Source organism: Physcomitrium patens, chromosome 10 (genome assembly GCF_059467195.1).
Source record: "Physcomitrium patens ecotype Gransden chromosome 10, ASM5946719v1, whole genome shotgun sequence".
NCBI lineage: Eukaryota > Viridiplantae > Streptophyta > Bryopsida > Funariales > Funariaceae > Physcomitrium > Physcomitrium patens.
In genome coordinates, this window is record NC_143419.1 from 9,524,827 (window position 1) to 9,596,915 (window position 72,089).

The following is a 72,089-nucleotide window of genomic DNA, read 5'->3' on the forward strand; positions in this document are numbered from 1 at the left end:
AAACGAAAATAAAAATTTTGAAGGATCTTTGGGAGGAGTTTTTGGTAGGGGTTCTTCTAAAGGACAAGGTATGCACATGGATCCGTCTATTGCTAGTATATTTCAAGCCTTCTCATTATCAATGTAGCAACAGCAAAGCAATCATCGAAAGGAAGCTTTGGCAACCAAAGCATTGCAAGCAGTGGTGAATAAAATTGATCAATTTGATGGAAGGAATATTTCAAGGTATTTAAGATGTTATGTTCGTGAAATGGAATTAAATTGGGTTTCTAAGAAGAAAATGGTTGAATTATTTAGACTTGCCATGATACCGGAGATAAGAGACCATATTACATCGATTACAGATCGTTATGAGAATTCATGGGAGGTTTTTTCACATGCATTGAAAAACAAATATTTCTTGGAAGATGTTGATCGCGTTACTAAGAAGTTGTTTCTGGAATGGATTGAACGGCCTAATAAGAATTTACAAGCAACAAAGCTACTAAGGGAATTTGAGAGGCAGTACTCTCAATTATCGAAGGTAGAAAAATTGACATTGGAGCCGAACAAAGTTGATCTATTTCTTCAAGCTGCTGATGGAGAATTGCAAGGGAAATTAGAACTCCTTCTTGAAAACAAAGAAGAAGATGAAAGATTGACAACAAAGTGGAAGAACGTTGAAGATGCGGTGGGGTTGCTTACAAAAAGAGAAAGGAGGAAGGATAGGAGCAATACTCCGAAAACAGTACAAGCACCTAAAGCTCCAGTACGTACAATACCACCAACAATGCCTACAGTTTAACCTTCGACATCCTTATCAAAGAAAGCAGATATGGGGATGGAAGAAATTATACGAGGAATGCGAGATCTTCAAATCAAATTAGCAAGACTTGAAGAGAATACTTCTACAAACAATTCGAAGAATGTTTCAAAAGAAGGATATGTACAAAGATGCATTTGGTATGATGATGCTTCACACACAAGGAAAGATTGCAATGAATTTAATAATATGACACGGCAAGGAATTATTTGCTGGAAAGATGGGAAGATAGCATTAAAAGATAGAGAGGATCTTCTTCAAACCAATTTTGGCAAGGGAGAAATGAGAGCATTGGTTCAAGATTACTTAAAGGAGCATGAAACAGCAGCACGAGAAAAAGCAAGTTATGGTGCTAGAGTAGATGATGACCTTGGTGGAAGAACGGAAACTAGTGAGTTTTGGGCTTCTAACATTTCTACAATGCAAGAAGGAAAATTACCTCGAGAAGCGTTATTGAGGACTGCAGCTACAATACGAGGTGCAACAAGTTGGGAGGATCTTGTTGAGTCTCTTTCAGTTCATGCATATATTGCTAAGAGCCAACATGAAGCTTTGATAGAAGAGAAGAGACGAGGAAATTTTGATGATACGAGAGAAGAAAATTCTTCTAAGAGGCAAACTCGATGAGACAAGGCTCGGGAAGCAGCTTCACAAGAATTGCTTGTAAAGGATACCTTATCATCATTGGAAGAAAAAACAAGGGAGACAAAAGATAAGGGCAAATCAATTGCTTATAAACTACTTTCTGACATTGAAGCGGCAACAAATTTGAAAGGGGTGTTGGAAGAACGTATATTAAACGCTAAGGTGGAATTCAAATTGAAAGAAGTTTTGGAAATTAAAAAGAAAGAGTTTCATGATGTTATCATTGACAGCATTAAGCGAAAGAGGCAATTAATAGGTGAAACTGGAATGAGTCATGCTATTGATGCAAGAATATATAGAGATGAAGAAGAGGTTGATATTGGTTACAAGCAACCAACAAATGAAAAGAATGGGTATAATCAGCGAGTAAATTTCGAAGATTCTAGTGACAAGGAAATAGAAACTTTGAGCCATTATACTCGAAAGCATTGGGTAAGGGCAACTACTGAGGTATTGGTAAAAGTAGGAGATATAGAAGAACCAATTGTTGCTTTAATTGACCATGGTTTTGAAATAAATCTCATGTCTAAAGATCTTTATAAGAAACAAAAATGGCCAATTGATATGGAACATGGATGGGCAATATGAGCAACTAATAACACACGGGGCGAATTATATGCAGCTTGTCCAGATGTCAAAATTCGGATTAGGGATGTTGCGACGGAGCAACATTTCTTTGTTCAAGATACAACGTCTTATCCATTGATTTTAGGACAATCTTATATTATGACAACACGGATGGAAACAAAAGTACTTGACGATGGTTCTGCTTATGCAAGGATACATAGCAAAGATGGGAGGAAAGCTATACAATTTCTAACAGTACCTCCTAACCATGAACGGAATCGAGATAGGTTGAGGAAAAAACCATTGCCAAAGATTGTTGAAGGATTTAAGGATTTTGGGGAGGTACCACTGTAAAGCGAGATTATGGAGGTACAAAAGAAGAGGTACTCTCGTGAGATGAAGGTACCTTTGATGGGAGTTTTATTGGTATTTTGGAGAATAGAAATATTATGCATAAGAAAGTTGATGATTTTAAAAGAAAAGAAAGAAAAAGATTATATAATATTGAAGGATAATTATGCAAGTTAGGTATGCAGCAAGAAAATAAAAGTGATTTGGATAATGAAGGTGATGAAGACAAACTTGACAAAGACGTAGAGAATACATTATAAATCAAACAGCAATTGGATAAATTAGTGCATACCGGAGGATGTACAGGTTCAGAGGGGGTGGATGTCGTCTTGTAACACGAGTATACCATGAAAATATAAAGAAAAAGGGACTTTTATTAATGTTCAGTTACCTCGAATATTGGCAGCAACGACCAATTCTTGTGCAAATACTGAGAGGCCAGGGTCAGTCACCCCGTTACAGTCAGCCGGAGCATACTGAAATGCTCCGTTCGATTCCAATAATGGGAGTCAGCAGAAAGAGAAAGGACCAATTCAACGACGGGTGAGCCTGGTTCGAAGAGCCAATTGGATCTAATTTCAAGACATCCAATCCAGATCCTATTACGGGCCTCTTATCCAATATGAGACCTGACTTGGTCGGGCAACCCAATGCAGTTCAATTACGGGAACATCCAAGTCTTACTACGGGCCTCTTAGCCAATATGAGACCTAAATTGGTCGGGCGACTCAATGTGGTCCCGATTACGGGGCCCCGATTCCGTTTCAGGCTGTTCCATCCTTTGTGCCGTTCCAAGAACGTCCTTTCGGTAAAAGGATCTCTTAAAGGTAAAAACGCAAGAGAAAGCTCTGACGGCGGGAGCCAATTCTAGATCCAAGATGGAAGATGAAAGAAATTTAGAGGCTAGGATTTGAAAGAGAGGAGAATTAGAGTTAAAAGGGAGGATAGGTTAAGAAATGAAGGGGAGAGAAGAAGGTTTTAGAAGGGGTCAGAGAGAGATCTTCATGCTTCGGGGCGGAGAAAAAAGACAGAGAATTGGAGTTTTTTTTTTCTTCATAGGGTTTTAGGAAGACTGAGGCAATCGTTGCTGAAGTCAGTGTTGTACTGATGAATCGGGATTTTAATGAAGTGGATGTGATTACTCTTGACTGTTTTATGAAACCGAGTTACGTCTATAATGAAGAATTAAACGGGCGTCTATAGGATTGAGTATGTGGAGTGAATGAAATTTATTGGATTAATCTAACGAGATAGTCAGTGGATACAAGATCGTGAGTATAAAGCGGTATCAAAGATTAGCAGTTTGGGTTGTTCAGGGTTCTCTATAACGTCTAGAGACCTACCGACTGGGGCAAAAAGGATTTCGGCGAGCAGTTGAAGGACATCCGTATAGATTTATGGTATATTCTTATAGTTGTTTATATTCCAATAGACAAAAACCGATAAACTGCTTGAATATTAGCGAATCTCCATACTACCTTCTACAACCATGCGCCCGGTGCGTTCTCGAGCAGGAAAGCACGTAATATGACAATACTCATTGATCTTGGAGAAGAAATGGCAAGGCTCTTTCTTTATAATATACATCAATATCATGGCTTATTTGATGACATCATTTTTTTATTGAGGACCTTAATTTATATCAAAGTTTTGGAATTTTTTTAAAAAAATTAAAAGTAGATATCAATTTTTTTTCTACCTTCCACCTTTAAATTGATAGTCAAATAGAATAAGTTAATTAAGTTTTGAAATAGTATTTGTGATGTATCATTAGCTATTAATAAGAAGATTAGACCTCATATCTATCTTTAGTAGAGTTTACTCTTCATAATAATTTTCAAGCTTTGACTCAATAAATACCATTCTACACCAATTATAGTTACCTTCCAAAGCTTAATTTATCAGATACACTAAAGGATGAAAATCCAAAAGCTTAAGATCTTGCAAAATAGTTATCACAATTCTAGTCAACTTTGAAGCTCTATTTATAAGCAACTCAAGATTCTTACAAAATATCTTCAAATAAATTTAAAAAAGATTCTTCTACTCTTCAAGTTGAAGATAAAATATGGCTTTTTTTACAATATCAATGGCTTACCATCTTTATAAGTCAATACATAACAGCATAGATGGCATGAAATATAATTAATGATAACAAATTAGTAATAAAATCTATTGATATTGAAGAACATGGTTGCTTTGGAATCGACAATAGCTGTAGAAGTTAATAAGAATGATAATGAAAATTCTTGGATCTTAAACATATGTCACATGAAAGAACAAAGTCCTTCACAGTCTTCCATATTTGAGGTCACTAAAAATATCAAGAAATAAGTTCGAATATTTTATTAAATCCAAAATGTTATGTAGCTAAGAAATCATGATTAGATTGAAGAATACAAAGTTACTTCAATTCTTCTATAAATATAAATAATCTTTACAATACAAAGGTTCTTTGATAAATTTTAATTTATTATTATCAAAGTTGTGATTGATATTACAAATTAATGAGACTTTAGTTGATGTTTCACAAATTTGTTCAAGAAAACTTAAATCAAAAAGTATAATTATAGAAGTAGCACAAATATAAAATTATTTTAACTTCAAAAGAATGATATATTATTAATCAAATGTTACTTTACTAGTCTTTGGAGTAAGACATGATCTCTTTGATAAAATGCATAATAATCCTAACTACTTCTTTGGTTGATTTGTAATCACAAAATCACAATAAAATAATGACATATTTCAATGAGCTTGGTGGCAATTCAAAACCTAAGTTCATATAAAATATTCTAAGTTTTGTGATTTGTATATACAATTGTAGAATATATAGTACCTTCTAGCAAGTGATACCATTCTTAAAAAGAATCTATAATTGTAAGAAGCTCTTTATTATGAATTTTTTAATAGATCTCCATAAGTAAAAAAAAATTTAAAATATAATTCAACTAGATAAAGATTTCTATTATTTTTTTATTTTTAATAGTACAATTCCTAATACAAAGTTAGAAACATCAATTTCCAAATAGAAGGCTTTTTGAAAATTTGAACGCATTAAGATTGGAGTTTTAATAAAAACTACCTTCAAATCTTGAAAAGCCTTTTGTGCTTGAGATTTCTATTTTAATTTGTCTTTAGATAACAACCAAGTGAGAAGAATGTCAACTTGGAAGTAATTCTTGATAAATATTTGATAGAAATTAACAAATCTAAAAAAATATTGTATATCTCATACTACCTTTGAAATTTCCTATTTCGTTACAACTTGAATTTTCTTTAGGTCTATCAATATGCCTTCATTAGATATAGTATATTTCCAAAAAAAACTTCACTTTTGGCTAATAGAATTTATATTTTTCCAATTTGATATATAAACTTATATCTCATAATTTTTATAAGATTAATCTCATATGTTCTTTATATTCTTCTCGAGTCTTGGAGTAGATTAAGATATCATCAAAATAATAGACAATAAACTTATTTATGAATTTTTAAAAAATATCATTTATCAAATGTTGGAATATAGCTCGAGTATTTATTAATTCAAAAGACATGATATTATATTCAAAATTTACATACTTTGTTCAAAATACTATCTTTCATTCATTTCTTTCTTTAATAAGTACAAAATTGTACACTCTACAAAGGTTTATTTTGATATAAATCTTGATTTGACCAAATTGCTTTTGAAGCCTTGATATCAATAGTATAATAGGGTATAATAAAGATAATTATATAGATAGTTAAAACCATAGAAGTTTCTAGAATTGGGATTAGATTAGTGAACCAAATAGGATCCACCATGGAACATTCTAGAAGAGTTTAGGGTGGTTATTTTGGTAAAATATAGCTTCAAATCCTTTTTCTTAGTAAAGTTTGGTTCTGCATCTTTTTATTTAGATCTATTGTATTTTATTTCTGTTTGCTCAATTTTGTCTTTCATATCCTATTTTGTGTACTTCTATTTGGTTTTATTTTGGTCTGTTTTATCCTATTTTGTAATGAGATTTTATGTTGCTATAGAATAGAAGGTTTTTAGATTTTTGAGATAGTCTAGTCTTATTTCATTGATATCAGAGCAAGTGTTAGACTGTTTTCTTTTGATAGCATGTCAATAGTCATTATATAGTCCAAGATCAAATGTTGTGGTCATACTAAGTACTGTATTGAGGCTATTACAAGCTATTCATGAAAAGTCAATTCAAAGATGAGAAGGTGTTACAATAAAGGAGTCTAGCAGAGAAGTTATAGTAAGGGAGATATGGTAGAGCAATTCCAAATGGAGGCTCAAATACAACACATCTTAAGCCAAATAGCTAATTTGTAAGGACAAATAGAAGCCTTTAAGATAAAAGAGTCGACATCTGTAAGGGTTGAAATTGAATAAGCCTAATACATACTCCGAAATTTCAAGATAAGAAGATGTATGTCAATGGTTCTTCAATATGTGATAATATTTCTAACTATTTGGGAAAAATACCACTTAACGAATTAAATATGCAATCAGCTATTTGAAAGATGCAGCAGCCATTTGGTGGCAACATTGAGTTCAAAGCTTTGGACCTTAAGGTGGATTTTGTGATTGGGAGGAATTTGAAACTAAGTTTAGGAATCAATTTCAGTCCATCAATGTGGTATCCTATTGTAACATGACTATATGGTAAAAGATGATAATATGGAACTTATTTATGAAGAGCCAAGTTAAAATATATAATAAAAAAATATCCATAAAAGATAAGAAGGTAGTAAAAATTTTAGTAGTAATGCTGCCTTTCTAAAAAAATAACTTCCATTTATTTTTTAGGACCATAAATAAGGCAAATTAGAGTAGTTTGAAAAAATTAATGATATAGGCATCTTTAAAAAGAAGTTAAGAGTACATTCTAACAAAAATCACATAAAAAAACTAGATATTAATACCTAGAGATGGCCAATTATGAACTAAGGTCGAAATCAGACCCCAATGCACAAAACCAAGCCTCAATGATGATTCTTAGGTTCTTTGGTAGATTAAAAAGTGGAATTAGAAAGCAAACTTAATAAAATTTTAATAAACATTATTTTGAGGTGATTTGGATTTGTATTGACTTTATAAGAGCTTTGTAAAGTCAATGTTTGTTTTAGGTGACCCTAGATTTGTGAAATAAAGTGGAAGATACTTTTTGGAAAAATTCATAAGTTTGGCAATAGATCCATATATGAAATTTTGAAGGTTTTTGTATTAATATGTATTCAATATATGCTATTAATTTCAACTTGATCAAAGGATTGGATCGAGGATAATTAAGATTTAAGTGGATTAGGATCTCAAAAAAGAGATTTTTATGTCAAGTGAGGGTTTCTAAGATTGCTTGTAATCTATCAATTAGATTAGAGTAAAAATCATGTGTATAGATATTAGAATTATTTTTCTATATATATAAAAAAATTGAGTTCAATTGAATAGTTTGATAAAAAGATATTGGCACTGGAAATTCAACATTCAAATTAGAAAATGAGACCAGCCAACATCCAAGCACATTTTTGAGGTTATCATCTATTAGATAATTCTGATTCTTTTCAAATTTTTTGCTCTTATTTTCAACTTAATTGTTAAGAATTATGCAAAATTTAAATTAAAATCAATAGTTCATCTATTAGTTATTGAGGTTTGAATCTGCTATAGGAATTACTTGGGATTGATTTGGTGTCACGGCCATAATCATGTAAGCTAATAATTACATATAGAAATAGGTAGAAGTAAGTAAAAGTAGATAAAAGTAAGTTAATTCTATAATATTTAATATAGAAGCTTCCTAGAAACTTCCTAGACGTTGCTTTGACTTCATAGGTGTCTTTAATTGACTTTTTGGATTAGAAACGTGGTCAACAAGTTGGCCATGTGCCACACATGTTGTTAACTTGAAGATCAAGCTAACTATGTGGCCCACACATAGAAAAACTTGCCTTGTAAGTCAAGGCATGTGTCCTACAAAGTCAACACATATTGGAGGTCCTATAGAGCATCGCCACGTAGCCCCTAATTAGATAGTATATATAGAGACAAGAGTGAAGGCTTCTTCACTCTTGTCAACTCCTTTCTTGCTTCTAGTCTAGGTTCAAGAGTCTTTAGTTTCTTGTCTTGTGGCAATAGCCATTCCAGTTTCCTTTTAATATACCTACTTGTTTATATTTTGACTTATTATATCGAGATAGCCTTTTTGTGTATATTTTCCCTCATCGAGTCTTTGTCCTTGACAGATTGACAAGAGTACACTTACAATATCAGAGCTTTGTTTTTCTTGAGTAAGAGTGGATTACCCCTTTCTCTTGACAAGACATAAGCGTATTAGAAGTTTGCGGATTACCCACTTCTAAACTGATATTGTTCTTAGTATCTTCTTTGTTATCAAGTCTTTCTTTTCTTTTGTCTTGAGCAATATCAAACAAATTTTTCTTCTTAGTGTCATTATGGCAAAGCTTGTTGAAATGAAGAGTGCAATGGCACAAATGCAAGAGCAAATGAGGGAGTTAATGCTTGCGATGCATCAACTCAATTCACCAACACAAGAAAGAACAAGAATAGCAGAAAGTGGAGATATAGAGATGATCGGAGCTGCTTCAACATCTACAACAAATCACGTTCCTTCTCCAATTGTACAACACCCTATAAGCACTAGAGAACCAAGAATTGCCTTACCTGAGAAATTTGATGGTACGAGATCAAAGTTTCGAGGGTTCATCAATCAAGTACAATTGGTAATTGAACTTCAACCGCAAAGCTATCCAACTCCAGGATCACAAGTCAGGTTTATTGGCACTCTACTTTCTGGTTCTGCATTATCATGGTTTTCGTCTTTTCTTGAACAACGAAATCCAATATTGGACAATTTGAAAGCTTTTTTGGCGGAGTTTCGATCTATGTATGGTGAACACGATGCAACTCATGTTGTAACAAATAAGATCCAAATTCTGCGACAAGGAAATCGCTCAGTAACAGTATATGCTTCACAATTTCGACAACTTGCAATTGACATCAAGTGGGATGATGCTGCACTCATCAGTCAATTTCTTTATGGATTGCAATATGAAGTAAAGAAATTGATGCTCAACTTACCTGATCCTCAAACTTTGAGTCAAGCAATCGATTTTGCGGTAAAATGTGATAATCGACTTTTCGAATTTCGATCCGAGAATCATTCACGGGAACCTCAACGTTATTACTCAATGGCAACATCAACATCTTTGCCAAACGAACATTCGAAAGTAGAAGACATGCAAATTGACGCGGTACGTTTTAAATCTCTAACTGAGCAAGAAAAGATTCGTCGTCGTCAAGAAGGATTATGTTTATATTGCGGAGAACCTAAGCACACTGCTCAACATTGTCCAAAGAAACGACGCAACTATAAAATGAGGGGTACGACGGTCAAAGAAGACAACATGTTGAAAAACGGATTCGTCCAGCTACAATAGGGACCGTGCAGCTAGAACCTTGTACAATTCCTAATGAAGGTCCTATCCTCTCCTCAGAACCCTCTCCTTGTTTTATAATAGACTTATATTTAGGACCTAAGAATTACAAAGCCTCTGCTTTATTAGATTCGGGAGCCTCAGCATGTTTTTTAGATGAACAATTTGTTAAAAGTCGTAAAATACCCTTTGTACAGAAACCTAAACCAGTACATGTAGAAGTCATAGATGGTCGTCCCTTGTCTTCTGGAGATGTCACTCATGAAACTCATCCTATAAAAGTAACAATAGACGGTCATGATAGCTACATAGCTTTTAACATAATTAAATCTCCGTCCAATCCAGTTATTTTAGGTTTATCCTGGCTAGAAAAATATAACCCTCGAATAGATTGGAATTCGCGTAAACTTGACTTTTCCCAAAGCGTTATTAATAGTTCTACCAACCAAGTAAAAAATTATAAGTCTAGTATAGTAAAACCCGTACTGATATGTGCAAAAGCATTTATACACGCAGCAAAAGAAGGATCAACTTTTGCTATTTATGCTGCACCTATTTCTGAAAACGTAAAGACTTCAAGTGGCATTCCAAGTCAATATCAGGAGTATCAAGACGTTTTTGAGAAAAAGAATGCAGATATTCTTCCTGAGCATCGTCCATATGATTGTTCAATCGACCTCAAGGAAGGAACTCAGCCACCATTTGGACCAATTTACAATTTATCGCAAGATGAGATGGCTAAACTTAAGACATATATTGACGAGAATTTAGCGAAGAATTTCATACGCCATTCAAAATCTCCAGCAGGAGCTCCAATTCTATTCGTAAAGAAAAAAGATGGATCTTTACGAATGTGTGTTGATTATCGAGGACTCAACAAGATCACAATCAAGAACAGGTATCCATTATCTTTCATATCAGGACTCCTTGACCAATTGAATCAAGCTAAGATCTATACAAAAATAGATCTAAGAGGAGCATATAATCTAGTACGGATCAAAGAAGGAGATGAATGGAAGACTGCATTTCGAACCAGGTATGGACATTTCGAATATAATGTCATGCCCTTTGGACTCACGAATGCACCAGCTGCTTTTCAACATCTCATGAATGATGTATTTCGTGAATTCTTAGACAATTTTGTCGTCTGCTATCTAGACGATATCCTGATCTATTCTAAGAACGTCGAAGAACATGAAATACATGTTCGTCAAGTATTACAAAAACTTAGAGATGCAGGATTGTACGCCAAGATGGAAAAGTGTGTATTTCACACTACTCAAGTTGACTTTTTAGGATACATCATTTCAAATGATGGTCTCATGATGGATTCTAAGAAAGTCCAAACAATCATGGATTGGAAGATTCCAAGGACGGTAAGAGATATCCAATGTTTCTTGGGATTTGCCAATTACTATCGGATCTTCATCAAAGATTTCTCACGAGTTGCAGCTCCACTTACACGCTTGACTAGTAAAGATAAATTTCAATGGAATCAAGAAGCGGAAGCAGCATTTGAAGCCTTGAAGACATCGTTTGTCTCTGCACCAGTCTTATATCGTGTTGACTTTTCCAAGGCATTTTTTATGGAAACAGATGCATCAGATTTTGCCTTGGGTGCAGTTTTATCACAAATGGGAACAGATGACAAACTTCATCCGATAGCTTTTCATTCAAGAAAATTCTCAACAGCCGAGATCAATTATGAGATCCACGATAAAGAACTTCTTGCGATCGTGGATTCCTTTCAAGAATGGCGTCATTATCTAGAAGGCGCTTCTAGTCCAGTCACTGTGTATACAGATCACAAGAACCTCGAGTATTTCATGTCAGCACGCGTGTTGAATCGTCGTCAAGCTCGTTGGAGTATGTCTTTGTCAAGATTCGAGTTTATTATCACTTATCGGCCAGGAAAATAACAAGGTTTATCTGATGCCCTATCTAGACGTTCTTATTTTATACCAAAAGAAGGAGATGCAGCTTTTGAGCAACAAAGAACGGTCTTCTTGAAACCAGAGCAATTTCATCTCCGAGGAATGAAATCAACATTGACTGTTGATTCAACTTTTCTCAAGCAAATCCAGTCTAGTATGTCCTCAGACCCTCTTGTTTATGATATCGAGAATAATTCTTCCAAGTCTCATGATCCTTCTAAGTTCGAGTTCAAGAATAATCTATTATATTTTGAAGGACGCCTATATGTTCCAGAAGGAGAAGCACGTTTACGTGTTCTTCAAGCACGTCATGACTTTCCAGCAGCAGGGCACTTTGGATATAATAAGACTTTGGAACTCATATCAAGAGATTTTTGGTGGCCACAAATGTGGAAGTCAGTCAAAGACTTTGTACAATCATGTGATATTTGTTCAAGATCAAAAATTCCTCGTCATCAACCTTACGGACTTCTTCAGCCATTACCTATACCAGAACAACCATGGTCTTCTGTTTCTATGGATTTCATCACAGATCTTCCAAGCTCAAGATCTTATGATTCTATATGTGTGATAGTAGATCGTTTCACCAAGATGGCACATTTTGTGCCATGTACAAAATCTATCACAGGTGAAGAAACAGCTAAGCTTTTCATTGATAATATCTATCGCTATCATGGATTACCTAAAGATATCATATCAGATAGGGGAACTCAATTTGTGTCAAGATTTTGGAGGACCCTTTTCAAGATTTTAAAAGTGGACATAAAGCTATCTTCGGCTTTCCATCCTCAAACTGATGGACAAACAGAGCGCGTAAACCAAGTCTTGGAGCAATATTTAAGGTGTACTATCAACTACCAACAAGATGATTGGACAACCCTTCTGCCATTGGCAGAGTTTGCTTATAATAATAGGGTACATACTTCCACGCAACAAACACCTTTCTTTGCCAATTATGGCTATCATCCACGACTTGATACTTTTGATTTTTCAAAAGTTGATAATCCTGCAGCAGAAGATATGGCAAATCGGTTGTCAGAGTTACATGCAATAATGAAGATGCAATTGAAGGAAGCTCAAGAACGACAAAAGATAAACGCAGATCTATATCGTAAGGAGCAACCACAACTCAATGTGGGTGATAAGATATGGCTACTTCGTCGCAATATCAAGACTACTCGACCTTGTGACAAGTTGGACTATTGTAGGCTTGGCCCCTTTTCTGTTTCTGAACAGATCAACCCAGTTGCATATCGGTTACATCTACCGGAGTCAATGAAGATCCATCCTATATTCCACGTGTCTCTTCTTGAACCATATAAGATAGTGGATATACAAGGAAGAAGACAAATGCCACCGCCTCCTATAGAAGTAGATAATAATGAAGAATTTGAGGTGGAAGAGATATTAGACTCAAGGCGGCGCCGAAATAAGGTGGAATATCTTGTTCATTGGCGCGGATATGATATTAGTGAATGCACATGGGAGCCATCCAGGAATCTAGGAAATGCATCAGCTAAAGTCAAAGTTTTTCATCAACGACATCCATCGAAACCAAGATGAAAATCTCTCTTATAAAAGAGACAAGATTGAGGCAAGATAACATTCAATTTCCTATCCTTGTTTGTAACTTCTTTACATTTGTGACGCTAATTAGATGGAGAGCCAACAACCAGCGGATTCAACTCAAGAACCTTCGTTTGCTGACCTGCCGGATGAGATATTACGATTGTCACAACCTTCAAGACGACGCAATCGAGATGAACATCTTCAAGAACGACATGTTCTTCCTCGAATAGATGGTGAGATACAACGCGTTTGGTATCACGATTTGGGAAGGGACTCCCGATGTTTGGTGATTTTGCTAGAGGTAGGAACAACTCCTGATGGTGTTCCAAATATTCTATTCGAAGGAAGTTACGAAGGCCTCAACAATGATCAAATAACTGGGTGGTCTTCCCGCCCTGGTATGGGACACTACCGATGGTTGAGAGGCCCTATCAATCATCTTCGAAGAGAACAGAGATCAGAGTATGTGGCGAATACAGTTCGTCGCATCATAGATTTCTTCAACATATGATGACCGCTCCTCGTGGAACTCGTCTCTAGAAGGGGGGGTAATGTCACGGCCATAATCATGTAAGCTAATAATTACATATAGAAATAGGTAGAAGTAAGTAAAAATAGATAAAAGTAAGTTAATTCTATAATATTTAATATAGAAGCTTCCTAGAAACTTCCTAGATGCTGCTTTGACTTCATAGGTGTCTTTAATTGACTTTTTGGATTAGAAACGTGGTCAACAAGTTGGCCATGTGCCACACATGTTGTTAGCTTGAAGATCAAGCTAACTATGTGGCCCATACGTAGAAAAACTTGCCTTGTAAGTCAAGGCATGTGTCCTACAAAGTCAACACATATTGGAGGTCCTATAGAACGTCGCCACGTAGCCCCTAGTTAAATAGTATATATAGAGACAAGAGTGAAGGCTTCTTCACTCTTGTCAACTCTTTTCTTGCTTCTAGTCCAGGTTCAAGAGTCTTTAGTTTCTTGTCTTGTGGCAATAGCCATTCCAGTTTCCTTTTAATATACCTACTTGTTTATATTTTGACTTATTATATCGAGATAGCCTTTTTGTGTATATTTTTCTTCATCGAGTCTTTGTCCTTGACAGTATTAGGAAGTTTTTCAAGTTCTCATATTGCTTGAAGACAAAGCAATCCTAAGAAGGTTCTCAAATAACTTCCTTAATCTTCTTAGTATTTTTTAAAATCTATTAAAATATTCTAAGACTTTCTAAAACTTTATAAAAATCTTTTAAAAATCTTCTATTAGAATATTTTAAAAATCTTTTAGAACCTTCTAGAACATGATAAAATATTTTAAAATATTTGTAGAATCTTTTTATTAGATGTTTGTAACAAAAGATATGTTATATGCTTCATGTAAGGATATATGGATGGATATATATATATATATATATATATTTAATTATTATATATGATGTTATTTATTGAATAGTTTTAACTACATACTTTGTGGTATTTTATGTCTACTATATGATCCAACTTCATATCAAATAGATACATTTTTATATAGCAAATATTTTTTACTAAAATTTATAAAATAAATGATGAAGTATGGCAAAAAAATTTGTTGTTAGATAAAAAAATTATATGTTTGAATGATAAATTAATTAAAATAATTAAAAATATATTGATACATATTCTCATAGTATATGGTTATAATAAAATATAGAATTACTACTAATATCACAATTATACAATACAATGAAATTTAATACAACAATATGGTTTCCATTACAAACCTATGAAACAAAATAAAAACAAATGTCATTAGAATAATCTTAAGTTGTAAGATTACAATAGTTGCCTATAATCAAATCTTTAAAAGTGAATACAAAATATATAAAACTTTTCGGAGAAAAGAAAGATAAAAGAAAAATAGAAAAAAGAAACAAAAAGACAAACAGTAGGATTTGTATTCTAGTGTAATCTTGTGAGTTAAGCATTTGACCATGTCAACTTTTTGTGAAAACCTCCAAAAGAGGATCAAAAGAAGGCTTCAAATTTTGATAAGAATCATAAACATGGTGATACATAGGCGAGAGAATTATTAATAATAATAAGGGGAGAGGGAGGGGCTACTGGTAATGCAAGATCAACAATTCTTCAGCTTACGAACATCCTTTTTCCAATCCCCCCCCAACACACCCAGGACTCACTCACAATTCGGTGGCAGGGCCGCGGTGATGGGGGAGGAAGCCCCAACTCCTCCCCCCCTTACCCCACAATCTGTGGGGGTGAATGAGTGACACCGCGGGTGTGGGTGACCGTGGGGAGGCGACGCAGGCTTTGCCAAACTTGCCGCGAGGGAAAGGAAGGGAAGGGGAGGGAGGGAAAGAGCGAGGAGACAGGGAGACAGAGAGAGAGAACAAGGGAAATGGCATAAGATTCAAGGATCGGCGCTTCCACCGTGTCTCCTTCCTTCCTCCTCCAAAGGTATGGAACGAAGCCTACCATACCTCTTCTCCACCACCGCCAATGCTGCGTCGTCGTCGTCTTCGTCGTCTTTCTAGTCCTCTTACCAAAACCTCCTCTTCGAAGTAGCTCCCCCCTCTACTCACGCTTACGCTAAGCCAAGCCTAGGGAAGCAAAGCATAGCAAAGCAAAGCGAGGGGCTGGGCAGAGAAGGGGAAGACAAGGGAAGGGAAGGGCAGTGGAAGGCTATTGCAAGGCAAGGAAGGGAATGACAGGCAAGGGAAGCGGGGAAGGGGAAGGGAAACGGGAAGTGGATGTCCTTCTGGCCAGCCAGGGAGGAGAGGGCATCCGTCGCTTGGTTCTGCTTTTGGACCTTTTTTTTAAAAGAGTGTTTGTGTTGATTGTGCACTTTCGCTACTGTTTCCGTGCATCTCTAGGGTTTCCATTTGCCTTCTCGAGGCACCGAGGAGATGCATGGCATCCGATTGCGCAAACAGCAGCAGCAGTCGGAAGGAAATATTGAGCTTCGTGATGCGTAGGAAGCTTCGTGATTCTGTGGCGTGCTTCTAAGTTAAGCTAGGGTTTCTTGCCTTTCTCCTCGCGGTAGTCCCGGCTTCTCTTCTCTTGCGAGACAACCTTCGGTAGCGCCTTGCACTTGATCAGGGAGAGTGGATGTGTGCGGTTTGTGTATGGCAGGTTTTTTTGGTTTCGCGGTTTGGGGCAGGTTTTATCAAGAACAGATGGAATCCTAGGAAGGGGGAGGAAGGGGATGAGTGTTGGTCTGTGGCGGTGATTGGGGACGAGGATTTGTGAAGCTGCGAGAAAAGCGGTGGGAAGGAGTGGAGAGGTTGTGACTTTTCGGGTTGAGAGGAAGACGATTGCTAAGTGATTGACGATTGAAGCAGAACGTGTGAGTGCTCGGGAAGAGTGTGAAGCGCACGTGTATGATTGGGAACAAGAATTTCTGGGCGGAGGCATTTGTGTATTGCAGACTTCAGGGAGGGGTGAAAGCATTGGAGAGGAGTGTAAGGGTGAGGGTGGGTTTTGCTCCCTGTCGAGGCTACTGGAACGCGGAGGTTTCGAGAGTTAGTTGATTTTGGCAAGGGGTTGAATAAGGCTTTAAGGATTTTTTCGCATTGGAAGTGCATAAAGCGCGAATGTTACAAGAGGGTAAGAAATGCAACAGACTTCGTCGCAGCAACTGAAATGCTATGGGAGGCGAAACCGTGCAAAGCCTGAAGCCTCGAGCGTGGAAAGTGGCCATCCTCTGGTCAAGGATTTAAGAGGTGCGACACTGTTGGAGGAGGTTTCGCCCGCTGCAACAAGTAATCAATCGGTAGATGTTGTCGGACAGGTGAAGAAGCCACATGCAAGCAGGGGAAGACCTAGGAAAGTTGTTGGCGCTCCAAAGCAGGGGGCAAGATCTCTTAGCGATGTTGTCAGCAATAAGGTGCGGGCAACAAGAAGTTCGGCGGGCAAGTCCGCCGCACCTGTCGCGTCTGAAGTCCGGGAGGTTGCGAGGGATTCGACTGTTGTCGAGGAAACAGTTTCTGAGGGGTCCTCCCTGATGACTCCGGTTCAGCCTCAGGATAGAGTACCTGTTAGAGTGAAAATTGTGGGTCCGTTTAGCAATGGAGGCTCCAAATATGCAAAGGGCAAGAATTTTGGTTCTCCTTCGCCCGGGTCTCAGAAAACGAGGGGACAATTTACGAGACAGGAAGCTCAGCGAGCTGCGGATAACGAGGTGTCTGATGAAGTACAATCTAATCAGGGGAAGGATGATGGACAGGCAGCTGACGAAGAGCAGCTTCCTTTTTGGACGGAAGTTGATGGAAGTCCAATTCGTGAGAGAAAAGATACTGAGGAGGAGGTCATTCATAAGAGGGAGAAGGATAAACCTGTTATTGAGGTGATCGAGGTTGCAAATTCCCCTCATGAGAGGGAGAGTGGAGAAGAACAGGTGACTCATGACAGGGATCGGAGGCAACCTGTTCCGGAGAAGACGGTGTCTAGGAAGTTTCATTGTGAGGAGAGTGACGTAGGGGAAGAAGTGATCGGGAAAAAGGTCGAGGGGCGCTCTTCTACTGAGAGGCGAGTGAGCGGAAAATCCTATTGTGAGCGGAGAGATGGAGTTCATCCAGCTCGAGGCAAAGAGTTACCTTCTGCGCAGAGTACTTTGGCATCTCGTCGGCGGCTCGTGGCTTTGCGAAAACGCCAACATGAAGATTCGGTGCTCGCCCAAGCTGATGAAATACTTCTCAAGCAAGAGGTGTGGATCTTTTATTAGCTTCAACTAAAACATGTTTATTTCTGCAATTCCACTTTCAGAATATAAAGACATGTTAAGTCTCAATACCGCAAAATTTAAGTGTGAACTGTATTTGACTGCCGTTACGTTCAGTCTCAGCATGTTGCGTAATTTTTAACAACTAGTCCTAGGTGTTGCCTGGATCTCTCTCAATACCTGTCTTCTTGTCTTAATGTAATTAATACATCAGCAGTTTGCTCGCTTGGCAGATTCTGCAATCCAGACGCTTTGCATTTGAATCTGTTGGTCGGTTGTGAACTTATCATCAAAAGTGAGAGACAAGCATTTTCCACGTTGTAGTTACAGTTGATAGAGAACTTTCAAGTAGTATTTGAGCAAATGGAATAGGTGTGATGATTCAGTCGGTGGAGGACATGTCATAGATGCAAAACTAAAGTTTCTGCCTAGGCATGATGGAGGTACTTTCCGATTTATGAGCAAGGGCTCCAAGGTTCTTTACCTGATCCTTTACACTTACTCAATTTCTAATGCAGTTTTTAGAGTCTAACAAAGACAAGAAAGGCCAACCCAAGAGCAAGGAACCTGCCAGACCTAAGACTCACTGGGATTTTGTAATCGAGGAGATGACGTGGCTGGCTAAAGTGAGTTTTTACCTTCAACTTTTTTCACTTTTTTTCAAGTTCTTGAATCTGGATGTTCACATGATTCCTTTATTCTGTGGATGATTCCGCTGGAAACGCTACTTCCTCTAAATGGAGTGATTCTTTCTCTAAGATAATGTAGGATTTTATATTGTTTGTGCTTTCGAGATTACTTGTAAAGTATGCAGTATAGCTTCTAACAGCATGATGTTTTTGGTGGTGATGGCAGGATTTTGAAAGGGAGCGGAAATGGAAGTTAGTTCAGGCTAAGAAGGTAGCATTGCGAGTGAATAGAAGTAAGCTGGATGTCGTAGCAAGAGAAAACCGAAAATTGAAGGTGGGATGATTTTTCAATCATTTTGAGTGTACAGCGTCGAACACTGTGTGGCATTCTTTGACAATTGTATTTGATGTTTAGAAAATGCGTGCTATGCTAAGGGCATAATTAATGTTCCGAAAATGCTTCTGATTTTTAGGAAGAGGAACAGCGCATGCGGAAGGTGGCTAGCAATATTGCAAAAGATGTCAGGAAGTTCTGGTTGAAAGTCGAAAAGCTGGTACAGTAACTCTTACCTGCATCGATCTGATTGTATGAGCATATCGGCTCAGATTGTTTTATCATGGTTAATTTATTTTCTTTCATTTCTTCTTTGTTAAGGTTAAAACTTGTTTCTACTCAGTTTCTTTTCCGTACTGAGAAACTTTCATCCGTGGGAGTAAGTACGTTCTATTTCTTTTTTGTAATCGGCGTGCTTAGGCCATGTATTTCTAACATTAAACATTTTTGATGTTGCTGTATTTCTAGGTCTAGTTTTGTGTGAGAAGGGCATGGCTACTCTTGTGTAGCCGCTATGTTTATTGAAGCACAGTCCCATTCTTTTGTTATGGATGATAGAAAATATTGCTGGTGTTCAGGTAGTGTGTTTTGAAGATTGGTTTGATGTTAACATCTATGTTCTAAATTTTAGTCTTCTATTGTTGACAGGTGTCTTACAAACAGCAATTACTGGTCGAGGAAAGAAAGAAGAAGGCGCTTGATAAGCATCTGGACTTCTTACTAGGACAAACAGAGAGGTAAGATTGCCCTTTTCCTTATCATATTTACAAAGATTTATTTTTGTAGCTATCCTATGAATTACGTATTCTTGAAGGTAATGACGTCCGTCTACATTTTTTAGTTGTTTATCCCAATGCTCAAATTCCAATGAATGGGAGAGTTGAAAACTTCATGGAGACGTAAGTTATAATTTCCCATTCAGTGCACTTAATTTTGACTTTTTTGAGGTTGACGATTGGAATGGCCTTAATTATTGGTGCTCGTAAGCCCATATATAGTTTCCGAAACTACTTCAGGAGATCTATCTTAATCGCTTTTCTCATACGAATGTAAGCAGGTATTCAACGATGCTTGCTGAAAATCTTGCTGATACTACAACTACATATGAGCTACAAATCAGTCAACCTTTACCTTCAGGGCCTAAGGATGGTCCTAGTACAATTGCTCAAGTGCTGCCAGTGGTCTCAGAGGAACCTCTTGTTGCTAGCGATGTTGACAATCTGGACGGAGCAGTAAGAATGGAGGTCGAAGGTGGTGATGATGACTTCATGGTAGAGGAAGAAGATGAACCAGTGAGTTTTTAAACACCTCAATTTTTTGTAATGTATTCTTGATGTTTTGAATTTGGTTGACTATCTAGCGAGCGTTAATTCATTCATTGATTACGTTAGTGAGGCTTCTCGATCTTCTGATAAAAATGTATCATTCTTGGGTACCTTAACCAGGAGGATGATGAAACCACATTAGAAGCTGATGAAGCCTTGATAACTGAAGATGAAAGGAAAGAGGAGCTCAGTGCATTGGAAAGGGAGAGTGAGCTTCCGCTTGAAGACCTTCTCAATGCGTACAAACTAATGAGAGGTTGGTCTTTGTTAAGACTTCCTGCAATTTACATTAGGTTGCACATCATAATCTTTTTCAGCATGGTCTCATACTTAGCACCGAGTAGTTTAGCTTCATTTTTCGCTTTATCTAGGATATTTTGCTTATGTAGAATCGATGCCCTCATACTTGGACACGTCCGGTTTAAGAGTTGGTTGAAAGTTCGATTGGTGCAATGTAAAACACGCAGAGGCCTCTGTTTTGTTTTAGCATGCAAATGGATGGTGGTAGAAATCTGGCTAAACGTTGACGTAGAAAAGGCGATTCAAAGTGCTTATTGATTCTTGCAATTTCTTAGGTGATTCTGCCAGTGAGGCAGATGATGAGGAGGATGATAGTGGTGAAACAGATGAAGATGACGGAATTGTTAAAGAGGGGGTAGCAGAGGATTCCAATTATGCTCTTTCTGGCGATATTGCACCTGTTGATGAGTTCAAGAAAAGTCCAATCTTGACATCCGAAGGACCTTCTGGCCTTGCATCTGAAAGATCGCTTGGACAACTTCATCCTCCTCAGGGATGCTTGGGTTCTACTGGTGATGGGCTGCTCGATGAGATTGCCTCAGTTCCTCCATTGCTGAACAAGGAAAAAGAGTTTTCTAGAGAGGGTACTATTGATGCATCCGTATTTAGCAATGACACACTGGTAGTTCAACTGGGTATAGGCGGAGATAGAGAAGCAAATATGACTAATTCTGACGTTGGCCGCGAACTCCCTCCGTTTTCTGAGGAAAGAGCAGCAGGAGAGGCAGCTGGAAATCCAGCTAAGCTTGTCGTTGAGCTTACCCACCAGAATAGTGTACCTGTTAATTCCTCTTCAACTCGAGTGAAATCTGAGAAATTGGAATATTCTGGTCTTGAGCCTTTGGAGCATCCAATCGGAGAGTTGCAGGTATGCATTGTACACTGCGGCTCAGCTGTAGAAGTTATCGGTGCATTTCACTATTTCATTATCGTTGATCGTCCGTGATTGTCAAAATTGCCTGGAATTGTGTTATTTGCAGGCAGCCTGGTAGAGGTAGAGAATCTTCACAGGTATGCTGTCAACATGTCAATTTGTTTATTGAGGCCTAATATTTTTCACTTTTTACTTTTTTTAGCATTTTAGTATTTTACATTTTATACTAATTTTGTCATCCTTCGCAGGATGACAAGGAGTACATGCCTACAGTGTTGGGAGATGAGCCTGATGAGGTAAATTTGTAAAACTTCTGCTACTTTTACTTCTATTTTCGTTCTTTTAGGCTTCTGCGGTTGTCTTGGTTCCATGGACTATTTTGTTCTACTGAGTAGGCAAGTGTATAATTATCAAGCGAAATGTTGAGAAGGCTCTTCTATTTTCTATGCGGACTTAAATACGGATTAAATTGCTAACGAATGTTCCTGCGCTGGTTGGTACAGAATGATGATGAAAGAACCTTAGAGGAAGAGGAACGCATTGCCAAGGAAGAGGGTGACAGTAATATTAATGAGGTCAGTATCTTTTTTCTCTAAAATTATTAAAATCGGTTCTTGCCCTGCGTTAAGTTAGAACGTTGTATTGTGCCCCCCCGCTACTATCACTTTAGTTACCAAGGGTTTATTTGTGACTGGTGCATTGGTAGAAATTGGGGTGATTGTTGAAGCGCGTTGCGCTAGCTTGGTCATCAGTGGTTCAGAAATGGATGAGTTGGGAAATGTAATGCATGCTTGTCTGGTGATGCGTGCAGATCGATCAACTGAAGCTGGAGAGCGAGATGTCATTAGAAGAACTTTTGGCGAAGTACAGATCTGTAAGTGTCTTTGCCCATTCGGTCTGCCTCATGCAAATCCCTAACTTTTCTATCCGATTTGGCTTTAAAAACCTTCAAACGGTGTGCTTAAATGAATACTGGTAATCTCAGCAATAGAAGTCGAACGCTTGTTTCTCTGAATCAGAACGTTTCTTTTTCTATTGACAACTGCTCTTGGATCTTTGAAAAATATATTTCATTTTGTCTCACTCAAATTGTTTTCCAATCTCTCGAACAAGATTTCATCTCGCTTGACGTAATTGAAAGTCTGCTATCACATAAGATAAGCTTCAGTTTTATTTTAAGCGAGGAGTTATCTACTTTAGAATGTTTTGTCGAATGTAGCTGCAGAATGCTAATGTTTAGTTGAACTTCTATTGAGTTCGATGTAATATCTACTCATGAGATCAATTTGTTGTAAGCAGGGTATGGATTTTGACGGAGAAGACATTGATGACTTCTCGGTTGATCGACGAGATCGGACTAGTGAAGCTGGTACTAGTGGATCCAGTAGTGATGAAGAGGATGATGAGGAGGAAGCTCATTACATTGTCGATGCCAAAGAGAGGATGGGTGAACCTAGCACAAGTGGGCGGGATTACCAGTCTCTGCCATTAACTGAGATGGAAATGGTAGTGAATAGCCCCAAGATTATTAATACGTTGGAGGTCAAGCAAGAGGTTGTGGAGGCAAATTTGCTCGATAATAATAAGAGAGACTTTCAAAAGGTGTGTCCGCTTGAGAATGTAGCTTGGTTGTTTGAAGAAACGATATATGCAGAGGTGTTGAATAGATCGTTAACTTGTCTGGTTGTGTCACTAACACTTTGATTCTATGAAGTGCCTTGTGATTTAGCTTGACTACACTTTGTATACCACCGGCTTTGCATGTTAGATATGCTATAATTTATCATCTTATGTTCCTGATGATGGTTGGTGCATCCTCTTGCGGAACGTATCAGATGGATGTATATGGCAAGGCGTTTCATGCTGATGCTCATGATTTGAGGAGAGATGGAGCACTGGGAGCTGGGTCTTCTAATGATACACTGTTTTCTACATCCTTGTTGCTTGGGGGAGATGATGAGGTGGATGCTGATACAGCTGCAGCTTTGGCAAAGGTCACTGCGGCTGCAAGGCGGCGAGGTGATCGTATCATGATGAGGTCGTCGAATGAGAGCAGGGGAATTCAGGTGATTGATGAGCCAAGTAAGACAGAGATCTCAAAAATGGGAGGAACAAAGCAGAGTCCAAATTCGGATGAAACTCTTGTCCTACCTGCTTTATCTTCTTCTATGCTCAATGAGGATACTGGGATACACACATCAGATCCAGTGAAAAATAAGGTTTTGCTAGCCAACGGAGGTTCGGTATGTGACTTGGAGAACCTTGCTGACGGGGTAGCACAGGAGCCCGAATACAACATTCAAGACAAATCCAAAAACATTGTAAACACTATTCATCCTGTTACTCTCGACAAAGATCAAAGTATAAAAGTCGTGGATCAGACACCGGTGGAACAAAAGACTCTGGAAGTAGGGGATGAAAAAAACAGTGAAGACAGGCTTGCTGATTTTGCTGCAGCTGCTCAATCAGCACAACCTACTGGTTACACATTTTCCACGACTAAAGTGAAGACAAAACTACCATTTCTTTTGAAGCATTCTCTTAGAGAATACCAGCACATTGGGCTTGATTGGCTTGTTACAATGTATGAGAAGCGGCTCAATGGTATTTTAGCTGATGAAATGGGTCTGGGAAAGACAATCATGACTATCGCTTTGTTAGCTCACCTAGCCTGCGAGAAAGGTATTTGGGGTCCGCATCTGATCGTAGTACCTACAAGTGTTATGCTGAACTGGGAGACCGAGTTCATGAAATGGTGCCCTGCATTCAAGATATTGACCTATTTCGGGAATGCTAAGGAAAGGAAGTTGAAGCGGCAGGGATGGTCAAGACCTAATTCATTTCATGTGTGCATTACCACATATCGTTTAGTTATTCAAGATGCCAAAGCATTCAAGCGAAAGAAGTGGAAGTATTTGATACTTGATGAAGCGCATCTTATCAAAAATTGGAAATCACAGAGATGGCAGACTTTGCTTAACTTTAATTCTAAGCGCCGAATCCTTCTTACTGGGACTCCTCTGCAAAATGATCTTATGGAGCTCTGGTCTTTAATGCATTTTCTCATGCCTCACGTTTTTCAGTCCCATCAAGAGTTTCGGGACTGGTTTTGCAATCCAATAACGGGGATGGTTGAGGGCGAGGACCAGGTATTGTTATCTTCCAACGCTGAACATATTTTGAATTTGAAACACAACAGCTTAGGTGATACATAAACAGAATTTATAACTATTATACTTTATATTAGGTACCTGTCAGTGACTGGAAGTTCAACTTTTTCTCAGGTAAACAAGGAGCTAGTGGATCGGTTGCATAATGTTCTACGTCCTTTTCTTTTACGGCGTTTGAAGAAGGACGTAGAGAAGCAGCTGCCTGGAAAGTTTGAACACGTCATTCGTTGCCGTCTTTCGAAAAGGCAACGGAATCTTTACGAAGATTTTATGGCCAGCTCTGATACACAAGCAACTCTTTCAAGTGGTAATTTTCTAGGCCTCATTAATGTTTTGATGCAGCTGCGGAAAGTCTGTAATCATCCCGACTTATTTGAAGGCCGTCCTATCGTCTCTTCGTTTGACATGCCTGGCATTGAGGTCCATTTAAGCTCTGCTACCTGCTCTGCAATGTCTAGGGGTCCCTTTGATGGGATCAACACAGAAACGCTGAACTTGAAGTTTAATCAGCTCAGTGGAACAATGAATAAGTGGGAGGCAGACGAGGTAGTTAAGATAAAGACCCCAGGTCCATTGATTGTTGAGCTAGCAAGCACTGGTGAAGACACTTGGAACCAGCATTATTCAAAGCACAAACCGAGCAAGGAAGTTCGTGGTGTTTTGGAAGAGATCCATTCAGTTCTCAGGGAGAACAGGAAAAGACGCCGAAGAGAGAGGGATCTAGCAATGTCGATGCTCAACGAATTTCGTTGTAATCGGCAACCTCTTTACGGAGCCGACTTTTTGAAAAGCGTGGAAGTATTACATCCTGTTTATGATGTGCACAGGGTGGGCGCTAATCCAAGGAATTACTTGGAATTTTCAAGCATAATTTCAGATATTGTACAGTTGCCTCTCACTCGGTGCGAACATATGATGGACCTAATTTCTGCGTTTGTTTTCGCTATTCCGGCTGCCCGAGCTCCACTTCCTGTCGCTTGGTGCAGCCATTTAGTACCTACAAGCTCAGTTCTGAAGCAATCAATTTCGGAAGAAATTCTGCAACAAGCTAGCTCCATGCTGGTCCCTCTTAGGCCTGTGGTGGTTAGACGGCAGCTATTTTTTCCTGATCGAAGGCTTCTGCAGTTTGACTGTGGAAAATTGCAGGAGTTGGCAGTCCTACTCCGGAGACTCAAATCTCAGGGTCACAGGGCATTGATATTCACCCAGATGACCAAAATGCTTGATGTATTAGAATCCTTCATCAATTTGTATGGCTACACGTACATGCGTCTAGATGGGTCCACCAAACCAGAACAGCGACAGATTCTGATGCAACGATTCAATACTAATCCGAAAATATTCCTTTTCATTTTGTCGACGCGGAGTGGAGGTGTGGGGATTAATCTTGTTGGTGCTGACACTGTCATCTTCTACGACAGTGATTGGAATCCAGCTATGGATTTACAAGCTCAGGATAGGTGTCATCGAATAGGCCAAACTCGAGAAGTTCACATCTACCGCCTGATTAGCGAGAGCACTATCGAAGAAAACATTCTGAAGAAAGCCAATCAGAAGCGTATTCTGGACGATTTGGTGATACAAAGTGGAGGTTACAATACAGAATTTTTCAAAAAACTAGATCCCATGGAGCTTTTCTCTGGACTGAAGGGGATCAAAGTTGGTGGATCATCAGACAAGAGCTCTGGAACCACTGCTGTATCAAGTTCTGTTATCTCGGAACTTCCAGATACTTCGTCCATCAAAATTTTTGGACAGAAAGAACTGTCAAGTGCAGAAGTAGAAGCAGCACTGAAAAATGCGGAGGATGAGGCGGATTACATGGCTATGAAACGAGTGGAGCAGGAGGAAGCTGCTGAAAACCAAGAATTTACCGAAGAACTATTTGCTGGCAATTTGGATGATGAAGATCTAGCTGATGACTTGGATGAAAATGGAAGAAGTGGAAAGGTTCAAACTGATGCTGCGGTTGTGGATGGTCCTTCGGCAGGAGAAAAGGTTTTAGAAGATGGTGGCACTGGAGTTGGAATAGAGGACATTACATTTGGGGAGTCTTCAATCCTTCCCACTGATGCAGACGAAGAAATAGATATGTTGGCTGATGTGCGGCAGATGGCAGCTGCTGCAGCAGCATCTGGCCGAGGGAGTGTTTCTTTCGAAGACCAATTGCGTCCAGTAGAGCGGTACGCGATGAAATTTTTGGAATTGTGGGATCCGCGAGTTGACAACATGGCCGTTGCACAGGTATGCCTGATGTATACTGTAAGCCTCACTAGCGTTGTTTTGTCTGCTAGTGTGGGTTTTTAGTTTCTTGGTTAAAGTGTGCCTTGACCATTTATTGATGATGGTTATGCCACTGCTAAGTCTGTTCTGAACAGCAATAGATTTTCAAGATTAGATTTGAAGCAGTTTTTGAGTACGTTAGATAAAATTCTGATAATGAGCCCTTCAAATGAGAAGAGCTCATTATAAACCGTCATTTTGCCTCAATTAAACTATTTTAGGTTTTGATCTTGATTTTAATGAGTTTCACATTGATGCCCTCCCATAGATGGAGACTTTCCATGTTTGAAGCCTTCCCCGATGGAGGAGGTCATTTTGGCATCTAATGTTGTTTTTGTCTCCCTTTACCCATTAAGTGGTTGTTACAGGGAGAGGCAACATTACAAAGATTTTCCTTTGCATGTTCTGAAGTCTGTTGTGGGTACAGGTTGCCTTTGAGGAGAAAGAATGGGAGTTAGATCAACTGGAGAAGCTGAAAGAGGAACAAGAAGCGGAAATTGACGAGGACAATGAACCGTTGTTCTATGAGAGTATGTGTTCACCATTTCCTAGTGCAATATTATGTTTTTTTCTTCTTGATCAATGCCAATGGACATTCATTAAGAAGTACTCTCTGCGTATAATGGGTAAAATAGTGGCTGAAGTCCAAAAGTTCAAAAGGAGTGAGCACATCAATTTTCCTCGCTCCTTCTATAGTAATTTATGACGAGCTGTTTGTGAAGATGTTTTCTTTTTATTTAAAATTTTGCAGCTTGGGACACCGCATTAGCCGATGAGGCCTATCGTCAGCAAGTTGATATTCTTGTTCAGCAACAGGTTTGCAAACCTTTTTTGGAAACCCTGAATGACTTTTTCTATTTATTATCTTCCTAACATGTTAGTGACTTCATTTAGAAATTTTATTTTATTTAGCCGCCAAAATTAATTATGAGCCGCAATGTATTTCTAGGTTATGAGTATCACACAATCTACAAAAAGCTAAACGTAATTCCTTTTCTGTTAAGTTTTTGTCTTATGTTGCAAACTTGTTTATATATTGGACCTCAACAACTTTAAAATGATCAGGAACAGAAGCAGTTGGAATGGGAAGCAATGGAAGAAGAAATGCGTGATGCAGATAGGTGGGTCTATGTAATTTATATCTCAATATGTTGAGGTTAAAAACACAGATGGCGGCTCTGATATTAGAACGTATTGTGTTAGGTTTTCCTGTCATTTTATCCTGGTACTTTCTTATTTACAATGGTCATCTGGAATGTTTTTAGGTAGCAATATTTTTAAATATCTAGCGGATGGTGTTTTATCCTTTTCAGAAAGTTAATGGGTTGTGAACGACCTTATTCATTTTAATGGTGTTTTCTAGCAGGGCTCTTGCTGAAGCGGCTTCAACTGTACGAGGTGCAGAGAACGTCACTCTGAAATCAAAAGGAAGGAAAAAGCTGAAAAAAGCAAAATTCAAATCTTTGGCGGAAGGTTCTTTGATGTCCGATTCTGAAGACAAATACATTGGGGAAGGTTATCAAGTTGAAAGGAGTAATGATCCCTCTTACAAAGATGTGCATTCTGACATAATGTCTCTACCTCACCGGAGCCCGTCTCAAAGAAAGCGTAAAGCTCCAAAGTTACTCGAGGAAGATAGTCCGGTTGATACTCACACGAAGAAGTTAAAAAAGGACTATGTCGGCAAAGATACAGGAGCACCTGGGGATAAGGTTCTTTCTTAAATTTTTGACTAAAGACTCTTTGATGTAAATTGTTGAGAATTAAACGTGAGTCCGTAGACTAGCTAACTCTTAAACTAAATGTGTTGTCTTGTATGGCACTAAACTAACTAGTGGTTAACAATTAAAAAATCCTTTCCATTTTAAGTCATCCTCCACTGATGTGCCTCTGACTATTCCCCTAAATATTTGTTATACTTTCAGGGCAAGAGGAAGCAAAGGACATTGGAAGACAACATTTTTAGAACAATTTTTGGAATTTCTAGCGATGATAAATCGCCAGGTTCCACCCGCCCGGAGAGTGTTGGCCAGCCGGGTGGTGTATCAATCGCCGGTGTACAGAAAAGTGTGGTCAGCAGCGGAAAGGAGAAGGGAGGTAAACTTACAATCTCGGGAATGCCTCCCAAGAAGGGGCCCTTAATAATGCTGGAAAAAGAACGGAAGAAAGATAGTTTGAAGTCACAGGACCAGCTTCCTCCTGCTTCACCTTGGACACATGGAGAGGACGCTGTGCTCTGTGCAGTAGTCCACGAGTATGGAGGTAATTGGCAGCTAGCGAGTGATGCCTTGGGAGGAGGACCTGACGGTGGTGTATACAGAGGCCGACACCGTCATCCAATTCACTGCAGGGAGAGGTTTCGTCAGCTCCTTGCTCAAAATGCGTCTGCAGCTAGTGGGGACCCAACCAGTGAAAAAAGTGCACTCGGTGCTGCTACAAATGCTCAGCTGAAAGTAACAGAGGTGCGTATTCTTTTTAAATCACATGAAATTTGTAGTTCTCATGAACGATATGAGGGTGACATCGACATTGTCAAATATCTTACTCTTTTGTTGTTGGCTGTTTCAGGAGCATACGAAACGTTTACTAGATGCAGTATTGCAGCTCCCAGACCAGGAGCTCCTTCTCCAGCGGCACTTTGTGGCTGCTCTAGCTGCTATGCAAAACTGGAGAAGGGTTGCTGCCCAGCATTCTTCTGAGAAGTTACCTACATCTGTTGCAGCTAACTCCCCATCTGGCGTAAGTTTTGTGTCACTAAGAAGTCTGGTAAATTCTCATACTTTGTCAATTAAGGCTGGAGCTGTGAAGCGATCTTCTCGGGAAGTATCAGCTGCTTTAGCACAAGTCGAAAGAGAAACCAAATTGGTCTCTAATCGGGCCTCAGTCAAACCGCAACTTTCGAAAGATTTACCCTTCGCGGCTGAAAATGTGAAATTCAATGTGACTCAATTCCTTGTGGGATCTCCTGAGTACGGAGAGTCCACTGTAAATGAAGGCGACTTAGATCTGCGTTCACAAGGTGTATCTGTGCCACTAACTTTTGAAGACCTACTTGGTTCTCCTTCTCCATCTTCGCCTTCTCGTCCTAATTCTAAAGCTGTACGGAATCTGGCAGAAATGCTGGTAGAGAATCGTTTCAGGTCCTAATTCTTTCCTGCACAATCTTTTCAATGTGCTTTGAACATGTTCATAATGTCCTTTTTGTCTCGAATTATACAAGTCGTCTTGAATATTCTTGTGTGCTGTATTTGTCCGTTGCATTTTCTGGCCGTTAGTACAAAACCGTGCTCGTGTTTCCTTACTGCTGATTTGATGCGAGCTTCGCAGGTTCGCCACAAAGATCAGTTGGGATGGAGCTACTCGTGATTGGGCTGCCGCTGGTGGCTCTGGCACAGGTGTTCTAGGCCTGCACATTCCTAACAAAGGAAAAGGGGTACTCAAGAGAAAGCCAGTGTCTGACCCAAGTAAACCTCCCAAAGCGAAATTAATGAAGACATCCAAGTCCAGTATGAAAAAGGGGTTGAGAGATGCGACCTTTAGTGAGCCCTCCCCTGGCCTAGTCGGCAATGGAGGAGATTTGAGTACCCCTTCAGGTCATGATGGTGGAGTGAATGGGAAAGAGGCCGTTCTTGGAGCAACATCAGGAAGAAGTTCCTCGCTCCTTCAAAAGACCAGCGCAAAGCGACTCAAAATGAACGCTAAGAATTCTGAACTGTCCACCTCAGCACCTGCTGATGGACAATTGGACTTGAATGATAAGCAACCTGACACTCAAGTTCTGGATGCTAAGGTACCTAAAAAGGTCAAAAAGAGCAGCCCTGGAGTTGGGATTTCTAGAGCCTCTAAAATATCCCATACGATGGAGAAAAAATCTTTAAAAAGAGTAGACTCACAATCTGGACCTGCTACGAATTCTGAAGGAGCTGCTTGTCCTCGAGTTGGTTTGGAGCACTCATGCGGTAATCTATCAACCGATCGTACTTTACCTATGCGGAATATCCGAAAAGATCTTTCGGCTGCAAGAGTAGGTGATGGTTGTAGCGACGATGACGTGACCATCGTGGGGGTCTCCCCTGGTAATAGATACAATATGATAGACTCCCCCGTTGCAGATCCTTCCAGGAAGTTAGAAACACCGAGGCGCATGTCGAAAAATTCTGAGATATTCAGTGCAACAAGATCGAACTTCGCGGAACTTGGGAGTTCAGACGAGTTGGGTTTTCTAGGCTCACGATCAACTGGAACAGCTTCTGAATCCTTCAACAATGAGGATTCTAGTTTAGCATCACACTTGATGAATAGGCTGTCTGGTACCTCAGCTCAAGACTTGGTTTCACTTGGCGTTTCCGAAGGACTCTCCCACGTTCAATGGCCTCCAGCTCCAGGCAGCTGGCCTGTTCCTTCACTTCATGACTTTGATTTCCCCGCAGATCTACCCTCGCTCTCATTTTCCGAGGGTAAACAGAAGGCACCGGTGGTTTCACCCTTCAGGAGTTCTCTTCCAGGGCAGGGAGAGAAAACTCCTGGAAAGGCTTCCTCTCCTAAAATTTCACGGTTGAGGATGTCGGAGGGAGCACCTAGATTGGCGCATCTGCAAGAGGAGACTGGTCAGATGCCTGCACGTCTCTTACATAGAACAGATTCTAACAATCATAGCCAGGGAGTAGGTCGCCATGTAGCCTCGAACACTTCTACAGGTGGTAGCGATCGCCCGAAACAGTTGCTACGATTTAGTCCTAGTTCTATGCGCTCCGCATCAGAAATTGGTTCCCCGTTGCTGCATCATGTGTCCTCGCCCCGAAGTTTAAAAGGCTCTTCACATGATAAGCATCCTTCCGTGAGTCCTCGGATGTACCCACCTGCAACATTTTCAGGTGTTACACCACTAGCTTTTTCAAGCCCAGAGACTCCGATAGACACGGGATTGGAGCTGTCTCTGGGTTCTAACGCTGTTCACAAACTGCCAGCTGGTGTCAGGCCGCCACGTGATCTGCAACCGCACACCTCACCTCCTTAGTTAACATGATTATGTATTTAGGGTTGATTAGGGTTGGAGTGAATTCCATAAGGTTAGTCTGAACTGGTCCGCGTTTCACTTAACAAAATTTTCTTACTGGAAGTTTATTCTGTAGTCCTTGCTGCACTTTAGTATACTGAAAACATTCTAATCGGTGTTAACGTTACTCTTTCTTCGAATGAACTTTATTTTTAATTCATTTTTCTTCCATATTGCCTACTTCCATTAGTATTGGAACTGTCTGGATTTTACAGCTAGTCAAGATCTCGTATTGTGGGTTTTATCTTGAAGGCTGGGATTGGACACTTCATCCACTGGAAGAGTTTGCCCATCGCCCGGAGCAAGCATAAGGACTAAAATGCTTAGTTGAAATAATTTTGGAATCACGTCTTTATCTTCCCAATGCATTCTATTGGAAAGAATAGAACAATGGTTATGTGAACATCTAGGAGCGAAGTTCAAGTTAAGTCACGTTGTTTTAAAACGATGCATGTTTTCAATGGCTTCTTTAGTCCTTAGGCTAACGACTTGAACAGACATGCTAAAAAGTCTGGAGCTTGCCCACGCTCTTTATTTGGGTGAACACCAATTTCAAAAATTCATCTTCCCTCTAAACCCAATCTTAAAACTGATTCTTGATGGTCACATCTAACTCTCGTTACAATTGTAAATCTCTCACAAGGATTGCAGCTGGTCTTAAGTGCACACCCCGCTCAATTGCACCTGCTATATCCACACATCTCTTCGCTGTCTAGCCTATTATGGCAAGGTTCCAAGGATAGGCATTTCCACCAGGGGACAGAAATATTCAAATCGTCTCGTTGATGAACTGTTTCATATCAAGAACTGTCTCTGGAATCTAATTTTACTTGAACGTGTAATAAGTCAGTCCATTGTAACATCAAATTGCAAAGAACTAGGGTTGAACCCAAAGTTACCAGCCATGAATGTTTCATTCAACAATAATAGAATTATTGTACCGAGATTTGGCAATGAATAATTAAAAGATGGAATTTTCAGATAATGAGAAACTACATTCCAATTTTTAAGAAAAATATCAAGTTTAGAAGCGGAGTACTCCTTCCGTGTACATCCCCTAAATAAATCCTGAAATCACTTGCAACCAAATACTATCCCACTAGTCTAATTCAATTATATAAAGCTCAGAAATAAATTTACATAAAGACGTCTCCCAAAATCAGTTGAAACTAAAAAAATTCATTTGGCACACAAACGCCGAACAATACAGTAATACACTGCAAGGCCAGAAGAGTACTAACGCACACATCAAATCTGAAGGATCTAAATGAACATATCGAACACAAAAAAATAAATAAATAAATAAATAAATAACTCGAATAATACTGAGTGGTACACTGACTTATATCATAAACAGAATCTTATCCTCAGTAAGCAATAAATTCTGCATGTACTGGAAAAAAATAATAGTATAAAATTGTATCTAAAAAGTCCACCAGTGAAATATACAGGCCTGCAATAGAATATTACCAACTGAAAGGAGTTGCTCCCAGCAAGAAGATTTCACTTTCCAAACCTCGTAGCCATTGGCAAACACGATTGCACACCGCCACAGCTGAGCTCTGGACAATTCAGGCAAAGTTTTAGAATCATACTCAACCAATTACAGTCAGAAAAAGTATGCCTTCTCAAGACTTCAAAACTGCGGAATTTCTAATGTGACTATATGCAATTAAGAAGACTGATCATATAGATTTTTAGACAGTGCATTGACAACCCTACTTAAATCTATCGACCCTTGATGGCAATAAACACACATAAATTAGCCATCACTTGGTGGCAATAATTAGAAGATAAACAAAATAGAACAATGGGCATTTACACTTCGAAGGTTCACAAGCAACAAACCATCAAGATATACCTTATCTGCTAACGGATCAAAAGCTGCATAGAGCTCAAAGTCAGATGTTCTCCACGACAACAAAACTGCACAGAACCTACGAGATGAATCAATTGTCTGCTACAGGCGAATAAATACTGAAATGCCATCGATGAGCTGCAAATAGAGGAAGTTAAAACCAAAAATGAGGGACAGACCGTGGTGTTCATTGCGACGATATTGCATTTTGTATGGTCCGCCTGCTCCATCACCATGCATTGACGAATATGACTTTTGATATGCCCTATATAGTCTGTATGATCAAGCAGTGTATACAAGTAAGTTCTACAAGTCTCTAAAAAATCAAGCGAATAGTCATTTGATAGGCACACTGCACCTAACCTTGAGGACAGCACAAAAGCTAGAGGGCATAGAACAAATAGGCATGCCGATTACCAGCATAGTCTTACACAATCTTGAAGAAATACGAAGGTTTGCAATAAATTAGGATACAATTCAAAAACGTCTTAAGAGCACGACACAGTTTCGAGAAGGTACACGTGTAACATACACTTTGTAGATGAAATTGAACATTAACCAAATGATAATAGCACCGATGTAAAGAGAGATTTCCAAGAAATCAAGAATGGATTCATCATTTAAAGCTAATAGAAAAAAACACACGTACCTTTTCTGAGCACTTGGGATGTGCAGTGGAGGAGAAAATTCTGAAGCCACGAACTGATCCAAGAAGCTACTTCTATAAATAAAATGCCAAAGCCCTGCAGGCCCTCCAGTTCCTGCAACACCCTGCCTGGTAACTCCGGCTGAACCATGTAATTCATGGTCGCTATCGGAGCCAAAAATTGAACTTGTTTTTGAATCCTGCGAAGAAGTCGAGGCCTTTGGCTGTGGCAATTGCTCTACACGTAGGCCTCCTAGCCGCACTGCATTCGTGACCTCAGCTAGCACATTGGTCTCACGCAGAAGGGTTTCAATTCGTCCTCTGCAATGAATATCTCATTCAAAAGTTGATCTAACGACTCAAGTACATAACACTGTATATTAAAACTGTCTCAGCAATCGTGTAAACAAAAGCACAATCTAGTTCAAAAAATTAGCAGAATCACCCTACCACACAAGCTGGAAGGAGCATCTTGTGCGTAACAACAAGAGCATTGGATGCCAACGACATCAGCTTCGACCCCATAAATTCCTATATACTTACCTGTACTCCTTAAGCTGGAAAAATCCATCTGGATCGGCAGTCAGGAGAAACAGGCATGTGTCATCCTGTACCAACAAAACACTACTTCGTTAAAAGATTACTTTTCAAACAAAAGAATTACAGATCACGCGAATTAGATTCGTAGAATAGCATGATACAAGCATAAAGAGAAGGATATGAAATTTGAAAACCAAACGAATGAGACCAGGGCAAGATATCCAACAGCAGGAAGGGTGATTGCATCTCGAAAAGAATCAATTACCATGAGAAAGTAGAACGAGGTAAAGGTTGTTCAGAAAACAATCAAATGCCTAAATGAATCCTAAAAACCACACACTTACACTTTCATTGCAAAAACACAATGCAGGAAAGTACTCGTGATCATCAATGTCTGAAAAGAACTTACATTTAGGTACTGCACATATGCGTAAAGGAATGCTGTTGGATTGTATCCTGGTAGACAAACGGGAAAAAAAGACTCCGCTGACCTGCACACAGACACATTTTCCGTTAATTTTTGAGATAAAATGAAGACTTCTGTGAAAGTCGGAAAACTGATTCCAAATGCACATTGGTGTTGCAGTGTCTAGCAGAACAAAGAGGATACGACTGTTCTTTCGGTCTTGTGACCTTCCCAAAACACAAACTACGGCAATGACTTTTGACACAATTTAACAAAATCTTTTGAGAAAGTGCCATCATCATGAAAGATAGTAATGAGCTGCTTAGTCTGCAAGACGTTAAGAAACAGTGAAGCAGGAACACTGAGCCTCACCTGAAGGAGTCAGAGGAGGAAACGTAGTTGCAGAGGAGAAGGATGTCGTCTGGAGAAAGTGAGCTTTTACGAGGACTCATCAAGTTAATGACCTACGGAAACATCCATCAGGATTTTAAGTCTCAAATGCCAAGAGTTAAATACCTATTTGAAGTTCCTAAGTTTCCGTCCACTCATTGTGCACGTGTTAATCTACAACCAAGCCAGGAATTCAACATGAAGCTGTAGAGGTCCCATACATTCTGGTAAGGATACCTCAATAAAAATCTAAAAACCACATCAAAAACCAGTAAAACACAACAGCAAGCGAAATCAGTACTCCAAACTCACCTTAGAACCACTCATTAAAATAGAAAACAGAGCACCGGAATTAGGCATGTCTTGTAGGGCAGCACCAGTCGATTGCCGAATAACATGAGGAAGAGGAAGGCAAGTGTACGCACGTAAGAAAGTGGCTGGATTCCTGTAAAGTAATCGAACCAATTAGAACAAAAACCGCTTTAAAGATTGAAGGGCAAAACTATTGCTTATAGAGTGCCTTCGTGAGCTACAATGAAAAGTAGAGAAATAATACCAGCTGAATCCATGAATAAGATGAGAAAAAACCATATCCGTTCCACCAAGCAGGGGGCGCATATCAAACTTTGAATTTTTCACAAAGCATTTCTCCACTCCCATGGTCAAAATCAAAACGAGCTACATCCAAAAAATGAAGATTCAACATGTCAGGTGGTTTAGGAACATGCACAAACTTCACATCTATATGAGAGCAGGTTGCACGAATAAGTTGAAGGTAAATACATCTGATATATAGATATGCAACTGGACAGACCAGAAAACAAACACAGGTAGGATAAGCGGTTACAAACCTGTGCATGTAGCAGCTCTAGCTGCCACCTAATAACCTGTTCAGGCTCTTCAGTGGCACTAATTGCGACCAGGTACAGTGGGCCCTTTACCAAAAAGACTATCTGCGGCAATTTGCATGTTCAAAGACACTTCATTCAACTACCAGAATATACTGCACAGAAACAATCGAAGAGGACTGTATCATTCTTGAAGACACATTATCAGGAATAGTGACAAAAACATAGTCGTAGTGGCCAACTACCAGGACAATACTGGCTGCTTTGTAACTATGTAAACAAATATGACGTCTCCAATTTGCACAAGTCTGGAAGCGAACCGCTTCACAATTCAGACACGCTGCACAGGTGGTTTGTGTATCTCAGGCACAAAAGATATCATACCTGATGATCACCGGCTTTTACAAACCGAACTGTGTCTCCACTTCACCAATCAAATTGCACATTCCAAGCAGACACCAAGTTAGTAGTTGCAACATCAACAGCATCCGCCAACTGTTTTATTGTTATTAAGTCACGTAATCCGTTACGAACACACCAGATCATATGTTAGATAGCGATATACAGATGATGAAGCGAACTCTAATGCCGATGTTAAACATGACCCCCAGGAACTATCCATTTACTCACTGCTCCAGAATGCGATTCACTGATACCTATTTTCAACAAAAGACATGATAGCTTGTAATGTCGCTGAGAAACCTGCGAGTTTGTGCTCATCCCCATATCTGCTCAAAAGAAATCACATGGGATGACCTCAAAATATATATACATATATATTTTTATATATATAGTCATTTCCAACGTATATAAACACAAGAATTGCTAACCAACCCAAAGTGAGTACAGACAAAGTGACCTCCAGTTTATGCATGTATGATAATAGGCATCAGCTAGATTTCATCACATAGAAACAACCCAGCAACCAGGATGTATCTATAAAACAAAATCTTAATACAGTCCACATCGTCATAATCAAACCTGGAATATATCGGTTTTCCTGCATAGCTAAGGATAAAGAAATGCTTTTTGTGTTTTCGCCAAGAGAGAGACGTATCATCCTGCGAAAGGCGGAAACAACTGCCGTATTTAGTAAAACCACCAAGCACTTGCTTATCTAGTTGAGACACTGCAATAGATTTATGAAAAGTCAACAAAGTGGAAGCCCCTAGAACCTTCACTAAATAACTTTCAACCAAGAAACTCTTATCGACGCAGTAATACCCAAGTTATGTACAGTAGTATCACTGTCTCAAAATAGGAATCGCTCTTCGATCATTAACAAAATGAGTGAAAATGACCTCTTCTGGATGACGCTTTCCAGGAACCCAAGTTCGCCTCGCCGGTCGGTTGGACTCCTGAATCAGTACTCCGTCAACACTCTCATCCGCTCCACTTGCACTACAAATACTGGCGGAACTGCTCCCACTGCCTGCTAAATACCCACTAGTTCCCTCATCGCTACTGCTTGGACTCGCTGGGCCCTCATGGATACTGTCATCCAACGATGCATCACCATCCAAAACATCAGAAACCAGAGTTCCACTCTCGGTACTAGCTGGTGTGGTATTATTGCTTGAAGTCGGTACAGCCGCGATATCATCTTGATGTCCCTCATCCAAGATTCTGCCATCAATACTGCTACCACCTATCACAAACAAAAAATAAAAAGCATTGGTGATCCAGGATACAATACCCCCGCGATGAAGTTTCAGACTTAATTTTATTTTGACTTAGGTCAAAGCGCCTTGGGAGATACATAGCAGATGCATATCATTGCATTCGCCAAGACAAGGATTGAAATGTCTGAAAGTACCTCACCTTCCTCCAAAATGCCTTGAAATGCAGACTCCTTGCTGAGATCATAGGTTGATTCTTCCTCTGTATTATCACTAATGACCAGGTCTGAAAGCTTAGCTCCATTATCAGCTTCCATATCTAAATTACTAGCACCAACAGCCTCATCCACGCTGTAAGCATGAACCTCATCTGAGGAATAATGTGATTGCTCACCCTCCTCATCAACAACCTCACTATCCCTTTGCAAATCCTGAATTGCTTTATTATCCATCGCGTAACTTGGAAACTCTGAAAATATATAACCAAATGCAGAGTGAGAAGAAAACCATTGAAAGCTGGAAAGGGAGCTACATTCATTCAACGATACATATAAATAATTAAATTGACACCTATCACTGACTACATCGGCGATGACATACCACAAGTGACCAAATTTGATGCAAGTCTCAAGCTCTAAGAATTCATAACAGTCGGAGAAACTTAAAGGCATGCCTTGCAACGATCTTAAGACACAGAGTAAGTGAACTCGCAGTCATTCCAAATATATCATCTAGTTGATCGACCAACCGTTAATGCCCTTGCTAAACAGAAATTGGCGGTTACGAACAAAGCTCAAGAAAATCTTATCAATTTATCTTAAGAGCCTAGTGCTGCACTTCGCAAATAAATGAGGATATACGGGTGGCCAACTAAAGAAAGAGGGGAAACTCTTCAGGACTTCTACAAGAGCTTAGACCTAAAAGTCAATGTGTAAAAATTACGTTTGAACTCAAGAAAACCTAGATTCAAATGTTGCCTATTTGGTCAGGCATTGAGTAATTGACATCGTAACTCTGAAAGCTTCTGCTCCCTCGAATTCAGATCGACAATCAAAGATCTAAGCCAGACGTGCAGTGTCCAGCTACCCGCATGAAATTGCTTGGTTCTACGAGAAATGAGCGGGAGAACTCTAAAGCTCGTGGGAAAAACCCCAACCCTCAACGACGAGAAACACACCAATGACGAGCATTCCTAACGGTGCGAAAAACCCAACTGCTGATCACAACCAACATCCTGCACTTTGTGATACCGCAAGCATTGGTACAAATAAAGTAAAATTTTCCACACCCGCCCGATAGTGAGGTTGTCGATACACCACACGGGTAATTCTACCCAGAAAGACCAAATATCGCATGCGCAACCCCTAAAGAGACTGAGAATTTCCCAACTGATCGTCCCGACACCACATGCGCACATCGGCGAAAGAGATACAGCATACCATAACTTAGCCTCCTCCTCGAACAAGCACAGAGTGACACCCAGACACGCACCAAGTATCAGGAACAGAGAGCTTACAAAACAAAGATACGCAACACATCATCATCATTGCTCTTCTCCAAGTCTTCAAATTGGATGGCGTCGAAAGGGTTCAAGGAAAACAGCAAGGGAGACCAAATGGACACTATTCTCTCTGAAAACAGTATCAGATCTTTGCCACGGGATAGTCAAAAGACTGCGAGAAAAATGATGAAAGTGATGAGGGCAACGAGATCACCGGAACGTATGATGAAATTGGAGAGGTCGAGGATCGAACAAACAAACAAACAAACAAACAAACACTGAGAGAGACTCCATTTTTTGTCAACACTCTACGACAACACTACGAGAGTCCGCCACTGGAACGGCCGGTATCCAGCGCCGGCCAACTGGCAAGTATCTTGGATGAAAGCTACTCACCGGATCGTTCGAGCAAAGTAGATGAAGGTGGTCGATGATCATCTTCATCCATTGTGGCGCTGCCCTGCGTTAAAAAATGTACAGATCTCTTTACATATTACATATACATCTGTTACACCCACATGACCTCTTCATACACAACTAGCCAAATGCGTCCTAAGAGTAGAAGCATGTTTTTTTTATTCAATTCAAGTTATGTGGAGGTTACATAAGGTGTAGCAATATCAATTCGAGATGTAGCATTAACAATTCTCTAACTAACTAACTATATATATATATATATATATCAAGAAGGATGAGTCTTTTATTGAAAATCAAATAAATATAAAAGAGGTACACAATTTTTTCTAATTTGTCAAAATTGCGCTCTTAATTTTATTGATTAGGATTTTTAGTAGAGTTTATATTAGATGTTTTTAAAGTGAAAGAGTAATAATGAGGATTCACATTATAAAAAATAAAATTAAAAAATCTGTAAAATAAAAACAGGAAAACATGTGTAACAGAAGAGATTTAATGAATTTTGTACAAATTAATTCTAAATTTCAACATATAAATTTTTATTAGTTTTCATAAAAATATTAAAAAGAATAAAATTATATATATATAATTTATTATATTTATATCAGTCTTTAAAAATCTATTTTATATTTATTTTTAAAAAATTCAAAGTAAGTCATTGGTATATTGTAATTTTGTTTTTGCAATCAATAATTATGCACAAAACCAGCATATCTTATTCTATTACATATTGTAGTAAAATTACACTTGTTAATTTCCTATAAGAGTAGTTCAAGTCTACAATCCTCCATAAATTATATTCATATTAAAAAATATATATCAAAAATTTATAAAAGTTATCAAAAATAAATATTACTTTCTTCTTTTCTTAATGCCACATTTAACTACTTTTGGATTGACTGGCTCCAAAAATTATATACTTTAAAAATTAACTGAAAGTTCCATGTTTACTTACAATCTTGCAAAATCTTAAAAATGCATCTCTTTTAAAGGACCCTATTGAGTTTCTTTTAAGAAAGAGTGTTACTCCATCAAAAGGTCGAAACTCTTTTTTCTTTCTCTCAAAAACTTGAAGAGTCTCCTGCAAACTTTATTTGGAAGTCCAAAATTATTACTCCAAAACTAAGCTATTTTTCTAGAAGTAGTTGAATGGGGCATCTTATTTTTTAATTACAGTTACATATTTTGTAGTATAAGTTATGTCAATAATTTCTAATATTGCACTCTTTTATTTATTTATATATTTATATATTTTATTGTATTTATGACCTAAACCACAAGAAGACACATCTCTTCTCTCTTATTTAAGAGCTATTATTCATAAATATATATTCTTACACTACTACTCTTTTTACTTTGGTACGAATAAAGTGTAATTGTATAGTTGTATTTTGATTTCCTAGCCTTTATTGAATATTACATGTGTTTTAGAATTTTTTCTACTAATTGCAATTGTTTGATTTTAATTGTATCTTCTAAAACTATAATTTTTCACAACTTTCTAACTTACTTGTAAATCACTTCAATTTATGATTTTAAGCCCTAAATACTAAAATCTCAATTAAAATTTTAATCTTAAGTAATAATATCAAATAAATTTGGATTTTATTCTTTTCTATATATAAATGCATCTTATTCCTATTATACTTAAATTTAATCTACCTAAATAGATATTTTATTTTATAATTCTTTTTTCTATGATTTTAAGCAATTATATAATTTTTATTCGTCTATTTATATCTTACTCATACCAATATACATGCAACATTTATAATGACATATAAAAAATATAAAAAAAAGAAAAAAAGAAGAATAAAATAAGAATCTTTATATACTTGTAAAATTACAAAGCATTACTCATTCTAAAGAATATATAATATTCTAAAAATAATTTATAAGAACTCAATATGCTTCTTTTTAAAAACAATTTACAAACTCTAAGAGAGGAATTCGATTTTTTACCTCTTGCAAGTATTTCCGATTGTTGTTGTAAGCATAGACCAACTTCTAATTTTATAAAATAATTTTATTGTCTTATACAAATTATCTTAGAATATTCAAAATTAAAACCTTGGCTTCTTTAAATTTATTATCTTTCCATCACTACACTTAATATCATATTAAAACCATTTTATACTTTAACTTCTAAACTAACTATTTTAAAGTTCTTTCTATTATAATTTTTTAAAATTATTTTATTTATCTAATATTTATAATTTCTTCATTAAATTATCTTCTTTAAATCTTTTTTATATTAATTAAAAATTAATCAACATTGGCATATGAATTCAAATTCTAATTTATGTTATTTATTCTATATTTTGATAATACAATTTTATTTTAAATTATTAAATTCAACTTTTGTATAATATTTATTTATATTTTTTCCAGTTTTTTAGTTTTTAAATAATTTTAGTTCAACTATTAATTTATTTTTAAATTTTTTATATGACATGTTCTTATAAACAGTTTTGTCCCCCTCTATCTTAATATTTTTATGAGGATAAAATAATTAAATCCAATATCATGTTTTTATGAATTAAAATAATCTTAAATACTATATTTTGTCTTATATTTTAAACTAGTTTCACATGTATGAATATAAGTATATCATACTATATTATTTTATAAATCCTCTAAAAAAAAACAAATTTTATGTACATTGATTTTTTTTACAAACTCTTCAATAAGATTTCTATATTTATTGATCTAAAGAATCTACGTTATTAAAATGTCATAGTAATAAATTATTTACTTTAGAAATAAATATAAAATTATTATATTAATATCATATTTATTTTTAAATAAAGAAGCCAATATTTGTAATTTTCTTATTAAGACTTTAATAAAGGCCTTACTTGCTTAATTTTTACTAACTTTTTTAGAATAAATTGCAATAATATATTATAATTCTATTCACAACCTACGTTTTTTTAACCAAAAATTAATTTGTAATAACAGTTTGGAATGGATCAAACTACTAACATTTTATTATAGGCATTAAAAGATTTTTATTTTCTATTTCTAACTATAAAGTATTTTTATCTTATGATTTTTTTATAAATTGATAATATTTTTTTAATAAATATTTTTTTATTCTTGTTTATTTGTAAAAAAGTAAAAGCGCATATCTCTTCTTTTTCTTTTTCTTTTTCTTTTTATAACTTTCTATTGTAGACACAAAAAAAGTATAAACTACTTATAAGTAAAATTTGAAGAAGTCTGTAAGGATTTAGGCTCAATAATTATAATAGTTCTTAATTCTTGTTTTGATTTATTTTAGACATTCTCTCTTGATTTATTTACCATATGTAAACTGATATAAATATTTATATAGGTTTGCAGATAGATATTCATATTGAAATATAATTGCTTGATATTGTATTTGAGTTCATATATCTTACATATTAAATTTTATAAGGATATTTTTGTAAAGCTTAATCTCATTTTTAAATATTTACAATGTATGTTTTTTAATAAAATTTGTAATAGAATATGTTTTAAATAATTCTTTCCTTTTTCAATTGTAATTTTATTGATTCTTCTTGTGTGTTGTGTGTGTGTATATATATATATATATATATATAGATATATACTTATCATTAAAATACATAGCAATGTCTTTCTTTTGAACAAACTAAGTAAGAGAATTTATGTAGAATTTTAAAAAGATATAAAATATCATAAATATCTCTTGGGATTTTTTTTTTTTTTTTTTTTTTTTTTGCATAATAACATGCACATTTATTTTTATTTTATTCTATTTTACATTTTTACACCTCTAATGTAGCAATATGGATTTAAGTTTTTTTTTTTTTTTTTTCAACTCTACTTTATTTCTAGATAATTTGATGCAATTAACTTCTTGTCTATATGGTTTGAGTTTTTTTACATTCATTATTTATTTCCAATACTTGTAATAGATGCTTCATAAATAAAAAATAATAAATAAATATATTAATGAATAAGTAATAGGTCTATTTTGGAACAAAACCTAGCATTCTATTTGATTTTTTTTTTCCATCAAAAGGCTTATTTTTGGTGAAGAGCATATTTTCAATTGCAACTCTTATTCTCACTTTGATTTGTTGTCAAATTTTTTCAACTTAGAATCTAAATTGAATTTGGTCTAAACCAAGAAATTATTTGATACTTGAGAAAAAAGTCATAGCTATACAACCAAGCTAATAACACAATTTAAACATTATATTGTACTTGTAGATTCAAACTTTAGAATCCAATTCCTGAATATGTAGGAATCGCTACTTAGTACTACCAGAATTGTATTTCTAAAATAGATTTTTTATCACTAAGCCAATTGCTTATAATCTATAATTTTTTTAGATAAATTTTTAAGGTCTATTTCTTTTCTGAGGCCATGTGCTCATTATCAACAAATAACATGAATTAGCTTTTTAAATACTACAGTGATTTTGCAAGAGGTTGAGATCTTTTACTCTCCAAGAGTTGGAGCTATCAACTCCAGTGAAGGTTGTCTTGGATGTTCTAGAGGCAATCCTAGATTAGTTTTAATTTAGTCAACTACAAGTTATTACATCAACTCAAAATAATAATAATAATAATAAAATATTTGTAATGGCATAAAAAGAGATGATAAGTATGAAATAAATAAATGATAAAAATAAAAGCTATTGCATACATGAAAATAGAAATAATGTAAGAATATAGTTCAATAAGAATATAATAAAATGATCTTACATAGAAAATTTCTAATATGGCATCAATGCGTGGTTGGAGAGAGTTCATCAATCACTAAAAATAACAAGGTTTTTGAAAGAATATAAATGAGTTATCTTATTACTATTACAAAATGCCTCTATGGTTTTGATTTGAAAAGTAGAAACTAGTAGACGTTGTATGATTAGTAATAGATTGGTATAAAAAGTCTTCTAAAGAATAAACTTCAGAAATGAATGAGACTAAATCAAAAAAGCATCATTTTGTGGAAGAAACCTACAAACTTATTGGTAATAGAAACTATCATGTATGGCAGCCTAGGATAAAATTGGTACTTAAGAAAGAAAAATTGGGCGATTGTTGAAGTGAAAAGAGAATCAATAACTTTTCCCACATTAATTGGAGGTAATACTATATTGCAACAACTCTTCAGCATGAAAAGAATAGAACACATTTGAAAATATTAATGTCCATTTGTGATGAACTTATAGATACCATGATAGAGAGATTAGATTGTGTTGATACATAGAATATGCTCATGAAAATCTATCAAAGTGGAGATCAATCATAGATTACGATGATAAATTATCAATTCTTTGCATTACATTTGCAGGAAGAAAGAAATGTCAAGGAGTATGTGAGACTAGTGAAGGAATACAAAAATAAGTTGGTTACATCGAGAAAACTATTCTAAAAAAAATGACTATAAATTTGCTCTTGAATGGATTATCCATGAGTTATGATATGATGATACAATCAAGAAACAATTATATTTTTTTGTTAAGTTTTAATAAATATATTACTTGAGTACTAAATAAGGCAAAGAAACTCAATATAAGAGCTCAACACTTGGAGGAGATTGAAGAAATACATTATATTGCAAGCCCAAATTGTAGAAGTAGGCAAAGTCAAGGAAAATTAAAAAAAAAAAAAAAAAAAAAAAAAAAAACATGGATGTAGTAGTAGAAAAAGAAGAAGATGACATTCAACTTCAAGACAAGGGCTATTGTATTACTTTGAATATGATAAGCATGGTCATCTTGCAAGAGAGTTTTATCATTAGAAAAGACAAGTCTTCACAAAGAAAGATGTTAATAGAATACCAAACTCACAAGCTGAGAAGTCAAATGAACTAGATGAATTCAAAGCATCTCTTGCCAAATTTTAGAAATCAAACCAATGGAATATGGATAGTAGATGCAACAATCATGTGACAAGAAAAAAAGATTCAATCACAAACATGAAAGAAATGACCAACAGAAACCTCATTAGTGCGGGTGGTGAATCACATGGAATTGGAAAAAAAAATAATGTCAAATTACAAATTGATTATGGTGAAATAAAAGTAACTGATATTTTATATTCTTTGTCTATCACAAGAAATCTATTATCAATAGGATATCTTGCAGATGATGGAAAAGCCATTCTATTCACAAATAATCATGTGTATATTTTAGAAAATATAATTTTTTTTGAAAATAGTCACAATTTAGCGCAAAGTCTCAAAAAATAGATTGTATAAATTTGGTGGTACTATTTTCAAAAAGACTAGAGTTAATTTTGTTTCAGCTAACATGGAAACAAAGAAATGGCATTGTTATTTCAGAAATTTGAATTATATTAGATTATATTATCTTTCAAGGGCATATTGGGTACAGGAATTATCCACAATTCAGAATGCAAAACAAATATGCAAAGCTTGTCTAGCGGGACAATAGCACAGACAAAAAATCCCAAGAGCATCTTTTAATAGAGCAATACAGGTAAATCAACTTTTTCATGCTGATTTAATGGGACCCATGAGAACATCATTGTAAAATGGATCAAGATTTATTGATGTATTTATTGACGATAGAAGTCATAAAAGTTGGATATGTTTTTTCAAAAGAAAGATGAAACTCTTGAAGAATTCAAGAAATTTTAAGCAATTACGAATGTAGAAACCAACAACAAGATAGAAATATCAAGGACTAATAGACGAAGAGAATTTTTATCTACAACATTCACAAACTATTGCAAAAAAAATGGAATTAAAAGATAATTGATGCAAGTTAGAACTACTTAGAATGGTATAGTAGAAAGAAGAAATAGAGAAATTATTAAAAAAAAGCAAGAGGTCTATAATATGAAGCAAAATTACTTATATATCTTTGATCAAAATGGTAAATATATCAAATTATCTTATAAATAGCGGACCTATAAAGGCTAACAAAGAAAAAATATTTGAAGAAAGATAGACATAGAAAAAGCCAAAAGTTCATCATTTAAGAATTATAGGAAGCTTAACATATGTACATGTGCTTAAAAAAGAGAGATCAAAATTTCAATCAAAAAATCTAAAACATATTATGTTGGGATATTAAAAAAGAAGTAAAGTATACAATTTATATTATCTATTGAAAAAAAAAAAAAAAAAAAAGAAAAAAAAATCTTAGCAAAGATGTAATATTTAATGAATCCAAATTGGATTCAAATTTGTGAAAACAAATAATGTGATCAACAATGACACAAAACCGACTAGAATTTTGATAACAAATAAATATATTTAGAATCAAGAATTGTATCATGACAAACCTAATCAAACTATTGTACAAGAATACAACAAAAGAATTGAATGAAGCAATTTGATAAGAAATAAGTACTATTAGCGAAAAAGATACATGGAATTTAATCAATCAATAAGATGGAATCAAATCAATTGATTCAAAATGAATATTTAAAGCTAAAACAAATAATATTAGAAATGCTAAAAAATAAATAAATAAAAAGACTAGTAGCAAGAAGAGATTTTCAAAAATCAAGAATTGATTATTTTAAGACAGTTGCTCTTGTGGTAAAATAGGCAACTATAAGCAAGTGCTAAAAAAATAAAAAATTAGAAATTTAGATTTAAAAAATATATTTTTAAATAAAAATCTTGAAGAAATATTTATAAAAGTTCTTGATGGATGGAAAATTGAAAGCACAAAAAAAAAAAAAAAAAAAAAAAAAAATGCAAAATGAAAAAAGCTCTATGTGGACTTAAACAAGCTTTGAAAGCTTAGTATTCAAGAATAGATTGTTATTTGAAAGAATAAATTTTCAATAAGAGCAATGAAGAATACAATTTATATTATTCTATTAAAAAGAAAAAAGTATATTATACTACTTTTATATGTTGATAACTTACTATTAATAAGAGATATTTATAAAAATATTAAAAAAATTTAAAATATTTACAAAGTAAATATAAAAGTATGAATTTGGATGATGTATATACTTATTTAAGAGTAGAGTTTGTATTAGCTAAATAAAAAATCTTCTTATATCAAATACAATATATTAAAAAATTATTAGAAAATTTTGGAATGAAAAATTCAAACTTTAAGTTTTTATAAATAAACACAAGAATAAAACTCAAAAAAGATGTGAAATCTCAACACTGCAATGCTACTTGCTATTGATCCTTGATTGGAAGTTTGATTCATCTAAGAATAACCAGATATGATATATTATTTGCAATATATTATCATTTGAGATATATAAATCAATTGCAAGAAGCACATCTCATGATAGCTTAATATATTCTAAAGTACCTTAAAAAACACTAAATCATAGAATATTATTTCAAGTTGATGATAAAAGAGAACTACAAACTATTTTCAATGTAGACTTTGATTAAGATATAAATTTAAAAAAAATTGTATCATAGGTGTTACATAAATATGGATCTTTACTTATCTATTAGAGTAGTAATCTATAAGAAATCATTATAGTGTTGACAACCAAAGCCAAATACATGGTTTTGTTTAATGTTGCAAGAAAAATCTATTATCTTTGAAGACGACTTCAAGAACTACAATAGTTTCTTATATCAAATTTGAGTTTATTCCAAGTAAATATTATGTTGATATACTAACAAAACTTCTTAATAGGTTTAATTATCTATAAAATAGAAAAATAGAAGGATTACTCCAAATTTTTTACAAACCAAAAATTATATAATATTGCACTTTGACTATGATTTTAATTTTTTTTGAATTCAACTCAAAGAAAATAAAGCACTTTGGCTTGACATTATGATCAAGATTTGCATACACTTAAATATTGACCTTTTCTTACAATGTAAAATTTGGCTAAATTCAACATATTACAAGCTAAATTGTAGACTAAAACTTGAGATTTATTAAATGTTCAAAACAAGATTTGATTAAAAAAAATCTGTGATAAAATGGAAAAATATTGATGCTAATATAAAATTTAATTAATTCATAAGAAAATAGAATTTTATTTATAAAACAACAGAAAGAATTATAAAAATTATATAAAAGGAACAAAAATAATACAAAAAGAAGCTAAAGAATTTATTGACAATAATGATTGAAGATGAGCCGTAGTATTTGCCAAAACAAAAAACATTAAAAAAAAATTAAGACTAAAATTGCATGTTGGATGTTACAAAAAACAACTCTAATTTAGTTTTAGTATAATTGATTATAAGTTATTACATCAACTCAAAATAAAATAAGACTAAATGAACTTTTTTCATTGTCATGGAAAGTGTGATTCAAATGAAGCTATTTTTGAAAGATTAGTTTGAGAGCCAAAGAATATTTTTCATATACAAATACAATACAATACAAATAGAAAGAAATAAAATACACAATGGAGCTTTCATCTATGAAGTAGGATAGATAAATCCATATTGTTGTCATAGATAATATATTAAAAAAATACTTAATTTTATTTAAGGAACTATTTGTGAAGAAAAAAATCATAATATTATGTTAAAACACTTAAAGATGTATTAAAGTCAATAAATAAATAAATAAAAATAAAAATTATAAATTATAAATTATTAATATTTATATAATTAAAACCTCTAGAAAAATAATATTCAATATGGAATTTAAATTGTCATTTCTAAGAAGAAGAATCTTAAAGAACAAAAAGAAGTGCATTGAGAGAGTACTACATAAAGTTGACCATGGAAAAAAATAGGTTGTTGTAGATCCAAATCAATATGCTTCACCAATTGTCCTTGGGATTTGTCTATGGATTAGAAATGCAAGACGAATAGGAAACTTCTTTCTCTTTAGTATGAATGGAAGTTCTTTTGTTATAAATGTTAATGCAATTCATAGAATAAATACCAAGTTTTCAAAAAAAATCTTGCTAAGAATTCTTGCTTCAAGAACTCAATCCATTAGTCATGTAATTACCAATTGGATTCCATTGCAAAGTCTTTAGTAATGAGCAATATTTCTTAATAGTATCACTATAGTCTTAATCTTAAGACAAAGCCTTGAGTTGAGCATTCCAAATGAATTAAGCAACTTGATGAATTTGATTAAATAAATATTTTTATTCTTGACACCATCTTTGACAATAACTTCATCATTTCTTAGATATTCTTATTCTTTTTTAAAAAATATGGCCATAATCTTCTCAATAATATCCTCTACATCATCATTTTGTGCAGATAAAATAATTCTACCTCTAAAAAATGCATCATTTACTACATTGCTTTCTGCCTATTCTAAATAAATAAGATTAATTAATGATATTAATTATTGATCAACAATCGTATTATCAAGAAGCATAATTATATTATTGGATAATAAGTTTATACTATTTTCAATAAGGCAAGTAGAAAATAGAAATATTAATCAATAGTAATACAAACATAAAGAATTTAAATACACCACCATTTATATATATACAATATGCATGTAAATTCTATACTTAAAGAAGCCAATTATCAAACTCAATATCAGTTTGAAGTACTTTTAAAGTCAATCTCATGTTCTTGTTTCATGTGTGGATTTTTATTTGAAGCCAAAGTGTTGAATATTAAAAAGATGCTGCTATAATTTCATCTCAAGTTTCTTTCACAATAACTGGAAATATTTAACAAAAATCTCTATTAAAAACTATTGTAGCTCTTACAAATAGACAATTAATATCTCAAATATCTCTAAAAGAATGATCAACTATCTTAAGAAAATATTGATATTATATTGAAATTTCATTCCAAATAATAGCAAAGTCTAGAAAATAAACTTAGCATAGTCAAAAAATAGTAATTAAATAAAAAGAATCTTCATTACAATCTCGTAGAATCTTAAATATAGAATGGGTGATTCTTCCTCCTTCAAGTAGCAATGTGATAATTCTTGATGATGCAACACATGTGACAATCTTTTGCATCAATCAAACTTTAATTACCAAAGTGTTATAGACAAATATCTTATCAATTCTTGTAGGTTTGTTTGGAAAAAACATGGATCCATGCTCTTCCATTATAGAGACCATAATATCATCATATGCCTTTCTTTATTCAAGATTCAATTGTAAAACATACTACTCCAAATTTGCTTCTAATTGTTGAATTTTTCATATTCTTTCTTCAACAATAAATTGATTTCCATTAACTATTGCATTCCAATTATTTCTTAGTAATGGCATTAAAGGAAATTATGCAAGTATTTTTTTGAAGATTTGCAAAGTATTATCCAATAAAAAAATCCAAATTCCATAATTGTTTTCCTCCATTAAATTACTAATTCCATGTTCTCTTTGCAAATGGACATTGAAATCATCCAAGATGATTTTTCAAAACCTTTTTCATAGATTTAATGGATTTAATGGATTTCTCTTATTGTATTATGTGTATTCTTGCTTAAGAACACACCAAGTGCTTGTGAAGGTAAGTAGAAATGCAAAAAAATCTTAATAAGTTTGATATAATCTTAAATAATCTTAAGTAAATCTTAATAATCCTAATCAAACTTTGATCAATCTAAAGTAAATTTAAAAGAAGTTATAAAAGAAACACAAAGAAGTCTCTAATTAATCTAAAAAAAAAAAAAAAAAAAAAAAAAAAAATCTTAAAGAAATATTAAAAATATAAATCTTTAAAAAAAAATAAAGAATCCTAAAGAAATATTAAAAATAAAAAATTTAATATAATCCTAATTAATATTCTAATTAAATCTTAATCAAATTTTATGTCAAATCCTATCAAAATCCTAATAAAATTCTAAATCTTAGAAAAATCCTAGTCAAATCTTAATCAACCTCTAATCAAGTTTTAAACCAAATTCTAAGTAAATTCTAATCCTAATAAAATCTTAGACCAAATCCTAAAGCAAATCCTAATCAAATCCTAAACCTTAAATATATTTTTAATAAATCATAAAATAAAATGGAACTTTAATAACTAATGATTAAACTAATGATATTAATTCAAAATTTATATACTTCTTAATGTCTTACTTAGAAATAATCATAAGAAAGGTAAAATCAATTTCACTTATTAATTAAAAGAAATACAAGATAATCTAATTAGGTATCAAGTCGCCTCCTACTCTAATTTAAATTCTGAACTTTCAATGCCAATATTTCCTTCTTGAACTATTGAATTGCTTCTAATTTTTACCTAAATTGTTAAAAATCAAGTCTAGTATCCATATAAAAAAATTTCACTTCAATCCAATTGATAGATTACTAAAGTTCTTAGAAATACTCACTAACTTTCAAACTTTAATTTTTGAGACCTCAACCTATATAAACCTTCAAATACTTTGATCTAACTATTTGATTGATTTCAAAATTTGCACACATATTAACAATTAATACACCAATGTAATTTCTAAAATTCACTTATACTTATACCACAGGATTCAAGAAACCTTTAAATTTGTAAACATATTTTTATTTCTCAAAATCAAAGTTAATTGAAAACATCACTAACTTTGAAAATTCCTCAAAAAATCAATATTGACTCAATTGATATGAAATTAATGCCTAAAAATCTCTTCTCAAGTTTGATTTTTAAATTCCACTATTTGGTCTACGAAAGAACCTCAAAATCACCATAGATGCATGGTTTTGTCTCTAGAAATCTGATTTTAATTTAAATTAACAACTAATCCTCTTTGGGTATCAATTCTCACCTTCATGAGGTAAATTTTACTAAAATCTACTCTTAATTCCTTCCTACACATGCCTATATTATTTTTTATTATATTTAATTTTATTTTTCTCATTTTTGCATCTACAATATAAATAGAATTTTCTTCTACAAAAAAGTAGCATTAAGATTAAATCTTTTACTACCTTTTTATCATTTATTCTTATTTTTTTACTACATCTTTTTATTAGGTTCTTCTATAATAACATCAATAATTTTATTTTTTATCATATAATTGTGTTACTACATAATACCTGTAATAGCAAAATAGCAAATAATGCCGTTAATTGAAATCCAATTTATATTTTTAATGCCATTTCTAAATATTATTACAACTTTCCATCATCTTCAAAGAATTTTAAAGCTACACATATACTTTTAAATATTGGATGGAAAATTCCATGAATAATCTTTAAGTGCTCAAATAATTGTAGACCTTTAATATGGATTAATAAAAGCTCCAAATAATATCTTTCTTCCATTGCAAGATTTGCAAAATATAATCTTCTAATGAAAAATCTGAGTTTTTTTAATGGCTATATTCTTCTTGTCTTATGCCAAATAGAATGTTATAAAAATCATTGATATGTATATTATCTTGCTATTGCAATTCTTTCACACATCTCAAAAAATGAAGTTAATATTGTCTTTTGTCTTTCAACATGTTCTAAAATTGTAGCTACCTCTTCATTTGAATCATATATCACTTGATATATTCTTAGAAGATGAATGGCCAAAAAAATAACATTTGATATTTCTTCATGGATTCACATGCCAAAAAGTCTCCAAATAGTATTCGGAGCTCCAATGTATCTTGCATCCAAATATTATTTGATCTCATCTTATTGGTTTCCAAATTGTACTATAATGTAATCATGGCCTTTATAAATGAATTTGTAGATATACTTGATGGCACAAATAGATGCACATATCTCAACAATAATATGAAAATTGTACTTTTGAGATAGTTTTGAATAAAATAGAACAACATCTCTATTATCAACAACCATTCCTCGAACTTCAAATATTCTTCTATCATTTCTTTGTTGATATTGAAGATATCCATTAACATCTATTATTATTCTTTTTACAAATACCTTAAGATACTTTTCTATATGATAATTTCTTTCCATATAAGGAGCTTGAAAATTTTACATTCCACATTGATTATGTACCATGTACTATAGAATAACTTCAAATAGCTCTCAAACATTGCCTTTATTTGGAAATTTTATAGAAACCATACTATCCACATCTCTAGTACATCTAATCTTACTTTCTCTATCTAAAAAATTAAGACGTACATATGAGATAGATCTCTCTTTTAAAAGTCAATGATATAAATATGTGCAAGAACATGACCAAAGACAACTTCTTTCTTTATATCTTTCATAATTACATGTTTCTTGAATTCAAATATATGGGAAATCAAATTTGACCAGTCACTTGCTTGTTGTCCTTAAAAAAAATTATTCTGAATTTTGGACCATCTTGGATTTATTTTCATTGTCATAAAAATATCAAGTTGCTGATAAAAACTTGTAATTGCGAAAAAAATCTTGAAGCATTTCTATCATACATCTTGTACTTCAAATATGTAATAATGGAAGTAAGATCCTATATCCTAAATTATTCAACTCATATTGTCCTTCTTCAAGTCCAATACTTTGATGAGTTATAATAATATCTATTAATTCTTGATACAAATCAGCACATAGATTTTTTTGATTATAATATAAATATTGCAAATATGATTGTTCAGTTGCTGCCTATGCATCAACCATAAATTCTTCTAATAATTTTCTTCCATGCCAAAAATGTGGAATACTCACTAGGCCTTAAAAAAAATCAATAAGCAAAATAATCCATTTGTATAAGGTTGTTGCCTCTCAAATCTTCTAATCCAGTATCTTTTTTTTCTTCAACAATATCTACCACTACATTTTGTATCCTTAGATTAGAATGCTATTAAAAGATTCCATATAAATATATATATATATATATATATATATAATGAAAGAAAAAATAAGTTGGATGAGTTTCATGAATCTTTTTTAATAGCCTATATTACGTAGACAAATAATAATATCACAAAATGCATTATGCTTCGATCCATCTCCATGCAATATAATAGCAATTTCTTCAAAAGTGATAAAAAGATTATATTGGTGTCTATCACTATCATTCATGAATTATATAAAAATAATAAAATTTACTTCCACTATTCTTTGATTCCATGCCTAAGATAGTATTTCATGTGCTTGTATATATAATCCAATAAATGGATTATTTTCCTTCAAAAATTTTCTAATTTTCTATATACTTTGGATCAATAAACCACAATTATAATTCATTTTTCTATCTTATGCAAATGATGTATTGTAGGTATAAAGTTGTACATAAGTTGGATCAATACTTTCTTCTAAAGGTAATAACAATACTCCTACTAAATGGTGTAACTTTCCATTTATTCTAAAATTGTATGGAGCATTTCTTTAAGACATAGGTTGATCAATATTTTCACTTAGGGACATATACACATATACAACAATGTATTGATGGATATTTTTTTGAAACTCCTTTGCTTTTGCATCTTGGTCCTTGAATGAGCATTTCAAAAGGAAAAGTAGAGAAAATAGAGATGATAGAGAAAGTTTTCTTGATAACAACATTATCCAAATAATGACAATTTCATTGGCAACCAAGCTAAATATTCATCAAGCTAATGCAATGCATTACAATGAGGATACAAAACATTCATCATCTATAAATTAAATATGGATTTAATACTTATAAATCTTATAGCTTCTATTTGTGTTCTTTCATATTTCTTATTGTCACAGACATATGCATGTAAGCCAATAATTACATGTATAAATAGGTAGAAGTAAGTAAAAGTAAGTAAAAGTAAGTTAATTCTATAATATTTACTATAAGAGCTTTCTAGAAGCTTCATAGACACTACTTTGACTTTATAGGTGTTTTTAATTGATTTTTTTGATTAAAAATGTAGTCAACAAGTTGGCCATGTGCCACACATGTTGTTAGCTTAAAGACCAAGCTAACTATGTAGCCTACTTGTAGAAAAACTTGTCTTGTAAGTCAAGGCATGTGTCTTACAAAGTCAATACATATTGGAGGTCCTATAGAACATCACCACGTAGCCTCTAGTTAGATAGTATATATAGAGACAAGAGTAAAGCCTTCTTCACTCTTGTCAACTCCTTTCTTGCTTCCAATCTAATTTCAAGGGTCTCTAGTTTTCTTGGCTTTTGGCAATAGCCATTTCAGTTTCTTTCTAAATATATATATCAAGTTATTTCTATTTTTTCATCTTTTTTTGAGAGAAGTCTCACTTTTTTATTTATTTTTATCATGTTCTTATCCTTGACACTTACTCTATTATTGATTAATTGTTCTTCAATATATTATTAAAGTTGGGCCATTTACAACGACATGAATTTTATTAGACAATTGGAGTAAGCTTCTAAGTATCAAAATTGTATCTCCATAAAATTCTAATAAAATCTTGTTACTCAAATACAATTACATAGTATTTGTAAAATAAAAATGAATGCGTTGTTTAGTAGAAAGAGTTGTTTCAAAAAAGGACTAGCCCTAGGCTCCTACTAATTACTTAAATAAGTTTTAAGATTATAAAAAAAAAAAAAAATGATCTATACCTTATATTCAAGAAGACAATTACATCAAATACACAAGTTTAAAATGCACAAGAGTATCTAAGATATAACTAGTTACTCTAAAATCAATTCTATTCTTATAGAAAACTCTTCCATATATCTATCACTTAATAACTTCTAATCTAATAGTATAATTGGATTCGAAATTCTTCACAAGTTAATTTATATTTTTAACTACTTTAATACAAAAATTCAACTATAAATTCATTAGAAGTCTTTGAATATCGCTTAATCTCTAGAAAGTACTAAATATATCAATTTTTAGGCACTCACACATTAATTCCTTCATATCTCGAAATCCAATCATCAAATATCATGAATTTTTCACTTAAATCTTTTTAACATAGTCATCTACATTTGTGGATATTTTGAGCCAAAAATTTATCTAAAAGCTCAAGATATGATAATAATCAAAACCTACATTAAAAACAATTCACATACAAATTCCAGTTTTGAATACTAACTTCCATTAGCTCTTTCTCCTTTAATCTATATTGGAATGTATCAACTTTTTTACATAAAATATAGTTCTTTAAGTTTGCTTTTGAATCTCATTTTTTTGATTCTTCAAAGCTTTCTTACAACTCTCTATATACTTAAAAGAATAATAGTAGGTACCAAAATTTCACCTTAACTTCTAAAAACCATAGTTCTTTCATTACACTTCCAAATCACACATTTTTTTTCATCCAAATTCTAGCCCAAAACATATACTTTTTGAATTCAATCTCTAAAATCTAAATGAATTGCCTTGCCTTGAATGGTCTGCCTTACCTTGAATGGTCTGCCTTACCTTGAATAGGTTGCTCTAAAGTAGTCCTAAAATCTAATATGGTTCCAAATAATATCTTAAAGCCCATTAGGCATGACTTTCAATTAATAGAAATGAAATCCTTTGTCATTCATCTTATTTACCTATGTAAGGTGGCTTAGGAGTCAAAATATTATACTTTTGACTCCAAAGCCCTTCTAAACTTCTTACTAATAAATCCTATATCTTCTAACTTTAATTACAAAAATTAATTTATAATTTAAAATAAATTAGATAAATATTTTATTATTTTTATTTTTTATTTTTATTTTTATTCTATTTTTTTTTAATTATAATCCAATCTTTCATAACATTTCATATTATTTTTATATATTTTCTACTTTCTAGCATGATAACATACAACATAATTAGTCAAATTATAATGCCACAATGCTTTAACAAAAATTATTCTACATTTATGCATTTCTATTGATTACAATTATACATATTTTTACAACAACTTGCTATAACAAAAAAACTTAATTTTTTCAAAATATTATATTTTAGAAATCAAAATAAATAAATAAAATAAAAAATATTTATTATTAAAAATATATAATTATTTATTATTTTATTTATATACACAAATAGATATATGTATATATTCATATACATGAAATTGACTATAAAAAAATTCATATAAGAGCAATAAATGAAATTCCTACAATTTAATTTTTGTATAGCAATTCTTATTGTATAGTCAATAATACTCTTAAAATTCCAATACAATTGTGTTGCTCAAGAATTTTATTGACAATGAAGATATAATATAAAATATAATATAGTAAATATAATATGAAAACTATAAAAACTATAAAAACTATAAATGTAACTATAAAGATAAAAACTATAAAAAAAATTAATTGTAAAGATAAAAACTATTAATATAAAATTATATAATAATAAAATAACTTTGAAATACTTATATAAACTTATATTTAACATTTGTATCCTAGCTTTTGTTATAGAAGAGAGAATGATGATAGTTGAAAGATGTGAAATGTCTGTAGTGCAGAATCAAAAAAGTCAAGTATAAAATTCTTTTATTTGTGGTGGCTTGTAAAAAGTTGTGATTCCTCCTTTTTAGTCTTCATGGCTATATTCTAGAATACTAAAAAATAATAATTGTTCAAATCCCCCTCTCAATCAGCTTTGCAATTTAATTAATCCTTCTATTACGAGCAACTTATACGAGCAGCTTATTATTTATAAAATGTAATTTTAACATGAATAAAAATAAATTTGACGTGGCTATAACAAGTAAACTTTGATTTTCATAAAAATATTGCAAATAAATTCATTTTCTTTCTTTGAAGCAAGGCAGTCCAAAATATCTAACAGACAATAAAACTTATCGTTGATCATAATAAAAACAAAGACCAAATTTGAGCATTTTACAATGCATACTTTTATAAATCAAAGAATGTTTTTGTAATAAAATAATTTCAAGTAATAAAATGAATATTGATGTTGATTGATTATAATAAATGAGCATCAATCTCCTTGCTTAATGAATTTTCATAATTGTAGTCTATTACATTAAAGAATTAATTTAAATTAATTCTTGCCAAAATCACCTTGATGTTGTTAATGAAAGCTCTATCTCTCTAATCTTGACTAAAGAGCCTTCTTTTGCACTCTTCTCTACTTCTTTATAAGCTTAGCCTTCTTTTTCCTATAGAGGTAATAAGAATGAGCATTCACAGTCGACATCTTCAAAGAAATAGTAATAGAGATACAACATGAATCATCTGCCTACTACACGCTCAAAGCCACAGAGATAAGCTTTACTTTCTTCCTCTTTGCTCCCTTCTATTGCTTCTCTTTTTAAATATTCTTCCACAACAGATTGAACTTGTTTCGCTTACGTATTCTGAAATGCCCACCTTGATCCTTCTAGAGGTTTAGCAAAAGTAATCCCCGCCATAAGACAATAAAATAAATTGTGTCATATTAAAGAATCTCGTTCGAGTTTTGAAACTTCACATCCAAAATCTAAGAACTTAAGAGTAACAATTAAACAAAGCCCTCCAAAAACATGAGAGGAGTGTGTAGAAAACCACCCTGTAAAAGTGTGTAGACATTCACAAAGAAAGCTCCAGCCTCCTCAAATTAGAGTTGGAATGTAGAATTAGATCTCTTGCCTCCTCAAAGAAATATGTGAGTTTCTTAAAGTTGGCTGCTTCTCTTTGTTTTGACACCATTACATTTGTTCACAAAAACTGCCTCATAACTCATATTTCACTGCTTGTGCACATAATAACAAATCCATAGATTTAACACAATCATATGTTCATTTCACTACATAAAACACCTCTTCTAATGTTGCACTTGCTTTGTCTTCTTCCGTACAAGTGTCTTAGTTAACTTAAATGCCTCAGTGAGCTTCAGTAAGTCTTAGTAAAGTTTAAATTATTGTCTATTTTACACATCAAAAAGCTTATGCGTGCTACAAGCTGTGGACCAAGTATGTCCTACATCCCAACCAAGTATCATGGCAATTGGCATGAGAGCAAGGCATTGGTCTCGATCAATGACCAAGGTAAGAAGGTCCTTTTGCAATCCAATGTTTTGCCAAGGTCAATTAGGCACTACGCTTTGGAGATACGTCTTAGCATGGACTCCTCCTCCCCTTCTTGGAAGTGTAATCTCTTGCTTGCCCTGCTATTGTCCAGCGTATCGTATTGAGATCCATGGTGGAAGATGTGTTCAAAGGCCTTGGTTTGGTTTACAATCACAAAATGATCCAATGTTCTGCGATTCAATGTTCTACAATCCAACGTTCTGTAATCTAATCAAAGTAGGCTCGCCATTGTTGTTTCAACTGCCCAAGCCGCATTTTTGGAGAGAATTTGTTTCATAACTCACATTGCACTAAACTGCCTCACAATTCATATTACACACATGCATAACCCCCTAGAGTTCATGTTTTCTTACAGGATGCTCATGCTTGCAGGGTCACCATCCGTAGCAAATACTATTGTAGCAAAAGTTGACACAATCAAAGAACTAAATGCTGTGGCTCTACAATCAAGCTCCAAAACTTGTTTACTGTTATAGAGCGTTGGATTAGCTTCCAACACCGTGGCAAGAGTTGGAGTTGCATCCTAAAGGAGAAGGCCTGTTGCTCTCACTGTTGCTCTTGTTGTGTGTTTCCCTTGCTACACATTTGGTAAGAAATAAGCAATTGCCAACTTTGATTTTTGTCACCTGTATAAATGACCACAACAGGTGTATTACCATCTTGGCATACTTGCAAGTTAGACAGAAGGTTCACCATGAGGCTTAAAGAATATGCTATTCTAACTCAAAAAAGGCTGTGAGGCAGGATTGTAAATATTCAGAAAAGAAGAAAAAAATTGCCGTGAACTTGCTTAATACTAACCTCAACTGTGGGTATGGCCATGAAAAGAGATGCGACATCCTCAGAAAGGTCAACATCGACTGACTCCTGTACCATAGTGATCAATAATAAACCGCCTCATAACTCATATTATACCTACGCAAGTGACTGGAAAGAGAAACGGGGCATGATTGATAGAATCGTGAAGGTCTACAAAAACATAAACCATCAAATGCGATCGAAACAGTAAGACAGGCAAGGCAACCCGCCATTATACATACCAGGAAGTTTAAAACGCCCTGTGAACTCTGTGAACCCTGTGATCAACCGTAACTGTCCAATTGTACTCTCTGGATATGAGTTTTGATCTAGAAGTAAGCTTGAAACACAATGTCCATCTTTCTAAACTGCGCCTGTCCATCAAGTGTTTACTCCGGCTTGATCAGGAGGCCTCCCCGGATACACTGCCCGAATTTGCAGGAAGTTCTTAGAGGAATATAAAGAAATCTTTAGAACAAAAATGCGATGAAGTAGCCAAGCCGATAACCACCAGAAACATCGTACAATCACTCTCCTTGCCTACCATTGCAATCAGTTAGTTTGTTGAAAGCATTTTACGTGCAGCCATTCGAAAATCGATACAAGGAAGAAAGAGGCTTATAATAACCGAACGATGAGCTGCGAAAAGAGGGACTCCAAACCGTGTGTACATAGTGCTTACCAAATTGACATGCTGAGGTTGATAAATTTCACGTATTCTCAAACCTCGTCCATCTGGAAGCCGTTCGAATCCTTTTCCATGTGCAGAAGCTCGTCGACCTCAAATTGATGGTGGGTTCGATGCATCAGCAACATGACCATGTAACCCATACTTCCTGGCACAACGTCATTCTGAAGACAATAGGTGAAAGATTTCAAGCAATTAGAGAGATGGTGGATTTGTCCTCAGTTTGAAGATACCCCTGGGTCTTCAAAGGGTAGCATGACCATTGCACGGTTAGCTAAGAATGAGATCTCTGTGAAGCGTTTCCTTGACTCGAAATCTAGCTCTCATGTTTGCGATCTTGTTTCAAACCACTGCCAACACGGATGCTAGAGAGCCTAAAACATTTGTGGATGGGGTGCAGAAGCTCGTGGCCTTCGTAGATGTCGCACTACAAATTGTGATTACCAGTTATTCAGCGGCCCTGTAAAATCTGCCGTTCGAGATGAAGATTTTGAATCCGTCTGGAATCCTACTGTACTTTGTCGTACTTCTCCTGTTAATCCCTCGACGCTCTAAATGAGATTTTGGGGCGGCTGACTATCCATTTTCATGTCGTCCCTCTTAGAGCCATCCAGGTGTGCATAGAGATCGGGACGGAAGAGCCTGGATATATACCTTGTATACTAACTCTAACACGAGACGATCCTGCAATATTATGCATTTCAGTTCCTTTGGATGTAATACTTCACTTACATTAACTATAATTTTTTTTGTATTCAAAGTATAAATTGCTTTCTGAAAAGATCAGTTTGGAGGATACACTTGTGGAAGTGGCTGCCAAGATTGGACTACTCGGCCGTTGACCAAAATTCGACGTGTTGATAATACACGATGAGTTCCAAGGCGCTGAGTCACAACTGGAACTCATCGTTCATTCTATCCTCCAAATTCACTTCTTCTGAAAGCAAGTTGGAGGAAATTGATTATACTGATGTGCCCTGGTACTAACACGTCTAATACATTGTCAATCAATTCAGGTGTACCGTTGAAGCGCTGCCTCTTGGCTGTTCGAACAAGCTTGGCGTTGTTGCTTGTTGCACTGATTTGACTTATATTAGTATGTAAACCCAGCCTTTGGATGCAAGAAAGTGAAATTCTCATGCCTAATAATTGGCGTGTATGAGATTCCGCATCGACGATTAAAATCTGGCCATGGTTTTGTCCTCGGAGGCAGAATATTACTTTCCGCCTTCAAGACACATGGGCGGGCGTTGAGTCCATAAGATTATCTCTGTTTACCCAGTCACAGGTGGACACTCGCAAAGAAATAGTACTAGCTTTCAAATATGGCAACTTACAATAGAATTTCCACCAAAGGATGTGCACGCATAGTTCCATGTAGAGACTCTAGGAAAAAAATAAGCTCACATGGCTAATTGGTAGGATAATCATTTGAATCATAAGAAGCTAACTATCCATTGTCATATGATGTGAATTCTTGTTTGAGAATGCACTAGGCAAATATATGTGGAAGGTAAATAAAAAATACAACAACAAGATCCTATCAAGTTTAATAGAATCTTAATTAAATTCTAAGTAATACTTAACAATCCTAATCAAAATTTAATTAATCCAAAAAAAATTACAAAGAAATTATAAATGAAATGTAAAGAAGTCACAAATTTATTTCAAAAAAAATCTAAAAAAATGAAAAATAAATGAAAAATAAATAAAAACATTAGAAAAATAATAACTTTTAAAAATACTAAAAATAAAAATATTTTAAAAAATAAAAATAATTCTAAAGAAATACTAAAAATAAAAATCCTAAATAACTCTAAATAAATCCTAGATAAATTCTAACCAAATTTTGATGTATCCATAAATAAATCCTAATGAAACTCTAAAAATCCTAAATAAGTTATAACAAAATCCTAACCAGATTCTACTTAAATCCTAGACCAAATCTCAATGAAATCTTAATCAAATTTTATTTAAACCATAATTAAATCCTAAACCAAATTCTAATAAAATTCTAATCAAGTCTCAAATTCCAAATCAAATCCTAATCAAATCTTAATCAAATTTTAAATCCTAAATCAAATCCTAGAAAAATCATAAATAAATCCTAAACAACTCAAAGAAAATCTTAAGTAAATCTTAACCACTTCTTAGTTGTTTTAAAACTTAATAAATATTAATTAAATCATTGATCTTTACTAAAATATTACTTGTATTTCAATCTTTAAGCAATTAACAAGTATATAAAATCTAAAGAGAATCTAATACACCAATTGAAAGAAAAGCTCCCAAAACTTCTCAGATGTTGATTGACCCCCTTCTCCAACTTGAATGTTGATCTTTCAATAGCATATTTTTTTACTAAATTGTTAAATTACTTCAAATATTGGCTGGTGTGTAGACTTTTGAGTCTAAATTACTCATACTGATTTGTCCTTCAATTGAATTAGTGGATGTTGTAGAATCACAAAAACCCTCACCAACCCCTAATTGCAATTATTTGAAACTACAACCCACAAAAACTCTCATAACCATCAATCTAATCATTCAATTAATATTAAATTTCTCAAACGTATTTAAAACAAACACAAATACAAATTGGCAAAATTTCACATGTAAGTAAGCTATGACACTCTCAAAATTCTCAAATTTGTGAACTTCTTTTTATTTCTCAAAATCCAAATCCATTGAATACATCTCTCACTTTGAAATGCCTTCAAAACTTCAATATATCTTCAAATCACATGAAATAAACTTTTAAAAATTCTTTTATAAGTTTGTTCTCAATTCTTGCTCTTTAATCAATCAAAAGACTTTGGAGTTGTTGTAGGTGTACGGTTTTGTGCCTCAAGATCTGATTTTGACTTGGACTCACAACTGGCCTTCTATGGATATCAATTCTTTATATTTTGAGGTGATTTTTGCTGAAACCTATTCTTAATCCCTTCCTAAAAATGTTTATATTAGTTATTTATTTCATTTACTCTGATTGGACTCACTTATGCTCCTTCAAAGTAGAAATCTCTTCTTCAAGAAGACAGCACTAACATTTATTAATTTTTACTACCTCCTTGTCTATTTTCTACATTTCTAACGTAATTTGCTAAAATATTTTCATTTAAGCTATTCCATAATATAATCTTTCCTTTCTTCTTTCACCATATAGTTGTGTTACTTCACAACACTTTTCCTTCGAGCCATGGGCACAAACCAACGAGGCCAAGATGATTATAAAGGCTGGCCATTTTGATTTATTGTGAAGAATCATTCTTCTACAGACAGAGATGGATTACAGACAGAGATGGATGATGAATGATTTTTCGTTTGTAAACAACCATCCTATGCTACAAGCCTGAACCCCATCCACCAATGACTCCGTCAGCCACAGTGTATTGTTGAGCTCTTGAACAGAAGTCTTCAAAGTGCAGTACCCATGGGATCAAGTTTAAGTATCCATACCTGTTCGGGCGTAGACACTGCAAATGAGAGGGCTCTTGAACAGAAGAAGAGCAACTCATCCAATTGATAGACCATACGGGAGTTGCAGCAGTTCCAGGCAATTAATTTCAAGTCTACATTCTGTCTGTGCAATAGACATCTTCCTTCTGTACGACGGCAGCTCTGAGCAAGGTTACTTGTATCTGCTTCGTCGCAACACAGGAATTTTCTATCCCGAAGTTCTTAGCAAGTTATTGCAGAATCTCATGTGTGCATGTCAAAAAGAGCAAACCAGTTGTCCTCCAGAATGCACTGGTTCTGGAGCTTCAGGAAGGCAATACTACATTGGGTTCCACCAACACTAAGAAAAACTCCGGATGCTGTTGTAGCGGCATTTTCTTCAACACAGACAAATGAAAGCAGTAAGATCTGAACCAACTTTAAGAAATTCTGAGGAGTTTGAGTACCGGATTCAATTTTATCCTTGGGACTCCTCTGACAGAGTGATGTTTAGCATTAGATTTGTCTTGGGGTGTAGTTGTAGGAAATTTATATGGCTATTCATTGATCGTTAACCCTTAATTTGCAAACCCGATCGCAATAGGTAACTGGTGAGCAGTGAGCTGCACTCATCAGGTTCAAGGCGAGGTCGTGATTATAGTTTCAGCACACTCTGGCACATTCCTTCACTACAGTCACAAAATAGATAAACCCGGCGCATTTACAGAACAGGAGGTGACATGCACCAAATGAGGGCGAAATTTTTTCAACGCAACATGGATCATAATGATTCATGGTACTTTCTTACCACACTGCTGACAACAACGGTGGATAAAGATACGTAATATCGATGTTGTGGATTTTGCACATTGCAAGCATACAAGGAGTGTTCATCTCGAGACTTCCCAACCCAGCCTATGACTGCCCGATGGCAAAATTTGCGCCGACCTCGATAGTGAAGTGCGCCTGGAGTGAGCATTGCAAGCCACTCACTTCTACAGTCCCATTGGCCAGAAGGAGTACACCATCCCAATCTGCTAATGAACCATCCAAATGTCCCATGTCCAGGAACCCGCATGAATACGTCTGTTAACACGGACGTTTTCTAAGTCGAAACCCATTCACTTTCATCGCACGCGCTTCTCCATGAAATGCATGGATAGCAGGCTGTTGGGATTCTGCCAAACCAGGACGCTTCCCCCGCCCTCCACTCCCTCCTTCCTCAAGTCCACGCCCTGACAAAGTTTAGGCACCTAGCTTTTCGATCGCACAAGTCTCTGACAAAACTGCACGTGCATTAAATTTACCTTGTCCACCCTTCAATGCACAAAGCTTCCTGAGGCTACCCTGAGCGCAGAGAAGCACCTTCGCGTCAAATTCGTCAGACACTATGAAGGAATACCGAGAGGGAAAAAAATTCATAACACTTAAACAGACAAAACTGACGCGCAGGTGCTTCTCAATATCGTCGAGGGCTCCGCAGAGATGAAGCTCCTGAAGGAAACATGAAGTCCACAAATTCTACAGCGAATCCGACCCTGGACACGCACAGAAAAAACCTGGCCAACCTCGATTTGGTGAACATGCGGATCGCCTCACAAAATCCACTGTGAGCGCCTTAAGGAAAAAGGCGCAAGGGCAGCGGCGGAAGAAGGCGAGGAGGCCAGGGAAAGAAGCTCGGGCAATGGGTGCAGCACCATCGCCATTGCCCGGCATTGCAATGGGCTTCGTCATTGCCCCGCCACATCAGAGCCCACACATCCCGCCGCCGCCCAAAGTTGGCTCTCTCTGTCCGTCACTTTTTTGGATGAAATATGTCCATATCTTCATTCATTTGCGACATAGATTCCTGCGGATGGTCTATGTCTGCTGACGTTGACTTAGGGAACGAAGGGAACGAAGGGGCATATGGGGATGGTAGGATCGCATGTGCATACGCAGTAGATGGCATGGGAACCATTCTCATTGCCCATGTCTCTCCACTTTACCGTTTCATCCATTCTCGGTCGCTTTCATCGCTACATCCGTCCACAGATGCACGGATGATAATTGAAACCTTTGTGTGGTTGAATATTTATAGTTCTCCTAGTAATATACATATATATATATATATATATAATGATGCTAAAATTTTACTTTAAATATCTATTATTATCATGATTAAATATATAAAGTAACTTGTGGGGTTATTTTTTAAAATAATTGATGGTTTATGAATTGATGCTTTTATGTAGTTAATAAAATCTTTTGAAACCAATGTCCATCAGATTGGATATCTTTTGATGGTACCACTTTAGCATAATAGACACATTATAAATACAAAAAAAGTTAAAGGAATACATAATATGACATATCATACCGGAATTTGTCATATTATGACAAGTTATAACTTATTTTGTTCATTTTATTAGAAAAGTGACATCTTGAAGGTTTTTGAAACTTAGTTTAATAAGTCCCATTTACAATGTTAAAGTCTTATAACTTTGAAGCTGATACAGAATGGTAATTTTAGGTTGATTATTGACTTATTCTTAAAAAACTGAAAAATAAGTAAAAATATATCAGCTGATTTTGTTAAGCAAAGTTTTGATGATCATGTTTTTATTTTTGATTTAAAGAGATTTTATGTCAAAGTTATTAATACTTATTTATTTTAAATATTCATTAGTTTCATGGGTTGTATGAAAATTTAAGATATTACTTTAGGTTTTCTACACTGCTTTTGTTATGATACATTTGTAAGGCATATTTCTCTTGAAAGCAATATATTTTTTAAAGATTGTGAAAATTAGATGAAAAATAAATAAAACCAAATAATTTATATGCTATATACATGTGAATGAATCGTATTGTATACGTAATTTACCTATTATGTACAGAATACAATATTTTGTGTAACGTTTTGTTTATTGTTTGAATTTATGATAATAAAGTGAAAATATTTTAAAGAAGGGAATCTCTAGGACACCACCACTTACAAAATAAAAGGGAAATATCCACTTAATAGTTCCCTAAAATAAAAAATAAAAATATTGATTATTTATTTTGAGTTAATTGTACAAACACAATCTCATCAATGTTACTTTTGGATTATATTTTATAAAAAAGTCAACATAATATTACAAACATTGTTGAAATGTTTTTTAAAAATGTTGAATGAAGATTTATTGAAAGAGTGAGGTACAAGGAGCCATAAAGAAATGAAGTAAAACTCGCTTCCGTACTTACCTCCAAGCCAAACCCTGAATACCCACCATGAACTGCTACAATTGCAAGGTTAAGATGCTCTTCGCTCGACGCCGCAATTTAGGGTTTGCAGTATATCTTTCCGATTTTACTTTTTTACGCTTTTTTGTGTAATTACTTTATTCGATTTACCGATATAAAGATGCATTGAACGAGCCTGAGCGAAGCCTGTCAATGCAGTTTGACATATTCCTCTAGAAACGAGAGGGAGAGGTTCGCAATCTGCCATGGGAGGTGGAAATTTTCCTCTGTGATTGGTGCTGCAGGGTGTTAGAAAAGAACAGTGTGTCGTGTTTGCGTGGGGGATTCGTCACCAAGTGTGGAGAGGAAGAAGAAGAAGAAGTCGGATGCATTTGCTTAGACTCCTGCTGCCCTGCCGTAGATCACAACTTTTCTTCGAAGTGGACTTCACCTAGTTTTTAAAATTTAGAAATGCGTCTTTTCTTCTGGGACGACCTCTAAGATTCGGATTCCCATTCTCATCTGTGTTGCTCAGTTTGTTTTGCTGAGGCAAGGGTTTCTTACTTTGCAGTTGGCTCCAGTTGCCAGGATTCTCAGGCTTCAACACGCCAGAGAAAAGTTGAACAATTAATCTCCTTGGATCTGCTAAGAACTGCACTCCCTTCATCGTCATCCGTTACGTCTGAAGCAATTACGTACTCTTCTTCCTTGGCATGCTCGGCATGCTCAAGTCTTTGCAACCCTGTACTCTTCGACGTCATGTTTTGTTTGTCTAAGAGGCTTCCACATACCGAAATTCGAACACACCGCCATACATAGTGCCACGCAAATTCCGGAGTATGAGAAGCTTCGGCTAAATTTAATCAATCCGCTCTCTACGGCGATGATCCGGGACTACTGTGGCTATATGTGCGTGTCGTATCTTCGACATAGATGGAGATGCATTTCTTGAGTAATCCATGCTGTGGGAATGCTATCATGATGGTACCGTACCGTAGTGTTCTCCTCATCACAGGATTGAGTGTACACAAGCCTAGTACAAGATTGACTTGGCTCATGATTCTTGGATTGCTGGAGTACAGAGCAGCTGCTGAGACCGAGCCCAGCCTGAGTTGTAGTCTTGCTCTGAATCAGTCCTTGTCCAGAATGATGGGTCTTGGTGGATCTGCCCATGTTGGTAGCAACTCTTTCTTTTTCCCCTTCAGGACGGTTATGTTGTCTTGGGAAACTGAGAATTCAAAGATGGGCTTATAGACATCAAGTTAACCAAGGGAATCCGTTGGTAGCAACTCTTTCTTTTTCCCCTTCAGGACGGTTATGTTGTCTTGGGAAACTGAGAATTCAAAGATGGGCTTATAGACATCAAGTTAACCAAGGGAATCCCTGTGTGCCCATTTGAATTGTAGAGAATGGGATTGGTTTTCTGCGGGGCCCATATTCGACCACAAAATAATGTAGGGGGCAGGTTTCGTCCTATGACTTCTAGATCTAATAGGGTCAACTGATTAGCCAAGTCCGGTCAACTGATTAGCGAAGTCTGGAGGATGATGCTCTCGCCTGTCTCGATTGAATTGGTCATGCGATAAGCTCTGTGCTTGCACCAGCCACGCGTCGCATCCGGAATTGTACTACAAGTCTGGCGTAACTCTCAGTTCGTCGAAATGGTAATTTCAGTGACGTTTTTTAGAACTTCGTAAAAAAAGAAGTGCCCTTCTATGGACAAAATGTTTCCATATTTCTATTAATACAATTTGGGTTCATCCACAACCGTATTGTTCAATGTCAGTTGGGGATACGATATCCGTATATGAGTCTACTTAGAGATCAAGCTTGGTCGTCCTCGAGGGGGATTGTGTGTATTGATGTTTTGTGGTGGTATGAGCTGGGGAGACTCAGGCGGCTTTGCGTGTGACCATCACTTAGGTAGACAGCCGGGTTGCTGGACTGGCTCTCTCCGATCAATTTGCACTGCACGTAGGCTCGCACATCTGCAGGAGGAGTGCAACGACCTCAATCGGTCACCATGGCGGCAGCCAACGCCCCCATCGCCATGAGGGAGGCGTTAACGGTACCTCTCTTTTTGCCGTTTTCGAAAACATCTGGATGTAGAAGTTTTTTAGTTGAACTCGTCGGAGTTGTTTTCTGAGTGTGAAGTTTATTTGTGGATTTTTTTGGAGCGTTAGAAGGCGTGGGGTAGTGCAAATTGTGATCTGTGGATCGCGGGGACGTTTGGATGTAAAGGAGCTTTTGTCTGGGATGCCTGGGGTGAAGGAAGATTTCATAAAGAAGGATTATAGATAGAAGATGGGGGGTGAGGTGTTTGCATGGGCTCAGGTAGTTGTGCTTGAGGTGGAGGATGGGATTCGGGACCTGGGGAGGTGGCTATGTAAGTTTCGATTTTGGCTGCAGTTAACTTTGTTTGCAGAGTGGTATACTAGAGTTTTGCTGAGCTTTGCTAATTCTGGCAATGCAGCTTACAAGTCTGGGCATAAACCAACAATTCGTGACATTTACACATGTGACGATGGAATCCGACAAGTACATTTGCGTGCGGGAGACTTCTCCTCAGAACAGTGTAGTGATTATCGACATGTCGATGCCCAATCAGCCTCTGAGGCGGCCTATTACTGCCGATTCTGCACTCATGAATCCAACCAGTAGAGTTCTTGCGCTGAAAGGTGCGTTCTCAGTCTCATGCACGAGGTTAAGATCAGAGAATATGGTGCTTTACAGAGATGCGATAGATTTGTCGTGCTTCACTGCAACAGGAATTCAAGGACACATTCTGCCCTGACGATTCCTAGTATGTGTGCCTTGCTGAGTCAGTTGACCTCACCCCCGAGGTTTTCAGGGCTTTGTTCAGTTCCAAAATTAGCTTCTAGAGAGCAATGTTCAAGTAATTCAATTATGTAGAAATCAAAAAACTATGGAGTATCGCAAGCAGAAGACTGATTCGACCGAGAGTAGGCCTCTAATTTCTTATCACATTCACTTTAAAGAAGAAATTATATGGGGAGAAACTGACAGCTTCAACGCGGAACCGCGTTGTACAATCCTCAAGTCTACTGAGTGTTTGGAAGGATTGTATATTGTAGCTGGAGGGGCATGAAAATGTAAGAGTTAAGTAGGTGCACGATTCTACTTCACGTTTCTACATTAAATTCTTTGAAACTGTTGCTGTGTAACAGCAAGTGATCAAGTTACAGGGTTTTAGATGTACGCCTTCAAGAGATTATCTTCTGCTTTTAAAAATTAACATTCACCTATGCCTTTACTTTCTTCATCGCGTCTATCGAGGAAAGAATACCAGAGAAGTATCGTGTGATCAGGCACCGATTAAGCAGTTGAACATTTGTATACATGATCGTGCGTACTCTTTATGGATTTCTAGGTGGAACTATGGTTTGTATAGGGATATGCTGCCATACTTAGGTATTTCAGTGTCAATATGAACATGATGCACTGATAAATAAAGCCGTTAAGAAGTAGTCTTTTGACAAGCCTTTCCTTTGCAACTTCGGAAATTGAAGAATCTTGCCAGTTGTACACGTCTCTAGCAAGGATTTCTGCACCTCTATTTTAGTGCTAGATATTCTTGTGTCATTTTGATCTGCGAAAAGAGCTTGAATGCTTTTGGTACCTAAAGCGTCATTGTGTATACACAATCTTAGGTACCAACCGTGAACATGCAAAGTGATCAGCTGCTTAGTTTCAAGCTATAAACAATTACTATTTCACATTTGACCTGTAGTTCTGATGATTTGGGCTTTGTTCTGAAATCCTGAGCTAATTTTATATGGCCGTCGAAGACCTCCTTTTAGGGGCCACATGGACTCGAGGACCTGAGTTATTGATCCTGCATTTGTAGATTGTCTGTAGCGTAGTTGTAAATCATTGAGCTATAGATTATCTTTTTGGTTTTTGATGTCTAAGATGTACTTGCTAGAACGTCAACTTTATGAAGTACTGATCTTG

The 72,089-nt window shown here is 35.3% G+C and overlaps 3 protein-coding genes and 1 long non-coding RNA gene across 9 annotated transcripts in view; 2 read left to right on the forward strand and 2 right to left on the reverse strand.

Annotated features, from left to right (window-relative positions):
* The first annotated feature begins 16,014 nt into the window (after positions 1-16,014).
* On the forward strand, positions 16,015-32,190 carry LOC112287310 (protein PHOTOPERIOD-INDEPENDENT EARLY FLOWERING 1). 3 transcript variants are annotated; one of them, XM_024530206.3, is made up of 21 exons: positions 16,015-18,024; positions 18,558-18,665; positions 18,895-19,002; positions 19,142-19,222; positions 19,651-19,739; positions 20,060-20,294; positions 20,448-20,583; positions 20,903-21,495; positions 21,750-21,797; positions 22,005-22,076; positions 22,313-22,375; positions 22,801-23,103; positions 23,337-24,650; positions 24,786-26,915; positions 27,382-27,484; positions 27,706-27,770; positions 28,026-28,075; positions 28,321-28,666; positions 28,880-29,416; positions 29,523-30,094; positions 30,282-32,190. In XM_024530206.3, exons 1-21 carry the CDS (start codon positions 16,933-16,935, stop codon positions 31,969-31,971), a joined length of 9,735 nt encoding a protein of 3,244 aa, XP_024385974.1. In that variant the 5' UTR covers positions 16,015-16,932; the 3' UTR covers positions 31,972-32,190. The 3 variants fall into 3 exon arrangements, with proteins under 3 accessions (XP_024385974.1, XP_024385973.1, XP_024385975.1); XM_024530205.3 differs by having other exon boundaries at positions 16,025-18,024; positions 28,020-28,075; XM_024530207.3 differs by lacking the exon at positions 16,015-18,024 and adding an exon at positions 18,296-18,334 and having other exon boundaries at positions 28,020-28,075.
* Positions 32,191-33,301: 1,111 nt separating this feature from the next.
* Positions 33,302-39,775, reverse strand: LOC112287311 (vacuolar fusion protein MON1 homolog). The gene is made up of 16 exons (XM_024530208.3): positions 39,757-39,775; positions 38,520-38,786; positions 38,000-38,346; positions 37,680-37,759; positions 37,355-37,426; positions 37,083-37,122; positions 36,702-36,803; positions 36,407-36,528; positions 36,163-36,295; positions 35,833-35,924; positions 35,464-35,545; positions 35,058-35,122; positions 34,518-34,835; positions 34,048-34,142; positions 33,872-33,936; positions 33,302-33,572 (listed from the first exon to the last, which is right to left on the reverse strand). Exons 2-16 carry the CDS (start codon positions 38,767-38,769, stop codon positions 33,477-33,479), a joined length of 1,959 nt encoding a protein of 652 aa, XP_024385976.1. The 5' UTR covers positions 38,770-38,786; positions 39,757-39,775; the 3' UTR covers positions 33,302-33,476.
* Positions 39,776-59,607: 19,832 nt separating this feature from the next.
* On the reverse strand, positions 59,608-62,272 carry LOC149988255 (uncharacterized). 3 transcript variants are annotated; one of them, XR_016505285.1, is made up of 4 exons: positions 61,464-62,272; positions 61,024-61,321; positions 60,785-60,850; positions 59,608-60,609 (listed from the first exon to the last, which is right to left on the reverse strand). It is a non-coding gene; the product is annotated as an uncharacterized LOC149988255 (long non-coding RNA). The 3 variants fall into 3 exon arrangements; XR_016505284.1 differs by having other exon boundaries at positions 60,785-61,206; XR_016505283.1 differs by having other exon boundaries at positions 60,785-61,321.
* Positions 62,273-69,897: 7,625 nt separating this feature from the next.
* LOC112287489 (clathrin heavy chain 2) overlaps positions 69,898-72,089 on the forward strand; it is a 12,329-nt gene continuing 10,137 nt past the window's right edge. The window contains exons 1-2 of one of the 2 annotated variants that reach the window (XM_024530520.3): positions 69,898-70,182; positions 70,588-70,792. In XM_024530520.3, the coding sequence (XP_024386288.1) occupies positions 70,138-70,182; positions 70,588-70,792 (250 nt within the window). In that variant the 5' untranslated portion in view covers positions 69,898-70,137. The remainder of the gene's footprint in view (positions 70,183-70,587; positions 70,793-72,089) is intronic. The other variant, XM_073536656.2, reaches the window with a different exon arrangement.

What these genes read in the sequence shown, in the direction of transcription:
- LOC112287310 (XM_024530205.3), top strand. Translation starts at nt 16,933, where the DNA reads ATGCAACAGACTTCGTCGCAGCAACTGAAATGCTATGGGAGGCGAAAC. An exon ending in TGGGAGATGAGCCTGATGAG is followed by an intron (nt 21,798 to 22,004) that starts GTAAATTTGTAA and finishes TGGTTGGTACAG; the next exon opens with AATGATGATGAAAGAACCTT. An exon ending in CTCAGCTGAAAGTAACAGAG is followed by an intron (nt 29,417 to 29,522) that starts GTGCGTATTCTT and finishes TGGCTGTTTCAG; the next exon opens with GAGCATACGAAACGTTTACT.
- LOC112287311 (XM_024530208.3), bottom strand. Translation starts at nt 38,769, where the DNA reads ATGGATAATAAAGCAATTCAGGATTTGCAAAGGGATAGTGAGGTTGTT. An exon ending in ATGTCTTTTGTTGAAAATAG is followed by an intron (nt 37,123 to 37,354) that starts GTATCAGTGAAT and finishes TGATTGGTGAAG; the next exon opens with TGGAGACACAGTTCGGTTTG. An exon ending in CTTATTCATGGATTCAGCTG is followed by an intron (nt 36,296 to 36,406) that starts GTATTATTTCTC and finishes ATTACTTTACAG; the next exon opens with GAATCCAGCCACTTTCTTAC.